At 54.5% G+C, this 70,407-nt stretch overlaps 3 protein-coding genes across 3 annotated transcripts; all 3 read right to left on the bottom strand.

Moving 5' to 3' along the window:
* Positions 1-21,507: 21,507 nt before the first annotated feature.
* On the bottom strand, positions 21,508-22,488 carry LOC311186143 (vomeronasal type-1 receptor 4-like; the record flags this gene model as incomplete). The annotated part of the gene is made up of 1 exon (XM_084257029.1): positions 21,508-22,488. One exon carries the CDS (start codon positions 22,486-22,488, stop codon positions 21,508-21,510), a length of 981 nt encoding a protein of 326 aa, XP_084113155.1.
* An 18,941-nt stretch (positions 22,489-41,429) lies between these two features.
* Positions 41,430-42,407, bottom strand: LOC311186144 (vomeronasal type-1 receptor 4-like; the record flags this gene model as incomplete). The annotated part of the gene is made up of 1 exon (XM_084257030.1): positions 41,430-42,407. The coding sequence occupies one exon, from the start codon at positions 42,405-42,407 to the stop codon at positions 41,430-41,432; it is 978 nt and encodes a 325-aa protein (XP_084113156.1).
* An 18,239-nt stretch (positions 42,408-60,646) lies between these two features.
* LOC311186145 (vomeronasal type-1 receptor 4-like) lies at positions 60,647-61,624 on the bottom strand (the record flags this gene model as incomplete). Its single annotated transcript, XM_084257031.1, has 1 exon — positions 60,647-61,624. The coding sequence occupies one exon, from the start codon at positions 61,622-61,624 to the stop codon at positions 60,647-60,649; it is 978 nt and encodes a 325-aa protein (XP_084113157.1).
* Between the last annotated feature and the right edge of the window lie 8,783 nt (positions 61,625-70,407).

The raw sequence follows: 70,407 nt of genomic DNA on the forward strand, positions 1-70,407 counted from the left end.
TATCACAGTTAGTGGTCCAGGGCACATGAGCTTGGCTCCAAGCCCCACGGGGGGTGGTTCTGCTCATCCTCAGGCCACAATGTCGCCATCGTGGTCCTGTGTTTGGTGCCGGATATTGTCTTCATCGTCCTCATGGGCTGGACCAGTGTCTCCATGACCCTCCTCCTGCACAGATACCAGCAGAGGGTGCGGCATCTCCATGCCACCAGGGGTGCCCCCCGGAGAGCAGGGCCACCTGCACTGTCCTCAGGCTCATGGTCACCTCGTCAGCTTCTACCTGCTGAATTCTATGCTCACCTTTTACATGTCTGCCTTCAGAGACACCCGCCTGTGGCTGATGCAGGTGTCCAAGCTCCTGCTGTCTTGTTTTCCCACACTCTGCCCCTTCCTGATGAGCCTCAGGGGTTCCAGACAGGGAAGGCTCTGCTCCTGAGCTGTTAGGAGCAGCCTCGGCTTCGACAGTCACCCATTTCCTAACCATTTCCTGTACCCGCGTGTCCCATCCGTGGAGTGTTGGTTTACACACTGTGGAGGGCTGGGCATAAACCCCTGCATCATCCTCACAGAATTCGGGTGTCCCGTCATGCTGTGTCAGTGCTCTGCTTCTCCGCGCCCGCTTCCCTTCTGGTGGCCACTATTGTGTATTTGTTGTCTGAGGGGATGTTTTCAGTTATTTAGCCCATGTATGTGCTCGCACTCCACGTAAGGTGAAATCATACGGTGTTTCTCTCCACCTGACGTTTTGTACTGAGCACCTAATTTCCAGTTTTATCCATGCATTGTATATGCCGGGGTCTTACCATCTTCCCGGCTGCATAGTATGCAGAAAGTAACCTCGTAAGTCAAAATAAATAGGAATATGTGAGTCCACCCTGAGACGGGTCCATCCATGACAGCTGCTCATAGAAAGATGGTCACCTCCTGTGATCGCATCTGGGCTGTAGGCCTGGAACAGCAGAAGTGACAAAAATGCAGTTGTCCTTCCGTGTACCTGTTATTGAGATCCCCAAGAGATGGGGCCTCCTTCCCTGGTGACCGTGGCTTGCGCTGCCGCAGTGGTGAGTGACCACCCTCCTCCTTGATACTGCTGAAACCCACTTACGTTGTGACCAGATTTTAAGTTTTAAATATTTATTTATGTGTAGAAGAACTTGGGTGCAGGGAAGAGGTGTGGGGGGTGAGAGGACTCACCGGAGACAGAGTGGGGAGCAGAACAGGTGGGTGCACTGAAACACTGCTGAGGGGAGCAGCAGGGAGAGAGGAGAGGTCTACTGCACCATGTGGGTCAGCTCCCTGGCTGGGGATCAAACTGGCGCTGCAGCAGTGACAGCCTGAGACTCAGCCCCCAGCCCCACAGACGTGGTGACCACTATCTAAGGAGAGATCGCCTGAGCTCAGATGTGTGATGCGCCTGAGGCAGGAGATCTGAGCAGGGGTCAGTGCACCCTGAGAAGGAGCAGGAGCCCCAGATGGGGACTCGCCTGTGAAGACACTTTGCCAGGGAAGCAGTCCTGCCTGTGGGGCTACCACTGCAGTGCCTCTCCCTACCAGGCCTCTGTCCTCCTGGGTCTGGGGCAGGAGAAGGGCGCAGGGGTTGAATCGGGTGTGGAAAGGGACCCTCGTGGCTGGACAGCCCCGACCCTGCAGCGATTAGATGTGACATAGCACTGCCAGGGAGAGGCCGTCCAGTGATGTCACGAGGACCAGAGAGAGGAAAGGACAGAGACGAGGAAGACACCGGAAAAGTCAGCAGAACTGAGTTTGCTTTTTTGGAAAGCTGAGTGTTCCCTTCCTACTTGCCGCTTGCCCGGCAGAGTGATCCAGTCCTCGGCCTCCAGCGCCCAGAACTTCACCTGCTCGCCGAGCACCGTCCCCAGCACAAGCTGCTGCTCTCTCCCCATCTCCAAATGAGCCCTTCGCACCTTGTGGTTGACGGCGCCGTATTTTCTCTCTTCCCCACACACGGGGGAGGCAGGAAGTATTTTCTACAGAAATGTAGACCCCTTGTCCCCAGTGCTGCCTCGGGGAAATGGAGGGACCATCACCTCCCACACATGCCTCATCTTAACAGGAGGAGCCGAGACCCATCCCGCCCCCTCTCCTGTGCATTACATAGCACCAGCGTCCCTGGCTCTCCCAGGTCATCGAGTCCACGAGGGGCCCACGCATTAGTTCCCCTGGAGACCAACCATTCTTGGGAGAGGAGAGGGCCTGCTGGCCCCACATCCCACTCTGGCCTGATGACCCAGCTCTGCTTCTGCTGGAACACCTGCCCGAGACCTCTTGATCCACTGTCTTCCTCATCTGTTTTTTTTTTTTTAAAGATTTATTTATTCATGCATACAAGAGCTGGGGTACTGGGAGAGATGTGGGGGGTTGAGAGGATTCACCGGAGACAGAGCCGGGAACAGAGTAGGCAGACTGACCAAAGTGGACTGCTGAGGGGAGCCACTGTCAAGTCAGAGAGGTCTGCTGCACCACGCGGGCTGCTCCCAGGCCGGCTTGGAATGGAACTTAGCAGCAGAGGTTGCGGATCGCTTCATAGTGTGGTGCTTTACCCCTTGAGCCACCAGGGAGGCCCTGTCTCCCTCATCTTTTTCAGACTGTAACCGCTGTTTAAAATTTCCGAGAACAATATTCATATCGCTCTTGAAATACAACGTTAAGGGATGCTTTCAGCACAGACCAGAATTAATGGGCCTGTGTGAGGGGATGTATATTTGGAAGAAAGGTTGTGAATTGGCAACATCCCCCACGGACCCCGATGACAAGGATGCCGAGAGCTGCTGTCCTAGCCTTGTGGGTGACCCAGAGGAGCCCAGGTATAAGCCCTCTGGGCTGGAGCCCATGACCTAGTTGGCTCCCTCATCGCAAAGCACTTCTGTATCTCTCAGAGAAGACTTGTCAAGATCTGTCAAAAATCTGGGAGTGGAGTCACCATCCAAAGTGCAGGTTTTGCATGGAACAAGAATTGAAGAGGCACAAACACAGCAAGTCGTGTCATTCCTGGCGACCATGCAGACTGCTGCCCACCGAAGACCACCCTCACGGCACCCCTTCCCCCAACAAGGCAGTCACCACGGCCAATGAGGGTTGTGGAGGGACCCTGGTGGTCTGCTGTCACATCCCTTCCTGCACGTTGGACACAGAGCAGAGCGTGATATTTCACCTGTACACAGAGTGGGGAGGCTGAATCAACATGGCTTCTCCTTTTCCATTGTGTGGGGAATCAGGAGGGAGGGAGGCACACCTGCGGGCTCAGAAAAATGGAGCACAAAATATAGGCATTCTTGGGTCCCTGAGGATCACCAAGAAGGGGCAGAGAGTGGGAAAAAATGACTCCAGGACATTAGAGACCTGTATCAGCAGCAGAGAGTTTTCTAAGGAGAGAGTCATGTAGAACACAATGCTAGAATTCAGCAGGTAGAAGCTGACAAATATCACCATGAGCATCAGGATGGTGCGGGTGGCTCTGGTCTCTGGGGGGCACCCCCGGCTGGCCCTGGGGGTGCGGAGGTGCCGCACCCTCTGCTGGTGTCTGCGCAGGAGGAGGGCCATGGAGACACTGGCCCAGCCCATGAGGCCAATGAAGATGGTGTCTGGCACCAACCACAGGACCACAGCAGCAGAGATGGAGACTGATCCGGAGCAGAACCAGGACCCCTGGGGCTCGGAGCCATTGCCTACGCTCCGTGGACCAGTGACTTTCACAGGAACGTAGGCATTGATGAGGACACCGAGCAGCCAGCAGGTGCTGCAGGAAGGACCCAGGGCCTTGGGGAACACTTCCGGGAGCACCGTCCATCCCAGTCTTCCAGGGCTGAGAGTGAAGAGCTGGGAGGTGCTCAGGAGGCAGGTGGAGCACAGCGTGGTGCTCCGGGCCATCCTGTGAATAAAGCCTAAAAACTTACACCCAAGAGAGGACAGGGGCTCCCTGGGCACAAAAGCTGCCATTGTGTTTGAGATCCCAATGCAAAGAAGAGCCAAGACATTGGCCACGGCGATGTGGGACAGAATTGTGTTGGGGAGCTTCTGCCTGCATCCTGAAATGATTGGGGAGACGTTTTGCAAGAAGAGGAGGATGTTGACTAGGGTCCCCACCCCCATCAATAAAAGACAAGTGATCAGAATGGTCAGTTCTCCCGCAGTTTGATGGTGGTGGTTCCGGAAGGAATTGGAGAGCGCCTCAGCGGGGCTGAAGGGGGTGCGGGCTCTGCTGTCATCCTTGTTCCTCATCCTTGTGCAATGATCTCAGCCATCCGTCCCTGGAAAGCAGCCACTGTCGTGTCCCCAGAGGAGCTGAGCCTGGGGAGCACATCACTGACCCCGGAATCACATCCAACATCTTTTTTCGTATTGACTCCTGTTTCTCCTCAGTTTCTCACCGCCCAGCAGTGTGGGTCTATGAGTTCAGGAAACTTGCTGCCCCTGCAGAGCCACCTGCTGTGGATCCACATGTGGACAGACTGGTCTCTGGTAGCTGAGGCACCCAGACCAGCCCCTGCTGGGCAGACAAGGGGGCACAGCCTTGCAGACAGAGGCAGAGGGGGATGAAGGGACTCTTTATTCAGGGGCTCCTAATCTAGCGGGGTGAGAACTCTGGCAAAGGAAAGTCAAGCTATTCCCATGGACAACAAATCTGGGCTCCCATCTACCCACTGATGAGGCATCAGAGGTGATGGGCAGAACCTTACTTGGAAGAGCGTGTGCACCCTGTAAATGCGGTGGCACAGGCACTTATCAGTGCGGTGAGAAAGCATTAATGTCATCTCTTGATGAGAATATCCCAGCCGCTAACCAGGACACCAGGAATCTGTGCTCACCAGGTTAAAGAGTGCAGGACAGCTGTGATGAGGAAATTCACAGAGCCTCAGAAATGCAGAGGGTGATGTGGGGACCTTGGGAATCATATCGTCGAGCAGAGGAGGCTCTCCCCAAGGACTGAAGTGAAAAAATAAGGAAATTCTGGAGCAGAAAAATATCAATTTGAGAGAGAACTTAGTAAGCAGTGTTGAAGAAGCAGTTCACATGGAGGAGCACGTGAACACCAGGGCAGGCCTGTAGGGATGACTGCAGAGAGCAGGAGAACAGGAGGCCTTTCGAGGTTATGACAGTCAGAACTATTTGCCCTTCAGAATGTAGCTGGACGTCCAGGCTCAGAATCTAAGCGAACACAATAACTTAATGTGAGAAGACCTTCAATAGGGCCTTCCTGGTGTTGCAAGGGGTTAAGATGTAACCTTGAAGCTGACCGCAGCCACTGAAGCACCACTTCGAATCCCCGGTCATCCAGGGAGATACCCACATGGTGCAGCAGACCTCTCCTGGCTCACCTGCTGCTCCCCTCTGCATTGTATTTGGGACAATCTGCCTGTTCTGTTCCCTCCACTGTTGTTGGTGAATCCTCTCACCCTCTGCTCCACACACACCTCTGGCCTGTACCCCAGCTCTTGTATGCATAAATGAATAATCATTTCAAAAAAAGAGAAGACCTTCGATAAATGGGGTAGTGCAGGAGTAAGCGATAAAGAACTTTAGAGGCAGCCTTTGGAAAAGGAGCGTGACCTCCAAGGTGCCTCCACAGGCTTCTGGGATGAAGCCAAAGCTGTTGTAGAAAGAAAGTTTGTAGCAACAAATGCACATGGTAGGACATTTTTAAAGTTTCAAATAAATAATATCTCAAGGATAGAGAACAAACTAAGCCCAAAGGAAGCAAAAGGAACCGAGGGGAAAACATGCACAGAAATGAGTGAAGTAGAGGTGAGGACAACATGGAAATGCCACAGGTAAACTGAGGTCTGGGACTTCAGAAAGCGCAAGAAACATGGACAGATCTCTCGCGAGAATAACGAGAGAGGAAATGCAAAGAAATGCAGTCAGTAGTGAAAGGGGCACCGCCCTCGCTCTGCAGAAAAACAGAATCCTAAGACACCACCTTGAAGGGGACCAGCCAGGAGCAGCACAGCCGACAGGACGTGGACACATTCTAGACACCCACGACACACCAGACGCTTCAGGAAGACAGAGGAAATCGAAACAGCTGATAAGTGAAGAGATTCAGTCACTCATCACAAACCTCTGAAAGCAGAGAATCCAGATTCTCACAAAACAGAAGGAATCACACACTTCCTGCAACTCTTACAACATACGGAGAAAGAGCAAAACTTCCAAGCTGATGTTTGAAGCCAGCTTTACCTTGACGAGAAACCCGGTTGGGACACACAGGAGGAGCCAACCGTGTCCAGCGTCTGGTGGGGAGACGGGCCACACACTCACAGACACGAGGACACACCCTCATGGGCACGTTAAAAGGATTTAGCACCATGACCCACCGGGTTCCATGCTTGAGACACAAGCGCTCAGGACACACAGGCCAGCCGAGGTGCCCGGGTACTAATGCTGGGAAGCCACAGGGTCGTCTTAGGACAGGCAGAAAAGGCTGTCACAGACACAGCCTCCTCTCGTGATCGAAGAAACAGCAGCTCCAGAGACTGGGCATAAGAGGAACGTAACTCAACATGGTGAGCACCCGCATTCCAGGGGCTGCTCAGCGGAGAGGCTCCACGCACCTGCTCTAATGCCCACCATGGGACAGGACTCCCTCGTGCCCCAGAACACAGGGTGCCAGCTGGGTGCGGGCAAGACTAAGAGACACCGGACAGCGTGGAGAAGGCAGAAGTAAAAGGAAGGAATGGTTTGGTAGAGAAATATCCAAAGTGTCACCAGAAAACTGCTGGAATCAATGAAGCCAGTTGGCAGCTGCGACGGGAACACAAATAGTCACTTTCCCCCCATGAAACATCTGAAGGAGAAAGGAAGAAACTGCCCCGTTCACATGAATATCAACAGAGCAAACACTTGGAGTGAATCCAGCCCCAGCCTGCTGAGTCCTGCACAACCCCAGGCTGAGCCTTCCCCCCTCCCGGAGACCCCAACAGGGCGCAGGGGAGCACTCACCTGGCCAGGCGCCCTCCCAGCACTGTGCAGGGAGAGCTCAGCAGGCCTGGCCTGTTATAGACACAGTGATCCCTGCCCTGCCCTCCCCACAGACACCCTGTCAGCACGTCACCTGCCCACACACTCACTGTCTGTGTTGAGAGTCTGAGAGGCTCCGGGGGGTCTCACCCCAGTCCCTCACCGTCAGTTAACTCGGCTGATGGGGGACAGCTCTGGGCAATTACTGGAGTGATCTAATGAGCAGCTGAGTTCAGAGAGTTTCCCACGTTCCCTGCGGGAGGACTAAGTTCAGAATCAAAGTGTAATCCGAGGGGGAATGAGTGTCAAGGCTGTGCCAGGGTCCTTCACACCCGTCCCCGGACGGGGACACACATGTCTCGATGGCCGTCCCCAGAGTTCTGGGGTTTCCAGCTCAGGCTGACGCTGTGTCGGTGCAAACTGACTGTGCATATGATCTGGCGTCTCCCTTGGATTAAATTCCTCCTGTGACGTTTGGCCCCGAGTCTTGTATCCTAGAGGGGATGAGGATGGCAGGTGAGACTTTTATTGCGAGGGGGTCTGGGTTAAGCACTACTCAGGATCTTGGAAAGACAAGCTTCATCAAATCTTTTTGGTCCAGCTCCAAATCCAAACCAGGTCACACCTGCCCATGACCCCAGAGAGACCCAGTAATCATCAGAGGGGTTAGGCTGGCCGGAGACAGCTCAGGGCAAGGTTCAAGTTGAGACTAAGTGGGAACTTCCCCAATGCAGCCCCATATCGATGGCCCTGAGTGCCCTTTTCCAGGGAGGAATAGCCCCGTTTCCAGGGGTGAAGGACGTCAGGGTCACGGGAAACAGCCTGAGCTGTAGGACTTTCATCATGGCCGTTAAAGACGTTTAACATGAGGTGGGCAACTCTGGCAGGTGTTGGTGGGAGTGTGACCAGCATAAAGATGGGAGAAGGTGACATAGGTCAGTGAGGATTTAGGATGTTAGCTGACTCTGGGGTGGAATATTATTCAGTCTTGAAAAAGGGAGAAAATCCTGCCCTGTCAACCTCATGGGTGAACCTGGGGGCCTTGTCCTTCCTGAGACAGTCCAGTCTCAGGGACAGACCCTGCCTGACCCCACGTGTGGGGGCCTCTGCAAGCATCAAGTGCACTGAGGTGGAGAGAGAACATGGTGCTGTCCAGGGCCAGGAGGGGCCCGTGAGGATGGGGTGAGCCCTAGAGTGGTGTACACGCCAGAATGCGCATAAATACTTCCAGGTGCTGTGAGGACCTCGCGGCTGTTCTCATCAGCAACGAGAAGATGAAACCTTGAGACTGGGCAAAACACATAGGGACGCTGGTGTCTGGTGCCTGTGTGACGCGCTGAAGCATCCCAACTGCAATTTGGAGACTCTGGGCGAGTGTCCTCCATTCCCCGCTTGGGGGACATGACTGTCTCAAGAGCGGGGAAAGCTGTCGGGCAGGTGGGGCTAAAAGGGAGCAGTTTACAAGCAAGTGTGGTTGAGCCTGGGCCTCAGCCCCGGGGATGTGGAGGCGGGTTCGTTCTTCCCTCTGCTGGGCGTGTCCCCTCCCTGCTCACTGTGGGGTCTTCCATGACCTTGTCCCTACTCCATCCACGAGCTGCCAGAGCCTGCCTGGGGGAGCCCTGAGTCCAGGGCACACGGGCTGTAGTGGAGACGCGCCACTCGGATCTCTGATGTCACCGGCTCAAAGAATACATGTCATGGAGTGTCCTCTGCCCACTCATTAGAGGACAATACCCCCTCCTCCCATCACAATGACGGGAAATGGTGAGGAAATGGCCTCAGATATCTCAGCTAGAAACAATGGTCTGCAGAAACCCGACTGTGACTTTGGTCGTGTGTAAAGTTGTCAGCCAGGCTCTGGGTGCGGAGGGGCTCTGTAAGGTTGGGCCCCACCGGCCCAGAGGGTCAGCCTGAGAGTGCTGTCAGCCTTGCCCAGCAGCGAGTGGGTCTCACAGCCACACACTGGACATCTGAGTGTCCGCTGGACCACGTCCCCCTTCTCTGCAGGTTTCCACCCTCTGGGAAAGTCTCAGGCTTTCTCTGCGCACTTAGCATGATTCCTCCAGTTGTTCATAGGGATGAAGAGAGAGAAAGCAGCAAAACAGGACAGGCTGCTCTCCTTCACCATGCAGGTGCCTTTTTCTTTGTCCTTTCCTAATAAACTGGTATAAAGTGGGAAGGAAACACTTGGGATTCAGAGAGGCTAACAGGCATGTGTACAGTCAGAAAAGTGTAGTCTGTTTTCCGGTCTGGACAAGTGTTTATGTGATGAGGAGACACAGACGCTGCTGATGACCACGGAAGAGAAAATCCCCACCTGACCATTCCCATCACTCCTGGGCTGCCATAGACTGCAGTCTCAGGTGCGTGATCATCACAGGGAGCACACCCTGCAGTAACTTTCTCAGAATGGCCTCTTCTTGGTCAGATGTATGTGTCTCCTGTTTACACATCATCTTAGAGATTCTACCCTGCAGGATATGGTACGTGGGTTGTGACCTCAGGCTGCTCTCTCATGGTGTGCTGGCCAAGTGATTGTGGGATGACACTCAGGTGTGTGTGCTCTAGGCCTCTGTCCCCCATAGGTAAATTACCCAACCTACCTTTCAGTAATTATGGAAAAGTACATTAAATGCCTGAACAATCTCTTAAAGGACGTCTTAGCATTAGAGAGTGGCAGTTGAAGGGCCACGAGTCCTGGCCCTTCTGAGGCAGACCTGATGCCGTTGTGGTTAGATGTGGTTGTCATCACGACATCTATCTCCACTTTCACCGTGTCCACTTTCTGAGTTGCTCAGGTTCCTTCTCCAAAAGCATCTCCAAGCTCCACTTAGGCCTCTACAGCAGCCTTCAATAATTCAGTGAGATCTTTTCCAAATGTGACTACACAGTTAATGTTTTATTTTTCAAATATGTAGAAACTCCTCTATCATAATGAATATGGGCCGCTTTGTTGCCTAGACCATACACAACTCATGCTCATTAGCCTGAAGTAGAAGTGCATGTTTCTCTTTTAACTTTGAAATTTTCAGTGGACTTTGTTATAGAGAAGTTGTAAATGCACAACCGAATGGAGAGTCGGTGCAGCGATGTCCCACTTAGCCCCAGCCCTACACCCGACCCCGGTTATCCGGCCTGGTGACAAATGGTCGTTCCATTCTCCTCGTGTGTTCTCCGTGGCTGCCACTGCTCGAGTGAGAATTTATGATAAATGCAATATGGACATGCAAGTCTGTCGCTCCCAAACCAACTGGAAAAGTCTCCACTGGTGGGACTGGTCACAGCTTCCACGTATGGAATGCAGGATTAGACGTTCAACTCTTTTGTGAAGTTTCTTTTTTATTCTGTTGAGTTTGATATTTTGATTTTGACTCGTTCTGAATTTTAAAGAAAGCTGACGCCATCCTGCTATTTGTCCAGTCATTTGTCCCCCTCATTCCTGTCGATGCGTCCTGGGGCCCCATTCCCAGGCAGATTGTGCAGGGGAAGGGCGGCAGGTCCATCCAGAGAGGGACAAGGGAGCCGAGGTTCTCTAGGTGTGGGAGGGCTGTCATCACTTGTGGGTCCTGAGGACACTCTCGGGATCTAGGGTGGGTCAGATGAGCTTCAAAAGGGCTGTTCTCAGGCCAGAAGACCTGGGGCCTGAATCTCAGGGTTTGTGGAATTTAATCCAAGGGAGACGCCAGATCCCAGGGCCAGCTTCAGTTTGTACTGCCACAGCGTCAGCCTGAGCTGGACACCCCGGGGCTGTGGGGACGGCCTTTGGGATCTGCATGTCCCTGTCCGGGGATGGGTGTGAAGAACCCTGGCGTGGCCTTGAAGCTCATTCCCCCTTGGATTTCACTTTGATTCCAAACTTAGTTCCTCCTACAGGGAACGTGGTTAACTTTCTGCGCTCAGCTGCTTGTTAGGTCACCCCTGTAACTGCCCAGAGCTGTCCCCCATCAGCAGAGGGACTGATGGGGAGGGATTGGAGTGAGACCCCCACCCCGGATCCTCTGAGACTCTCCATGCAGACAGTGTGTCTCTGGGCAATTGACCTGATGACGGGGTGTCTGTGGGGAGGGCGGGGCAGGGAACACTGTCCCTATAACCGCCCCAGCCTTCAGGCTCCCGAGCCGTGTGGTGGAGGGGAGGGCGCAGGCCTGGACAGGTCCCTCTGAGATGCTCCACGGGACGCAGGCGTTCCCATGTCTCCCAAGGAGCTTGTGGGTCCCTGCATGGCGCCCTCTGTTGTCTCAGCGGATGGATAGGGCCGCTCCCTGCCCTGTGTGTCTTTGGCTTTGTGGCGTTTGGGTTGAATTTCGGCTCATTGGGTGAGTTTTGATGTCTGTCTGTGGCCTCAGCCCCCACATTCCCCCCGAGCCCAACGTCCCTGAGCTTCCCTCTGCGGCCGTGGGCGTCTGGGGTCGGGTCAGGGAGTCTCAGCGCCGCTGTGGTGTGGGGTGTGGGTGTTGCTGGCGGGTCCACTTCACTGTCCGCTTTTTCTCCGCCTTCCCAGGCCCGTGTGTTGAGTGACATCTTCTCCCTATGCGCCCTGGGGCCCTTCCTGAGTGCCAGTCGGCGTCCAGGCCAGCTTTTATCCCGGGCCGTCTGCCCGTCCCGTGGCTGGTGTCTGTCTTGGCCAGTGCCCTGTGGTGTCGCTGCGGTTTACGGGACAATTTGAAATCGGGAAGGAGACGCACCCCTGTTCTGTTTGCCTCGACTCCTCTGGCCCTCTGGCGTGATCTGTGGTTTCATCCAAATTTTAGTTCGTTTCTGCTGTTGTTGAGAAGAAGGGCGTTTTTATGTGGGTGGCGATGGCACAGCACGGACACGTTCACAGTCTGGAACCTTCTGACCCGTGTGCCTGGGCGTCTTCTGCTCGTGGGTCTCACGCCATGTCTTTCAGCAGAGCCCGCGGGTTCCTGGCGTCCACTCTCATGCCCTGCGTGACACTGACTCAAAGTGTTTGATCGCCGTGATGCCGCTGTCGGAGGGATGGTTTTCTTTCCTCATCAGATGCTTCATCCTGAGTGTGAGGAAACGCAGCTGCATTCCTGGTGCCCACTGGGTGCCCGCCTCCCTGCCCCATGGGCCGATCATCCAACTGATAGAGGATCGACTCAGGAGTGTCCGTGTATGAATCATCGCCTTTGCAAAGAGCCCCTTGTTTACTGCTCTTCAGCTTGGGTTCCTTTCATTTCTCTGGCCCCTGTGTGCAAGCTGGGACACCCCGCCTCTGCTGATACGGGGTGAGGAGAGCCAGCACCGTGGATGTCATTGACATCGGAGGAAACACTTTCCATTTCTCTCCATTGAACATGTCGCAGAGGGCCTGTCATCTGTGGCTTCTACCCTGTTGAGTTATATTCCCTCTCTGCCCGGTCTCCTAAGATGCTTATTTTTAGTTCTAATGAAAGGACCCTGTGCTCACACGTGCGTGTGTTTATTGCATTCTGTCACCGTGCGGGTCCCTGACGTTTTCCTGAGCATGTGGAACATCCTTGCACCCGCTCGGGGCCGGTGCCTGGTCTGCCATGTGCTCTTGAATTTGGTGTAGAGATGTTGTGAGGAGAAATCCTGCTTATCTGACAGTAGGTACAGGGTTAGTCTTTGATGTCCTTCAGTTTCAGGGGTTTAATACTGCATGTTCTATTTCATTCTGTTTTTTTGGCTTTTTTGGTTTCCTACTTTGGCAGTTTTCGCACTGGTGTGATCTGTCTTTTATGTTTCATGTCTCTGCTTTGTGCAGTGGATTCCACCCTCTTACACCAACACCTGAGAGAATAATAGTCCATTTGTTCTTCGAGAAATTCTTTCCTTGCGCTTAAGTAGTTCTGTCCTCCCATCCGTTCTCCTTTTATGTTTTTGATACAATTTTTTTATTTTTTTGCCATTTGTAGGAGGTACCATTATTTTATTACTTATTTTCTTCTAATGCTACAACCAGATGTTACAATGAAAATTTGGAGCGTATCCTAGAGAAGAGGTCCTGGGTTCTGACTCTGGCTGTGTATTACCTTCATCAGAGTTTTGTTCGTTTTGTTTGTTTGTTTGTTTGTTTGTTTGTTTGAAGAGCTGCTTTCAGCATAATTTTTGTGAGAGAGGGATAGTGTTGGTGAACACCCTCAACTTTTATTTGCCTCGAAAGCCCCTTGTTTCCCCTTCATATCTGAAGGGTGACTTTGCCAAATGCGGTCTCCCCTTCAGGCAGGTGTGTCTTTTAACACTTTGAATATGTCACTTCCCTCCGCATGGCCTGTAGAGTTCCTCTGAGAATTCTACCTAGAGTCTAGTGAGGCTTCCCTGCCGAGTCCTGTCCTTTCACACTTGTCCTTGACTGCTGACAGTTGCAAGACCATGTTTCTTAAAGAAGGTCCTTTTGCAGTGAGATACTTAGTTCTCTTAGCTCTCAGACTTGGAAGTCAAGTTCTTTTTGCAGTTTTGGGGAGTTTTCAGCTACTTTATCTTTCAATAATTTCGTGACAATTCGCTCTCCTCTCCTGCCCGTGCACTGATTAGAGTTAGGTTGGCGTTTCTAATGGAGCCTGCCGAATCCCAGATCTCATAAGGGTTCCTCCCTTTTAAGAACTCTGAATTCTTTCTCTACTCTGTCTGAGTCATTTCTAAATTCCCACCCTCCTGTTCACATTTTCTTTATTCCATGTGATCTGCTCTACGTTGTTCAAGGCCTTTGTCATCTCACTGAAATTTTCAGCTGTAGAAATTCTGCTTGGCTCCTACTAGAATTTCTGTGTTGTTGGGCGGTACTGGGGCTCATTAATGTCCTTCCAGGTGTACTCCCTTCCTGAGTTTTATTCAGCACCTAGATTTTGTCGTTGGAGCTCTTTTGAATTATTCATCAGTTGGATCACAGTGTCTAACTCTGGGTTAGTGTCTTGGGTTCCATCACTGCCAAATTGTCCTTTACTTTTTGTGACACCCCATAAGATGATTATCGTAGAATTTATGAAAAGTGCCTCAACTCCCACTTTATTAAAAAAATTATTTATTTAAACATCCTTCTTTATTTTTTTCATATTGTAGAATTTTTCCCCTCTGCTGTGTCATGTTAGCCTCCCACCACCAAATGGCCCACAGCCCTCCACTCCCCTCTAACATGCTCTCCTACCCTCTGTTATCTGCTGCCCCCCCCTTCTCTCCCCCTCCCTTCTGAATGTCTTACATCTGTGATCTGCTTTCAAGGATCCTTCTTACAGTTTGACTTCGTCTGATCCTTTGGATGGTTATACTAGTTTCCACATGGAAGTGAAATGATCCAGTATTGATCTTTTTCCTTCTGACTCACTTCACTTAGAATAAGCCCTTCTTGTTCCATCCATGTTTAAATGGCGTGTTTATCTCCCTTGATGGCTGAGTGTATATTCCACTGTGTATATAAAACACTTCTTCTTGATCCAGTCATCTGTTCTGGGGCATTAGGCTCCGTATCTCGGGTACTGTGAGCATCGCTGCTATGAACACAGGGGTGCAGGTGTTCTTTCGATTTAGCTTTTTTGCATCCTTTGGGCAGATTCCTGAGATTGGAATTGCTGAGTTATGGTTAATCCATTTTTATTTTTTGAGCAGTCTCCACGTTTCTTTCCTTTAATGCTTTGTTTAATTAGCAATGGTCGCTGGCTCTCCCAGCAATTCTATTCTTAGCAAAATGCAGCCTTTCCCAGCTTTTTCCTTGACTGTCCCTCCCTTTCTGTTGCAGTCAATGGTTGGATTAGGAAACTTCATGTGTTCTGCAGAAGGTGAGGTAATACCAAGGTTACAGGTTTATTATTATTATTATTGTTGTTGTTGTTTTATGTGCCAGTACTTACTCCCTGCTGAGGCTGGCAGCCCATCGATAAATAATGTGCCTTCACCCTCCTGTGCCTCAGTCAGAAGCTCTCCCACGTGGTCCAGTGCCAGGATCCACAGTCATCCCAGGATCCTCTTGAATGCTTGGATGGATGCTTCTCAGGGGATTCCTATGGTTCTCCCTCAACCATCCTTTGGACAGCACTGCATGGTTCCAGAGTTCATGGTGTACATCCTGCCGGGAGGTCGAACATGAGCTAGCATAGAGTAGATACCAGACACAAACAGTGGAAGCGAAACTGGTGTTAGTAGTATGTCCCCCAAGTGGAGCCTCCCTGCGGAACATGACAGTGTCTCCCTTCTCAGGAGATGAATGGCTCAGGATACTTCACTGTGATCCAATAACTGCGAAGAATCCCGTCACACCATGGGGAGAGCTTGCTCTGCACTGGGCCCAGCTGGAAGCCATCGCCCTGCTGGTACATCACGAATCCCTACGTCTGCAGCGGGAGCGGCCCTGCACACCATCTTCTTTTTTATATCGGGGTGGGGGCCCTGGGCTATGTCATTCTCATCTTCCATAACAACGGCCCACTAATTTTTGGACACAGGCAGAAGTTCACACACACGATTCTACCCCACCTGGCCATGGCCAATGTCTTGGTGATTTATTTCGATTCCCCATCCAATGGCCACTTTTGTTTCAAGGAGACCCTGCCTTCTTTTGGGTGTAAAATGGTATGTTATGCACACAGAGTGTCCTGGAACACGACACTGTACTCCACCTGCTTCCTGATCGCCTGCCAGTTCTGCACTCTCACCCAGGGAGAGTAGAGTGGACGGTGCTCTGGGGAGGACTCCCCAAGTTCCCAGGTCCTTCCTGCTACATCTGCTGGATATTCGGTTTCTTAATTAATGTCTATATACCTCTGAAGGTCACTGGTTCAAGGAGTATGAGACTCACCCCCTGGCGAATTGGTCAGCTGCACCAGCGTGGTCCTGTGGTCAGTGCCTGACGCCGTCTTTATCGGCCTCATAGGCTAGGCCAGCATCTCCGTGGCCCTCCTCCTGTGCAGACACCGGCAGAGGGTGCGGCACCTCCACAACCCCAGGTCTGGCCAGGGGTTCGCACCGCACCAGGGCCACCCTCACCATCCTCAGGGCATCTTTGTCAGCTTCCGCATGCTGATCACTGCTTTTGTGTTATCGTGGCTGCTTAGACACTAGTCTGCGGTTGATACAGGTGTCCAATTCCCTACTCTCTGCCCCTTCCTCATGGACCTCGTGGCCTTCAGATGGTGAAGCCTCTGTTCCTGAACTCTTAGGAATGGGCTCAGCATCACATCACCCCATCTCCTCACCATTTTCCCTGTACCCTTTTGTTACATCCATGTACATCTCTGTGGAGGGCTGTGCGTGAACACCTGCATCATCCTCACAGAATTCAGGTGTCCCTTCATCCCTGTACCGCTGACCTGCTTCACTCCCAGCGCCTTCCCTTCATCCCTGATGAATGTTTATTGTCTGAGAGTATGTTTTAGATTAGTCCGTTCATGAATGTGCTTGCATTCCGCATAGAGTAAGATCATACAGTGTTTTTCTTCATGTGACTTTCTGTAATGAGACCTGTGGTCCAGTTCTGTTCATTAGTTGCCGATGTCAGGGTTTTACCAACTTCACAGCGACGTAGTAGTCCCCCGAGTGTTGTGTCCCCTCTTCTTTATCTGTCCATCGGGTGTGAGGACCTGGTTGTTTCTCACTCTGGGCTACTGCAGGGCCCTGCAGGGAACCTGGTGGGGCTTCAGGGTGTCTGCATTTGTGTGTTCATGTCCCTCATATTTTCAGCAATGGTCGCTGGCTCTCCTGGCAATTCTATTCTTAGCACAATGCAGCCTTTCCCAGCTTTTTCCTTGACTGTCCCTCCCTTTCTGTTGCAGCCAGAAATGTTTGAGGGTCTCTGCACATCATCGATAACTCCCCTTCCTGGACTTTCATCACAGCCCACCTCACAGCATATTAGAACTTAGGAGATAAAAGGGCGTAATCTTCTGAGAAGTTTCTTCTGGTGAATCCCCCCTTTGGCCTCACCCCATCTTTGACCTGCCCACATGGTCCAAGTTGACCATCTTTTGAGTAAAACTGTCTGTTACCAAATGGAACAATTTCCACAAAGGTCCAGCCACTGAACTACTGCTTGAAGCAGATTTCACTCATAAACACAGAATTTCCCCTCAACGCATGCCAGTTTTCAACAGCAAATCTACAAGTAACTTACACAAATATATTAAAAATCCAAAAATTACACTTGGGCTGAGAGTGGCCAGAGCCACAGAAGCCACCTTCCCCCTAGGGTCACTAAGCACAGATGCTCCATCTCCTGACTCACCTCCAAATCTATTACAAGCAAGGAGAGGGACACCCCACAACCCCAAAACAAGCCGTCTCTAGCTCTGCCATCTGCTGTGTCAAGAGAAAACATAGTGTAGTGCACAAGACCTTCAGTGGAAGGAACGTTAATCATTTGTGTACAGCACGAAGGACTAAGAATGCGTGTCCGCATCAAGCACCTGACGTTGCCTGTAGCCTCCTGGGGAAGGCCCAGCCTAGTGGGGCTGGACTAGAGCAGATGCCTGCGGCCTGTATGTCCGCCCCAAGTCTACCGCACCTTCCGGTGGGTCCCACAGGAAAGGGAGGTAGGACCAGGTGAATTGGGGGAAAAGACCAAACCTGATGGAGATGAAGGCTGCCCCGTCTCCTCCCCACCAGCCTCACGCCACGTCTGTGTCACGTGTCTTCTTCCAGGCCCCCGAGTCCCAGGTATAGAAGCAAGTGCAGCTTCTTCCCAGGTCTTTGTGCCTCGTGTCTCCTCGGGGCTCCTCCATCTTCTTCTTTTCTCCCCAGCCTCCTCTCCAGGCACCTCCTCCCTGCTCAGCGCCACACTTGCCTGGGGGGGGGGGGGCAGGGAACCTGGAATCTTGCCTTTCCCTTGGTCCCTCCTGTGACCCCTGGAATTGAGTCTGGGGAGCAGCCCCTTGTGCAGTGAGAGTTTCTTGTTTGGAGGGACAAGAGGACGGGGTCAGGCCCTGCCCCCGCCCCGCCCAGCACACACCTGAGCCTCTGAGCAAGTGTCCCAGCGGGTGGGGGTGTCCCGGGGGGGGACGCGGCCGGACATGCCTGCGCCCTCAGACGCGTCCCTGCGGTCGGTGACAGTGACGGGTCTGTGGGGAGGGCAGCAGGCCCGACCCTATAACTGGCGCCCACGGCTCCCCCCACACTGCTCGGGAGCGACGCGGCCAGGCGAGGGGCGGTCCAGGGGAAGGGGCTCCGCCCAGGGGGCTCGGCTGCCTTTGTGCAGGGCCTGGCGCCCCCGGGCCCGACCACACCCCTCTCTGCTGGTGCGGGCGGTGGGCACCGGCGAGGCAGTTACAGGCAGCCCCGATATAAAACGGGTGGCCTGGCCCTGGGTCCTCACCCGCGGGCTTCAAAGGGTCTTATTAACACTCCACGGCAGGCGCGCCCGGAAGGTTAGGAAGAGGCGGATTTCCCGGGGACGGGGATGAGGGAATGTCCAACGCGGGGAGACAAGAGGGAGATAAAGGCCTAAGGGCGTCCTCCCCGACCCGCCGACCCGGAGCCCCCCAGGAGCTGGCGAAGGGCCAAGAGCCCTGGCGCCGAGAGCGGCCCGAGGCCCTCGTGTCCGGTTTTCTGCCAAACCCTGCAGCTTCGCCCCACCCTCCGCTCCCAGCCCCCTCCCGTGGGTGATGGTGGGATTGTCATTGGCGGGGTCCTGACGGCCTGGTCTGGAGGGGGGTGGAGACCCCCGGGCCTGTGTGGAATGAGCTCGGGACATCTTCTCCCCCTAACAGGACCAGGGCCCCGACCCGGGCTCTCCACACCCCTGGGCCTGGGACCCGGCCAGGAGAAAGGAGGTCCAGGGCCTTGGCGTGTGGGCCCAGCGCCCACCCCTGGGTGGGCACCCGACTCTGGGATGGTGCATCCAGGGGAGACCTGCCCTCAACTGTCTGTGGCTTTGTGGTCTCTTCTCAGAACTGTGGGGTTCCCCTGTCAGGGAGGGCCTGGGTCCGGGCTCGGGGAGCAGAAGCCCCTGCCCTGCGCCCTACACGGAGACCCTGGGTGGGTGGGAGGAGGGTGCAGGCGGGAGCTGGGGTGTCCTGTCATGCAGGGGAGACCCTCAGCTGCTCGGGCGGGGCCAGGGCTGTGGTCCCCGAGCCTTTCTCTTAATTCTCCCAAAACTCCTGCTTCACGAGGAACACGAGATACGACCCTCACTTTTTCACAGGAGCAGCTTGGGGTCCTGACCTCCGCCGTCCGCCCTGGGAGCCTGTGTCGGGGTCTCTGGTCTGTGCTTGTCCTTGGTCCAGCCCTACCCTTGGCGCCTCCCCTGGCTGGGGCAGTGCGGGGACGAGTGGACTTGGGAGACAGGCTGGGGTTCGTGCGTGGGGGCCAGGGGCCGGGAACCCGGGTCACACGGTGCTCAGCCTCCTGGTGCTGAGGGGTCTCCCCCATTCCCTGCTGGCCTGGTAAGGCCCCGTACATACTAGGGGAGGCGGCAGTAGAGAAAGACTCTCAGGGGCAGCCCCTCTGGGCTCAGGGTTGTTTCTGCTGATACGTGCCCTGCTGGGCTCTCCCCAGGTGCCCACCCTGGGTACTGGGGTGGGAGACCCTGAACTTCCTGCATGACGAGGGTCCCCTGTTTAGTGAGAACGTGCTTCACACACCTGCGCAGGCACCCAGCCGTGTCGGCCCCGTCTCCCCCAGGCTGGGTGACCAGACCCACCTGGAGCTGGGGAGCAGGCCTAGAACCCCGCCAGGAGCGCCCCCAGGAGGGCAGTGATGAGCCAGGCTCTGTCGGGCTCATGGGCGTGTGATGGGAAGAGCCTGGGCTGTGGTCAGTGGACACTCTGGGTGTGGCCAGCGCTCAGGGCCGATCCAGAGGCCGCTCTGCCCAGCCAGGACCCGGCCCTCGGCCTGTCTGGGCGCCCGGGCAGGAGACCCTGGTGTCTGGGGGCGCAGCCTCGTGTCTGGAGTGGGGGCATCAGCATCCCCGCAAGGAGTCTGGGTGCATCTCCGGTCCACAGTTGGAATCCGCGGCTCTGAGCCTCTGTCTGGTGTTTCAGCTCCAGCTGCTGCTGACCCGGCGCCGGGAGGACTCAGCCGGCGCGCGTGGCCTGTTCTGTGCTCACCCGAGCTCCGCCGAGTCTCCCTCTCCCTGTGTCGTCGCTCTGGTCCCCAAGGCAGTGTCCAGGGTCAGGGACCTCAGGTTCTGGGGGAGTCAGGAAGGAGACAGCGGCAGGAGCAAAGTGAGTGGGTGATGTCCAGCCGGGCTAGACGTGCCCTCTGATGGGGCATCCTCATGCCCGGATCCCCCGCGCCAGTCCTCGCCTGGGCACGCCCCACGGCCCACTCTCTGTCTCCCCAGAGCCCTGCCCTGAGCCTGGCAGGGCCCTGACATGGCTCTTCCTTCTCCATAGGGGTGGGGACGCTGGCCAACGCCCGCTCTTCCTCCACCAAGTCCCTGTCCTGTGTGGGCCCAGTCAGACGTCCCCAGCACCGTGCTCCCCCAGCTGTCAGGGCCAATGTCTTGGTTCTCTCCGCTGGGACCCCACAGAGAAAGTGAATCACCAGATTGTGGGCTCCCTGTTCTGAGTCAGAGCTCCATGAAGCCAGAAATGCAGCTCTGGGTGCTGGGGAGTGCTGGGGAGCCCTGGCTTCTGGTCTCTTCTGAGGGGATTGGAGGAGGGGAGGGTGCGGAGCCGGGCCTTGGTGTCAGAGGTCATGCAGGGAGAAGGTGTCTGGATATGAATTCTGGGGCCCTTCAGCCCAGGTGTAAGACGTGAGCTCTGGAACAAACCTGGCAGCCTCGAGGTCCCTCGTAGAGGTGGGCCCGACGGGCGCCCCATGCATCTGGGGCGTTTGGTGGACTGTCCACCCCCGTGGGCGCTGTCGAGCCGCCTGCACTGAGGGGCGCTGCCGAGGCCCATGAGGAACCTGCGTTCTCTGTGCGCTTGTGTGACCGTCTGAGCAAAAGGCAGATGCTCGCCCAGGTCCCCCGTGTGCGACCTCAGGTGTGGGCCCGGCCGACGTGCGGTCAGGCTGGGGCCCGCCGGATGGTCAGTGCTGCCCCGGGAGCATGTGGCTGCAGGTGACACCCTGGAGGGGCCGGGGTCGGACTGTTCTATGCACACAAGCAGCCTTGGGCGCCTCTCAGTGCGCAGGCTCCAGGTGAGCCATTACCACGGAGGCCCTGGCCAGGAGCTGGGTGTGCCAGACCTGGGGGAGGAGGGGAGGGTAGGGAGTGAGGGGGGAGATGCCCTGGGGTAGGTGGGGTGAGTCGTCCAGAGAGGCCTGGATGCCCCCATCCCGGGCTGGGGGTTTGTTGCTGGTGGGATGCTTCAGTAAATGTAAGGCGGCGCCGTGTGAGTTTACAGGTAAACTGAGGCACCTTCCAGTACTTAATCGTCCATGGGGCTGTCTGTTCACATGGAGTGGCGCTGAACCCAAAGTGGGGGGCTCGCTGCAGGAGCAGGGAGAAGTGTCCACACAAAACACGTGTTTTGGAGGGACCCTGGTGGTCTGCTGTCACATCCCTACCTGCACGTTGGACACAAAGCAGAGCGAAATATTTCACCTGTACGCAGAGTGGGGAGGCTGAATCAACATGGCTTCTCCTTTTCCATTGTGTGGGGAATCAGGAGGGAGGGAGGCGCACCTGCGGACTCAGAAAAACCGAGGACAAAACATAGGCATTCTCGGGTCCCTGAGGATCATCAGGAAGGGGCAGAGAGTGGGGAAACACATCTCCAGGACATCAGAGACCTGTGTCAGCAACAGAGGGGTGTCTAAGAAGACTGTCACATAGAAAACAAAGCTAGAATTCAGCAGGTAGAAGCTGACAAACATGACCATGAACATCAGGACGGTGCGGGTAGCTCTGGTCTCTGGGGGGCACCCCCGGCCGGCCCTTGGGGTGTGGAGGTGCTGCACCCTCCGCTGGTGTCTGCGCAGAAGGAGGACCATGGAGACGCTGGCCCAGGCCATGAAGCAGAGGAAGATGGCGTCCGGCACCAACCACAGGACCACAGCAGCAGCGCTGGAGCCTGAGGCAGAGCAGAACCAGGACCCCCGGGACTCGGAGCCATTGCCTACGCTCCGTGGACCAGTGACTTTCACAGGAACGTAGGCATTGATGAGGACACCGAGCAGCCAGCAGGTGCTGCAGGAAGGACCCAGGGCCTTGGGGAACACTTCCGGGAGCACCGTCCACACCAGTCTTCCAGGGCTGAGAGTGAAGAGCTGGGAGGTGCTCAGGAGGCAGGTGGCGCACAGTGTGGTGCTCCGGGCCGCCCTGTGAATAAAGCCTAAAAACTTACACCCAAGAGAGGACAGGGGCCGCCTGGGCACGAAAGCTGCCATTGTGTTTGAGATCCCAATGGGAAGAAGAACGAAGACGTTGGCCACAGCCATGTGGGAGAGAATCGTGTTGGGGAGCTTCTGCCTGCATCCTGAAATGATTGGGGAGACGTTTTGCAAGAAGAGGAGGACGTTGGCTGGGGTCCCCACCCCCATCAATAAAAGAAAAGTGATCTGTATGGTCAGTTCTCCCGCGGCTTGATGGAAGGACTTGGCGAAGGCCTTATGGGGGCTGAAGGGGGCGTGGTCTCTGCTGGCGCCATGGCAGGGCTGATCCTCGTTCCTCATCCTTGTGCAATGATCTCTGCCATCCGTCCCTGCAAATGCAGCCACTATTGTGTCCCCAAAGGAGCTGAGCCTGGGGAGCACATCACTGACCCCAGTGCAACAGCCAACATCCTTTTTTGTATTGACTCCTGTTTCCACTCAATTTCTCACTGCCCAGCAGTGTGGGTCCATGAGCTCACAGGACATGCTGCCCATGCAGAGCCACCTGCTGTGGGTCTACAAGTGGACAGGCGGGTCTCTGGGGAGGTGAGGCACCCAGACCAGCCCCTGCTGGGCAGACAAGGGGACACAGCCTTGCTGACAGAGGCAGAGGGGGATGAAGGGACTCTTTATTCAGGGGCTCCCAATCAGGTGGGGAGTCATCTCTGGCAAATGAAAGTCAAGCCTCTCGCCACAGCAACCCCCCCCACCTGGACAAGAAATCTTGGCTCCCCTCCTTCCCGCTGATGAGGCATCAGGGGTGATGGGCAGAACCTCACCTAGAGGAGCTTGTTTTCCCCTGTAATGAGGTGAAAGAAGCGCTTATCAGCACTGTGAGAAAGCATTATTGTCACAAAGTGATGAGGGTTTCCAGGCAACTAACCAGGACGCCTGGAACCTGTGATCACTGGGATAAAGAGTGCAAGACAGCCGTGATGAGGAAATCCACAGAGCCCCAGAAACACATAGGGTGATAAGGGGACCTCAGGAAAATATCGTTGAGGAGAGGAGGCCCTCCCCGAGGTCTGAAGTGAAAAAATAAGGAAATTCAGGAGCACAAAGTATCAATTTGAGAGAGAACTTACTAAGCAGCATTGAAGCAGCAGTTCACATGGAAGAGCGAGCACGTAAACACCAGGACAGGCCTGAAGGGATGACTGTGCAGAGCAGGAGAACAGGAGGCCCTTCGAGGACATGACAGTCAGAACTTCTTGCCCTTCGGGATGTAGCTGGACGTCCAGATGCAGAATCTAAGCGAACACAATAACTTAATGAGAGAAGACCTTCAATTCTGCCTCCCTGGTGGTGCAAGGGGTTAAGATGTAACCCATGAAGCTGACCGCAGCCACTGAAGCACCACTTCGAATCCCCGGTCATTCAGGGAGATACCCACATGGTGCAGCAGACCTCTCCTGGCTCACCCGCTGCTCTCCTCTGCATTGTATTTGGGAAAATCTGCCTGTTCTGTTCCCTGCACTGTTTCTGGTGAATCCTCTCACCCTCTGCATAAGAGGAATGTAACTCAACATGGTGAGCACCCGCATTCCAGGGGCTACTCAGCGGAGAGGCTCCACGCACCTGCTCTAATGCCCACCATGGGACAGGACTCCCTCGTGCCCCAGAACACAGGGTGCCAGCTGGGTGCGGGCAAGACTAAAGAGACATGGGACAGCCGGTGGAGAAAGTAGAAGTAAAAGGATGGGATGGTTTGATAGAGAAATATCCAAAAGTCACAGAAAACTGCTGGAATCAATGAAGCCAGTTGGCAGCTGTGGCGGGAACACAAATAGTCACTTTCCCCCCATGAAACATCTGAAGGAGAAAGGAAGAAACAGAGCAAACACTTGGAGTGAATCCAGCCCCAGCCTGCTGAGTCCTGCACAACCCCAGGCTGAGCCCTCCTCCGCCCGGAGACCCCAACAGGGCGCAGGGGAGCACTCACCTGGCCTGGTGCCCTCCCAGCACTGTGCAGGGAGAGCACAGCAGGCCTGGCCTGTTATAGAGACAGTGATCCCTGCCCTGCCCTCCCCACAGACACCCTGTCATCACGTCACCTGCCGCAGACACACTGTCTGTGTGGAGAGTCTGAGAGGATCCAGGGGGGTCTCACCCCAGTCCCTCACCATCAGTTACCTCGGCTGATTGGGGACAGCTCTGGGCAATTACTGGGGCGACCTAATGAGCAGCTGAGCACAGAAAGTTTCCCATGTTCCCTGCGGGAGGAACAAAGTTCAGAATCAAAGTGTAATCAAGGGGGAATGAGCGTCAAGAGTGCACCACGGTCCTTCACACTCGTCCCCAGACAGGGACACGCACGTCCCGATGGCCGTCCCCACAGTCCCGGGGTGTCCGGCTCAGGCTGACGCTGTGTCGGTGCAAACTGACTGTGCATTTGATCTGGCGTCTCCCTTGGATTAAATTCCTCTAGTGCCTTTGGCCCCGAGTCTTGTATCCTAGGGAGGATGAAGACGGCAGGTGAGACTTTTATGGCGAAGGGTGTCTTGGTTAAGCACTACTCAGGATCTCGATATGGGAAGCTTCATCGAGTCTTTTTCGTCCAGCTCCAAATCCAAACCGAGTCCCATCAGTCCATGACCCCAAAGAGACCTGGTAATCCTTGGAGGGGTTAGGCTGGCCGGAGGCAGCACAGAGTGACGTTCAAGTTGATAGTACATGGGAGCTTCCCCACGCAGCCCCATACTTGATGGCCCTAAGTGCCCTTTGTGGGGAGGGATAGCCCCGTCTCCAGGGGTGAAGGACGTCAGGGTCACGGGAAACACCCTGAGCTGCAGGACTTTCATCATGGTCGCCAATGACATTTAACAGGAGGGGGCAACTCTGGCAGGTGTTGGTGGGAGTGTGACCAGCATAAAGATGGGAAAAGGTGACAAGGTCAGTGAAGATTCAGGGGTGTTAGCTGACTCTGGGGTGGAATATTATTCAGTCTTGAAAAGGGGAGAAAATCCTGGCCTGTCAACTTCATGGGTGAATCTGGGGGCCTTGTCCTTCCTGAGACCTCCCAGTCTCTAGGACAGACCCTGCCTGACCCCATGTATGCGGGGCCTTTGCAGGCATCGGGCACGCAGAGGTGGAGAGAGAACATGGTGCTGTCCAGGGCCAGGAGGGGCCCGTGAGGATGGGGTGAGCCCTAGAGTGGTGTACACGCCAGAATGCACATTAACACTTGCAGGTGCTGTGAGGACCTCGCGGCTGTTCTCATCAGCAACGAGAAGCTGAAACCTTGAGACTGGGCAAAACACATAAGGACGCTCATGTCTGGCACCTGTGTGACGCGCTGAAGCATCCGAACTGAAAATTGGAGTCTCTGGGCGAGTGTCCTCCGTTCCCTGCTTGGGGGACATGACTGTCTCAAGAGCGGGGAAAGCTGTTGGGCAGGTGGGGCTAAAAGGGAGTAGTTTACAAGCAGGTGTGGATGGACCCGTGATGGGGCTCAGCCCCGGGGATGTGGAGGCGGGGTCGTTCTTCCCTCTGCTGGGCGTGTCCCCTCCCTGCTCACTGTGGGGTCTGCCATGTCCTTGTTCCTTCTCCTTCCAAGAGCTGCCGGAGCCCCGCCCGGGGGGTGCCCCGAGTTCAGGGCATACGGACTGTAGCGAGACACACCACTCAGGACTCTGAAGTCACCGGCTCAGAGACAACATGTCATGGAGTGTCCTCTGCCCACTCGTTACAGGTCAGCACCCCCTCCACCCTTCGCGATGACAGGAAATGGCTCTGAAATGGCCTCAGACAGCTCAGCTAGAACGAATGGTCTGCCGAAACCTCTGCTTTTCACTTTGGTTGTGTGTAAAGGTGTCAGCCCAGCTGTGAGTGTGGAGGGGCCCTGTAAGGTTGGGCCCCACCAGCCCATAGGGTCAGCCTGAGAGAGGCGTCAGCCTTGCCCAGCATCAAGTGCGTCCCACAGCCACACACGGACATCTGAGTGTCTGCTGGACCACGTTCCGTTTCTCCACAGATTTCCATCGTCCTGCAAAGTCTCAGGTTTTCTTTTCACACTTAGCATGACTCCCCCAGTTGTTCATAGGGATGAAGACAGAGAAAGCAGCAAAACAGGAAGGGCTACTCTCCTTCACCATGGAGGTGCCTTTTTCTTTGTCCTTTCCTAATACACCTGTCCTGGTATTAAGTGGGGAAGGAGACATTGGGATTCAGAGACGCTAACAGTCATGTGTACAGTCAGAAAACTGCCCCATTTTCCAGTCTAGACAAGTGTTTATGTGATGAGGAGACGCAGACGCTGCTGATGACCACGGAAGAGAAAATCCCCACCTGACCATTCCCATCACTCCTGGGCTGCCTTTGAGTGCAGGCTCAGGTGCGTGATCATCTCATGGCGCACACCCTGCAGTAACCTTCTCAGAATGGCCTCTTCTCGGTCAGATATACGTTTCTCCTGTTTACACACCAACTTGTGGATTGTACCCTGCAGGCCATGGTGCTGGAGTTGTGACCTCAGGCTGCTCCCTCATGGTGTGCTGGCCAAGTGATTGTGGGATGACACTCAGGAGTGTTTCCTCTCTGCCAGGTCCTCTGTCCCCCACAGGTAAAATACCCAACCTACCTTGCAGTATTTAGAGAAAAGTACATTAAGGGCTGAACACTCTCTTAAAGGATGTCCCAGCCTGCAGGAGCTGGCAGTTGAAGGGCCATAATCCCTGGCCTTCTGAGGCAGACCTGATGTCATTGTGGTTAGATGTGGTTGTCATCACTACATCTATCTCCACTTCCACCGTGTCTGCTTTCTGAGTTGCTCAGGTTCCTTCTCCAAAAATGCATCTCGAAAGCTCCACTGAGGCCTCTGCAGCAGCCTTCAATAATTCATTGAGGTCTGCTGCACCTCCCCCTGCAGTGACCCTTAGGGCTAATGGCTTGCGCCACGGTCCCTAGGCCCGGCTGGGCAACCAGCGCGCAGGCGGAGAACAGCAAAACCCCCTGAAGATATACTTGCTGCACCTCCTCCTGCAGTGACCTCTAGGAATCCCTAGGTCCGGCTGGGCAACAGCGCGCAGGAGGAGAACAGCAAAAACCGCCTGAAGACATAGATAAGACGGAAGCCTGTTGAAAGATAACGACCACCAGGAGCCACTACAGGAATGCTGTCCGCACGGAAACTTATCTCACCTTCTCTAGACCCACAAACTTTATTCTAATACAACTGTCTCTCTAAAATCTTTTCTCTTTCTCTGTTTAAAAGGTCATTGGTTTGCCGATTAAAAAAGAACATACGAAATCTAATAACTAGGCTGATTCAAATGAAACGTTACTAAACTCTGTGTATTAATAGAACTGCTAGCTTAATAATTTCTCTGTTGTATACTTAGCCTAGTTTGTATTAATCTAAATGATAAAAATATTACATTGTGAAAAGTAAAATTCACCCGTGTTAATTAATAGTAATAGTGAGTAGTTAAAACAAAAAGTAATCATATAAAACAAAAAGAAAAATTAATAGCCTAACTACTTAGGACTGCGCCTGGGTCCAGATGTAAATCACTGCCCTGTCAATGATAAGCTAAACCTATAAGCAAGCTGATTTCTTCACTGATGTTCGCCATTCCTATGCTTTTAGAAAACATATATATACTGGTCACCAACTCAAATAAAATTACACTCAGATTTTCCCTCTTGAAGTGTGTCTGTTGGTCATTTCTTTAACCGAATCCCTGACCACCCTGCGCAGTCTCTCAACCCTGAGACGACCTCATCACTCACTGCTGTGCTGGTCCGCGGCAGAGGTCTTTTCCAAATGTGCCTACACGGTTAATATTTTATTTTTCAAATATGTAGAAACTCCTCTTGACAATGCATAACTCATGCTCATTAGCCTGAAACGGAAGTGTGCAATTCTCTTTTTAACTTTGAAATTTTCAGTGGACTTTGTTATAAAGAAGTTTTAAATTCACAACCGAATGGAGAGTCGGTGCAGCGATGTCCCACTTAGCCCCAGCCCTACACCCGACCCCAGTTATCCGGCCTGGTGACAAATGGTCGTTCCATTCTCCTCGCGTGTTCTCCGTGGCTGCCACTGCTCGAGTGAGAATTTATGATAAATGCAATATGGACATGCAAGTCTGTCGCTCCCCAAACCAGCTGGAAAAGTCCCCACTGGTGGGACTGGTCACAGCTTCCATGTATGGAATGCGGGATTAGACGTTCAACTCTTTTGTGAAGTTTCTTTTTTATTCTGTTGAGTTTTATATTTTGGTTTTGATCGTTCTGAATTTAAAGAAAGCTGATGTGATCCTGCTCTTTGTCCAGTCATTTCTCCCCCTCATTCCTGTCGTTGCGTCCGGGGGTCCCATTCCCAGGGCAGATTGTGCAGGGGAAGGGCGGCAGGTCCATCCAGAGAGGGACAAGGGACCCGAACTTCTTGGGACGGGGGGCCTTTAATCAGGACGTGGGTCCTGAGGACACTCTCGGGATCTAGGGTGGGTCAGATGAGCTTCAAAAGGCTGTTCTCAGGCCAGAAGTCCTGGGGCCAGAATCTCAGCATTTGTGGAATTTAATCCAAGGGAGACGCCAGATCCCAGGGACAGCTTCAGTTTGCACCGACACAGCGTCAGCCTGAGCTGGACACCCCGGGACTCTGGATGTGCTTGTCCCTGGCCAGTGACGGGTGTGAAGGACCCTGGCGCAGGCTTGACACTCATTCCCCCTAGGATTACACTTTGGTTCTGAACTTAGTTCCTCCCGCAGGAACGTTGGAAACGTCCTGTGTTCAGATGCTCATTAATTTGCAAAAGCTGTCCCCCGTCATCCAAGGTGACTGACGGCGAGGGACTGGGGTGAGACACCGCGGGATCCTCTCAGACTCTCCACGCAGACAGTGTGTCTGCGGGCAGGTGACGTGATGACGGGGTGTCTGTGGGGAGGGTGGGGCAGGGATCACTCTCCCTATACCAGCCCCAGCCCTCGGGTCTGAACAGAGAGGCGGAGGGGAGGGCGTGGACCAGGACGGGTCCCTCTGAGGACGACCATGGCAGCAGTGCCCCCGTGTCTCCCAGGGAGCTTGCGGGTCCCTGCGTGGCGCCCTGTTGTTGTCTCAGCAGGTGGATAGGGCTGCGCTGCCCTGTGTGTCTTTGGCTTTGTGGCGTTTGGGTTGAATTTCGGCTCATTGGGTGAGTTTTGATGTCTGTCTGTGGCCTCAGCCCCCACATTCCCCCCAAGCCCAACGTCCCTGAGCTTCCCTCTGCGGCCGTGGGCGTCTGGGGTCGGGTCAGGGAGTCTCAGCGCCGCTGTGGTGTGGGGTGTGGGTGTTGCTGGCGGGTCCACTTCACTGTCTGCGTTTTCTCTGCTTCCCCAGGCCCGTGTGTTGAGTGACATCTTCTCCCTCTGCGCCCTGGGGTCCTTCCTGAGTGCCAGTCGGCGTCCAGGCCAGCTTTTATCCCGGGCCGTCCGCCCGTCCCATGGCTGGTGTCTGTAGCTGCAGTTTGCGGGACAATTTGAAATCGGGAAGGAGACGCACCCCTGTTCTGTTTGCCTCGACTCCTCCGGCCCTCTGGCGTGCTCTGTGGTTTCATCTAAATTTTAGTTCGTTTCTGCTGTTGTTGAGAAGAAGGGCGTTTTTATGTGGGTGGCGATGGCAGAGCACGGACATGTTCGCGGTCTGGAACCTTCTGACCCGTGTGCCTGGGCGTCTTCTGCTCGTGGGTCTCACGCCATGACTTTCAGCAGAGCCCGCGGGTTCCTGGCGTCCACTCTCATGCCCCGCGTGACACTGACTCAAAGTGTTTGATCGCCGTGATGCCGCTGTCGGAGGGATGGTTTTCTTTCCTCATCGGATGCTTCATCCTGAGCGTGAGGAAACGCAGCTGCATTCCTGGTGCCCACTGGGTGCCCGCCTCCCGCCCCATGGGCCGATCATCCAACTGACAGTGGATCGACTCAGGAGTGTCCGTGTATGAATCATCGCCTTTGCAAAGAGCCCCTTGTTTACTGCTCTTCAGCTTGGGTTCCTTTCATTTCTCTGGCCCCTGTGTGCAAGCTGGGACACCCCGCCTCTGCTGATACGGGGTGGGGAGAGCCAGCACCGTGGATGTCATTGACATCGGAGGAAACACTTTCCATTTCTCTCCATTGAACATGTCGCAGAGGGCCTGTCATCTGTGGCTTCTACCCTGTTGAGTTATATTCCCTCTCTGCCCGGTCTGTTTGTTTTTAGATCTAATGAAAGGTCGCTGTGCTCACACGTGCGTGTGTTTATTGCATTCTGTCACCGTGCAGGTCCCTGACGTTGACCTGAGCATGTGGATCATTCTTGCACCCGCTCGGGGCCGGTGCCTGGTCTGCCATGTGCTCTTGAATTTGGTTTGGAGATGTTGTGAGGAGAAATCCTGCTTATGTGACTTGGAGGTACAGGGTTAGTCTTTGATGTCCTTCGGTTTCAGGGGTTTAATACTGCATGTTCTATTTCATTCGGATTTGTTGGCTTTTTTGGTTTCCTTCTTTGGCAGTTTCCACACTGGTGTGATCTGTCTTTTATGTTTCATGTGTCTGCTCTAGACTTGTGCAGCGGATTCCACCATCGTACACCAACACCTGAGAGAATAGTCATTTGTTTTAGCAATTCTTTCATTGCGCTTAAGTAGTTCTGTCCTCCCATCGTTCTCCTTTTATATTTTTGATTGTTTTTTGCCTTTGTAGTAGGTACCGTTGTTTTAATACTTACTTTCTTCTAATGCTGCAACCAAATGTTACAATGAAAATTTGGAGCGTAACCTGGAGAAGAGGTCCTGGGTTCTAATTCTGGGTGTGTGTTACCTTCATCAGAGTTTTGTTCGTTTCTTTTGTTTGTTTGTTTGAAGAGCTATTTTCAGCATAATTTGGCAAAGTCAGATTCGGGCAGGTGTGTCTTTTAACACTTTGAATATGTCACTTCCCTCCGGCATGGCCTGTAAAGCTCCTCTGAGAAATCAGCGTAGAGTCTAGTGCGGCTTCCCTGCCGAGTCCTGTCCTTTCACACTTGTCCTTGACTGCTGACAGCTGCAAGACCATGTTTCTTAAAGAAGGTCCTTTGCAGTGAGATACTTAGTTCTCTTAGCTCTCAGACTTGGAAGTCAAGTTCTTTTTGCAGTTTTGGGGAGTTTTCAGCTACTTTATCTTTCAATAAGTTCTATGACTTACTTTGCTCTCCTCTCCTGCCCGTGCACTGATTAGAGTTAGGTTGGCGTTTCTAATGGAGCCTGCCGAATCCCAGATCTCATAAGGGTTCCTCCCTTTTAAGAACTCTGAATTCTTTCTCTACTCTGTCTGAGTCATTTCTAAATTCCCACCCTCCTGTTCACATTTTCTTTATTCCATGTGATCTGCTCCATATTGTTCAAGGCCTTTGTCATCTCACTGAAATTTTCAGCTGTAGAAATTCCTCTTGGCTCCTATTAGAATTTCTGTGTTGTTGGGCAGTATTAGGGCTCATTAATGTCCTTCCTGGTGTACTCCCTTCCTGTGTTTTACTCAGCACCTAGAATTTTGTCATTGGAGCTCTTTTGAATTATTCGTTAGCTGCATCACAGTGTCTATCTTTGGGTTAGTGTCTTTGGGTTCCATCACTGTCAAATTGTCCTTTTTGTGACACCCCATAACATGATTATCATAGAATTTATGAAAAGTGCCTCAACTCCCACTTTATTTGAATAATAATTGATTTAAATACCCTTCTTTATTTTTTTCACATTGCAGAATTTCTCCCCTCTGTGGTGGACACCATGGCTTCCCACCACCAAATCACCCTCAGCCCTTAAATTCCCTCCAACATGCTCTCCCCCACTCTGTAATCTGCTGCCATCCCTTCTCTCCCCTTCCATTCTGAGTGTCTTCGATCCATGTTCGGCTTTCGTGAAACTTTCTTACAGTGTGTCTTTGTCTGATGCTTTGTGTGATTACTCTAGATTCCACATGGAAGTGAAATGATCCAGTATTGATCTTTTTCCTTGTGACTCTCTTCACTTACAATAAGCCCTTCTTGTTCCATCCATGTTTAAACGGCGTGTTTATCTCCCTTGATGGCTGAGTGTATATTCCACTGTGTATATAAACACATCTTCTTGATCCCGTCATCTGTTCTGGGGCATTTAGGCTCCGCATCTCAGGTATTGTGAGCAGCGCTGCTATGAACACAGGGGTGCAGGTGTTCTTTCGATATAGCTTTTTTGTGTCCTTTGGGCAGATTCCTAGGGTGGAATAACTGGGTTACAGTTGATCCATTTTTGGTTTTTTGAGCAATCTCCACACTTCTTTCCATTAAGGCTTTGTTTAATTTGTTTCCAAATGTTCAACAGGTTGGAAATTAGGAAGTTTCATTTGTTTTGCAGAAGGTGAGGTAATAGCAAGGTTACAGGTTTATTAGTATTGTTGTTGTTGTTGTTTTATGTGCCAGTACTGAGTCCCTGCTGAGGCTGGCAGCCTATTGGTAAATAATGTGCCTTCACCCTCCTGTGCCTCAGTCAGAAGCTCTCCCACGTGGTCCCGTGCCAGGATCCACAGTCATCCCAGGATCCTCTTGGATGCTTGGATGGATGCTTCTCAGGGGATGCGCCCAGGGGCTCGGCTGCCTTTGTGCAGGGCCCAGGCACCCCAGGGCCCACCACACACCTCTGCTGGTGAGGGTGGTAGGTGCTGGCGAGAGCAGGGGCCCGACCCGGGCTCTCTACACCCCTGGGCCTGGGGCCAGCCCAGGAGAAAGGAGGTCTGGATCCCTTGGGGTGTGGGCCCAGCAGCCCAACCCTGGGTAGGGACCCGGGGTTGAGATGGGGTGTCCAGGGGAGCCCTGCCCTTGACTGTGGCTTCGGGGTCTTTTCTCAGAACTGTGGGGTCCCCCATCAGGGCATGCCGGGGTGTGGGCTCAGGGAGCAGAAGTCCCTGCCCTGCCGCCCCACACGGGAACCCTGGTGGGGGAGGGAGCAGGGTGCAGGCGGGAGCTGGGGTGTCCTGTCATGCAGGGGAGACCCTCAGCTGCTTGGGCGGGGCCAGGGCTGTGGTCCCCGAGCCTTTCTCTTATTTCTCTCATAACTCCTGCTTCACGAAGGGCACGAGATACGACCCTCACTTTCTCACGGGAACGTCTTGGGGTCCTGACCTCCGCCGTCCGTCCTGTGCGCCTGCGTCGGGGTCTCTGGCCTGTCCTCGCCCTCGGCCCAGCCCTCCTTTGGCGCCTCCCCTGGCTGGGGGTCTGGGGGGCAGGTGGCCTCAGGAGACAGTCTGGGGCTCGTGCATGAGGGGCAGGGGCTGGGACCCGGGTCGCTCTGTGCTCAGCCTCCTGGTGCTGAGGGGTCCCTGGAGTCCCCGCTGGCCCGGAAAGGTCCCGTCTGTGGAGGGGGAGGCGGCCGTGGACAGAGACACTCAGGTGCAGCCCCTCCGGGCTCAGGGCTGTGTCTGCTGTCGTGCGCCACGCTGGCCCCCCGCATCCGCGCCTTCCCTGGGTGCTGGGGTGGGGGACCCTGAACTTCCTGCCTGATGAGGGTCCCCTGTTCAGTGAGGACGTGACTCCCACACCTGCGCAGGGACCCGGCCGTGTCGGCCCCGTCTCTCCCAGGCTGGGTGACCAGACCCACCTGGAGTCGGGGAGCAGGCCTGGAACCCCGCCAGGTCCGCCCCGAGGAGGGCAGTGGTGTGCCAGGCTGTGTCGGGCTCATGGGCGTGTGATGGGAAGAGCCTGGACTGTGGTCAGTGGACACTGCAGGGGCGGCCAGTGCGCAGGGCGGGGCCAGAGGCTGCGCTGCTCACCCAGATCCCGGCCCTTGGCATGTCCAGGCCGCCCGGGCAGGAGACACTGGTGTCTGGGGGCGCGGCCTCGCCTCTGTGTCCCCGTGAGGAGTCTTGGGGCTCTCGGGTCCGCAGCCGGAATCCGCGGCTCTGAGCCTCTGTCTGGTGTTTCAGCTCCGGCGGCTGCTGACCCGGCGCCGGGAGGACGCAGCCGGCGCGCGTGGCCTGTCCTGTGCTCACCCGAGCTCCGCCGAGTCTCCCTCTCCGTGTGTCATTCTCTGGTCCCCAAGAGCAGGTCAGGGTCAGGGACTTCCCGTGCCAGGGGAGTCGGGATGGAGACAGCAGCAGGAGCAAGCTGAGTGGGCGATGTCCGGCCGAGGTCCCCTCCCCAAAGGGAAGCTAGAGCTCAGGGGACTCGCTCCAGGACATGCCCTGTGACAGAGGGGTCCCGATGTAGGGGTCCCGCGTGGCTGCCCTCGCCTGGGCACACCCCAGGGCTCTCTCCCCGTCTCCCCAGACACGTGTCCTGGGCCCCGCAGGAGCACAGGCCCTGACGTGGCTCTTCCTCCTCCAGGCGGGGGTGGGGACGCTGGCCAGTACTGTCTGCTTTGTCCATGACATTCCCATTGTTTGTGGGCCCCGGCAGACGCCCCCCAGCACCGTGCTCCCCACCTCGCCGTGGCCAACGTCTTGGTTCTCCTCTGCACCAGTGTTCCGCACCTGATGGCCGCCTGGGTGTCCAGGACACCCCTGTCCACACTTGCATGCAAATTGGTAACCTTTCTTCACAGGATGGCCCGGAGCACCACGCTGTGCTCCCCCTGCCTCCTGAGCACCTCCCAGCTCCTCACGCTCAGCCCCGGGAGACCAGGGTGGACAGTGCTGGGGGGGGGGGTTTCCCCAGGGGGTGGTTCCTGCTGCACCTGCTGGCTGCACAGTGCGTTTGTCAATGTCTCCATCCCTGTCACAGTCAGTGGTCCAGGGCGCATGAGCAATGGCCCAAGCTCTACGGGGGGTGGTTCTGCTCGTCCTCAGGCCACAATGCCACCGTCGTGGTCCTATGTTTTGTGCCGGATATTGTCTTCATCGTCCTCATGGGCTGGACCAGTGTCTCCATGGCCCTCCTCCTGCACAGATACCAGCAGAGGGTGCGGCATCTCCATGCCCCCAGGGCCAGCCAGGGGTGCCCCCCGGAGAGCAGGGCCACCCGCACCATCCTCAGCCTGACGGTCGCCTTCATCAGCTTCTACCTGCTGAATTCTCTGCTCACTTTTTACATGTCTGCCTTCAGAGACACCCGCCTGTGGGTGATGCAGGTTGTGCAACCTCCTGCTGTCCTGTTTTCCCACACTCTGCCCCTTCCTGATGAGCCTCAGGGGTTCCAGACAGGGAAGGCTCTGCTCCTGAGCTGTTAGGAGCAGCCTCAGCTTGACAGTCGCCCATTTTCTAACCATTTCCTGTATCCGCGTGTCCCATCTTTGAAATGTTGGTTTACACACTGTGGAGGGCTGGGCATAAACCCCTGCATCATCCTTACAGAATTCGGGTGTCCCGTCATCCTGTGTCAGTGCTCTGTTTATCCCCGGCCCCTTCCCTTCTGGTGGCCATTCTTGTGTATTTGTTGTCTGAGGGGATGTTTTCAGTTATTTAGCCCATGTATGTGCTCGCACTCCACATAAAGTGAAATCATACAGTGTTTTTCTCCACCTGACGTTTTGTACTGAGCACCTATTTTCTATTTTATCCATTCATTGTATATGTCGGGGTCTTACCATATTCCCGGCTGCGTAGTATTCCACCAGCCACGAGCCTCATCTTCTTAGCTGGCCATCTGTTGCTGAGGACCTGGTTCTTTCTCACTCTGGGCTACTGCAGGGGACCTGGTGGTGCTTGTGTGTCAGAATTTGCTTTTCATGTCCTTCAGATTTTCACCCTCCTGTGTCTGTGTCCTCAGGCAATTCTGTTCATAACACAACGTGGGCTCTTCCCAGCATTGTCTATGATGGCCGCGACCATTGCCTTTCTTGACAACATTGTTTGAGGGGCCTCTGCACATCATCCACTCTCTGGTCATCCTGCTGTCGGTTCCCCCACCCCATCCCGGCGTGACAGTGTCTGCAGGGAGCGATGGTGAGCTCCTTCCGCCTGCGGGTCAGCTTCCATGTCTCCTTGGAGAGCGCTTTGCTCAGATTCAGAGTCTATCCCCACTTTTTGATTCTTTATTTCTTGATTTTGAGTCTTTCTGCATGTTGGATCAGTCCCTCCCCTTATAGGTGACCTGGCTTCTCTCTCACTCTTTCTGCCAACCGCCATCCTGTGGCCTTGAGCATGCAATGTGGCCCCCAGTTCCCTGTTAGGATGAGTAAGAGTATCCCCAGGATTTTTCTGTTATTTTCAGAGTTTTTAGGTGTAAAATATCTCCATCAAAAAGTAACCTCGTAAGTTTACAGTAAATAAGAATATGTGAGTCCACCCTGAGACGGGTCCATCCATGACAGCTGCTCATAAAAAGATGGTCACCTCCTGTGATCGCGTCTGGGCGGTAGGCCTGGAACAGCAGAAATTAAAAAATACTGTTGTCTTTCCATCTACCTATTGTTGAGCCCCCCAAGAATGGGGCCTCCTTCCCTGGTGACCATGGCTTGCGCTGCTACAGTGGTGACCACCCTCTTCCTTTATTTTGTTGGTGGCCACTTATTTCTGGGACCAGATTGTAAGTTTTAAAGATTTATTTATGTGCAGAAGAACTTGGGTTCAGGAAAGAGGTGTGGGGTGCGAGAGGACTCACTAGAGACAGAGTCGGGTGCAGAACAGGTGGGTGCACTGAAACACTGCTGAGGAGAGCAGCGGGGAGACAGGAGAGGTCAGCTGCGACATGTGGGTCAGCTCCCTGGCTGGGGATCAAACTGGTGCTGCAGCGGTGACAGCCTGAGACTCAGCCCTCAGCCCCACGGAGGCGGTGACCAGTATCTAAGGAGAGATCGCCTGAGCTCACATGCGTGATTCGCCTGCTGCAGGAGACCTGAGCAGGGGTCAGTGCACCCTGACAAGGAGCAGGAACCCCGCCTGTGAGGACCCGCCTGTGAGGACACCTGTGCCAGGGAAGCAGTCCTGCCCGCGGGACCGCCCTCTGCAGTGCCTCTCCCTGACCAGGCCTCTGTCCTCCTGGGTCTGGGGCAGGAGAAGGGCGCAGGGACCCTCTTGGGTGTGGAAAGGGACCCTCGTGGCTGGACAGACCTGACCCAGTAGCGATTTGACAGTGACATGGGACCGGCAGGGTGGGACCGTCCAGTGATGTCACATCATTCTGTTCTGTCTGTTTCTCCACCTTGTTCTTTTCCCAAATCAGACACTCCAAGGAAAATTGTTAATGCCCCCCCCCCTCTAGTTCCTGGCAGATGACCTGATGGTTTCAGAAACCACGTCAGGACCCCAGTCAGAGGGCAGGTCCTGAGGGGCCCTAGGTGGACAGTGGCCAGGGCGTCTTCTCTAGCCTCACTTGGCCCAGGCGGGGAGACAGTTCACTGGAAGGACCTGGGCCCCACAGTCCTGCCCCCGACCCACCCATCCACAACCCCCTGCAGGGCCCCAGCCTCCGCTTGGGAGCCTCCTGCTGGGTGACGAGGCTGGTGCTGCCCCCAACAGTGGATTCACAAGATGGGGTGGGGGTCCTTGGTGGCAGGTTGACCTGTGCTTGTACGTGGACACTGTCGTACACACCCACCCACACACATGCAGACACTTAAAGTGGGAGCTGCACAGTTTCCAGCTATAAAAGAAAGTCATTGTGGGCCTCTCCGGTGGTGCAGCCGTTGGGTGCTGGGCTGCGAAGCTGATCGCAGTCTCTGCAGCTCCAGTTCGATTCCTGGCCACCTGGTGAGGGTCCCATATGGCACACAGACCTCTCCTGCCGCCCGCTGCTCCCCTCAGCGGTGTACCTTGGTCCTTCTGCCTGTTCTGTCATTGTGAACTGAGTCCAGCAAACTCCAATCAAATACAACATCAGTCTTTACCGCAATGAAACAGCCAGGCCATCAAATAAGGAAATAAAATAGCACGTGACCGAGAAACGGGATGACTGGAAGCCCAGCAGAAACGGCTGTGGGGCGACGTGAGGATTGGGTGCGACCTGCACATCCGCAGCCTGTGGGAGATGCGCTCCTGGCGCCTGCAGCCAAAACTCTCCAGGGATCTCTGTTAAACAGGAGGACGACAAAAGCTGCAGGAAGTCACCGTGATTTTATTTCTTTATCTTTCACATGTTAAAAGGCCAGTGTCTAAGTCAAAGGAGAGAGAGAAGGAGGCACCTGCATGCTGCAGGTGGTGAGAGCAGCTCACCGGCCATTTTCAAGGCTTAAATGTTCACCTGAATCGCCCCCAGCACTGGCCCACCGAGTTTGGATATGGGACAGAGGCTTCTAGGCACGGCAGAGGGTGCTCTGAGTGCAAGTGTTAATTTGCCAGTTGCCTTATTGTAAAACTGCGGTACTTCAAAAATGTTCTCAGTGAGAGGTGGCCGGCCAGGGTCATTTACAATGGTGCCAGGGTCGAGCACCCGGGAGGAAACCAGGGGAGGGGGATGTCGGGTCTTTAAGGCAGGGGCCCCAAAGTTGAACAAGTGTCCCGAGTGCGGGAAAACATTTAATCACAGAGGGCAGGGGCTGGGGGCCATGACCCGGTCCAGATCAGCGCCCCCGCCCGGAAGGCCCACTGGGGGTGTGCTGGGAATGTCACTGCAGCTTCTGCAGTCAGCGGTCACCACCCGGTAACCAGGTGCCAGAATTGAGCTGATGCTGCCATAAGGAGACTGGAAGTGGCTTCTCCCGGTCCATTTCGGTCTGGGCCTCAGCTTAAAACTCCTCCCGCAAGGGTCCATCTGGAGAGAACTGTTAGCACAGGCTTTAAGCTTAAATACAGTTGAGATGATTTATCAAAAGCAGGTCCATGTGGCCATTACTGTCCTTCAGCTGGACTTATTATAAACGTAATTAAACATAAATATATTTATATACATAATATTAAATATATATGCCATCTTAAATGACATATAATTATAAAATTTAAAAATATATTAAAGCAACGTGAAAATATTTTCAACAAATCCAAAATTGGATACCACAGGACTATTATTTCTTTCTTTCTTTTTTTTTTTTAAAAAGGCATGTTTTATTTATTTATTTGTTTGTTTATACATGCACTGGGTACAGTCAGAAGCGCGGGAGGGTGAGAGAATTCACCAGAGCCAGAGCGGGGAGCAGAGCAGGCAGAAGGACCGAAGGACACTGCTGAGGGGAGCAGCGGGCGGCAGGAGAGGTCTGCGCGCCATGGGGGACCCTCCTCTGGTGGCCGGGGAGCAGCCGGGGATCGAACCGGCGCCGCAGAGGCCGCGGGCAGCTTCGCAACCCAGCACTCAACCGCTGCGCCACCGGGCAGGCCCAGGACTATTATTTCAAGTGTTCACTTTGCTGGAGAAATCTGAATGTAAAGGCAAAAACAGCATGCTCTGCACGGGTGGATTGTGGAATATTTAAATATAGAAAATCAGGGTAAAGCAGGGAGAGGGTGTGTGGAAGTTTTCTATTTAAGGTTCAGTAATATTCTGTGAAGTCAGAAACATTTTAATTGGAACAGAATCTGAGGGCTGCATCGTACAATGGGTGCAGCAATCACTGATTGAAGTGGTTATAGTAATGTTTGTGTACCTGTGACAGCACCAGGATATACAAATACAGAGTAACAGAGCCAGAGAGAGAAATAGTAATACAAGAAGCAGGAAATTGTGTCATCCACTGTGAAATGGGAAGATCATCCAGACATGGAATCGAAAAGGACACGATGGACTTGACTTACACTTTAGACCATGGGCTCAGTAGTTCCTCAATAGCTCAATGGTTCCTCCAAACACAGGAGACATAGTCCGTGATCAATCACCTATTAGTTCCACCACCATGTTTTAATACATTGAAGACAACTGAAGTCATACCCTGTTCTTTTCCTACACGGGATACAAAACTAGATCACTGACTGCAGGAGAGTCAGAGAAGTCAGAGAGAGTGGGGATGAGCCCCCCCCCCACAAACAGTGGGTAGAAGGGAGACAAGTGTAAGTGAAGATCCAACATGCTACAAGTGGGGTCTCAGCTCTCTGTTCAGGAGGCGTGTTCACAGTCACAGGCCCCTACATTAAGAAGAGAACATCTCAAACCACCTAACGTGATGTCTCAAGGAACTAAAAAGAAACAAGAGCCCAGTGTCAGATCACTAGGCAGACAGAACAGGACCAGCGAGAGAGGAAAGGACAGAGACGAAGAAGATACCGGAAAAGTCAACAGAACTGAGAGTTAGATTTTTTGGAAAGCTAAGTATTCACTTCCTACTTACCGCTTGCCCGGCAGAGTGATCCAGTCCTTGGCCTCCAGCGCCCAGAACTTCACCTGCTCACAGGCACCTGAGCGCCGTCCTTAGCACAACCTGCTCTTCTCTCTCCATCTCCAAATGAGACATTCGCTCTGTGTGGTTGACGGCACCGTATTTTCTCTCTTCCCCACACATGGGGGAGGCAGGAAGTATTCTCCACAGGAATGTAGATGCCCAGTCCCCAGTGTCTGCCTCAGGGAGGTGGTGGGACCGTCACCTCCCAACCATGCCCCATGTTAACAGGAGGAGCAGAGACCCATCCCGCCCCCTCTCCTGTGCATTACATAGCACCAGCATCCCTGGCGCTCCAAGGTCATCAAGTCCACGTGGGCCCACCCATCACTTCCCATGGAGAACAACCATTCTTGGGAAAGGAGAGGGCATGCTAAGCCCCACATCCGCTCTGGCCTGATGACCCAGCTCTGCTTCTGCTGGAACACCTGCCCAAGACCTCTTGATCCACTGTCTTCCCATCTTTTTAGGGCTTTGTAACCCCTGCTTATAATTTCCAACAACAATATTCATGATTGCTGTAGAAATAGAACTTTAAGGAATGCTTTCAGCATAGACCAGAACTTAATGGGCCTGCGTGAGGGGACGTATATTGGGAGGAAAGACTGTGAATTGGCAACATCCCCCACTGACCCCGATGACATGGATGCAGAGAACTGCTGTCCTAGCCATGGGGGTGACCCAGAGGAGCCCAGGAATAAGTCCTCTCATCCAGGGACCGTGACCTCTTTGGCTCCCTCATTGCATAGCACTTCTGTGTCTCTCGGAGAGGGCTTTTGAGATCTGTCAAAAATCTGGGAGTGGATGCCCGGGTTAGGCACAAACACAGCAAGTCGTGTCATTCCTGGGGACAGTACAGACTGCAGTGCCCACTGAACCACCCTCATGCTACCGCTTATGCAACAAGGCATCCGCAAATGCCAGTGAGGGTTTTGGAGGGACCCTAGTGGTCTGCTGTCACATCCCTACCTGCATGTTGGACACAGAGTATAGCGTGATATTTCACCGGTATGCAGAGTGGGGAGGCTGAATCAACATGGCTTCTCATCTTCCATTGTGTGGGGAATCAGGAGGGAGGGAGGCACACCTGCGGGCTCAGAAAATCCGAGGACAAAACATAGGCATTCTCGGGTCCCTGAGGATCGCCAGGAGGGCGCAGAGAGTGGGGAAACATGACTCCAGGACATCAGAGACCTGTACTAGCAACAGAGGGGTGTCTAAGGAGATAGTCATGTAGAACACAATGCTAGAATTCAGCAGGTAGAAGCTGACAAACATGACCATGAGCATCAGGACGGTGCGGGTAGCTCTGGTATCAGGGGGACACCCCCGGCTGGCCCTGGGGGTGCGGAGATGCCGCACCCTCTGCTGGTGTCTGTGCAGGAGGAGGGCCATGGAGATGCTGGCCCAGCCCATGAGGCCGAGGAAGATGGCGTCCGGCACCAACCACAGGACCACCACAGCAGCGCTGGAGCCTGATCCCGAGCAGAACCAGGAACCCCGAGACTCAGAGCCATTGCCTACGCTCCGTGGACCAGTGACTTTCACAGGAACGTAGGCATTGATGAGGACACCGAGCAGCCAGCAGGTGCTGCAGGAAGGACCCAGGGCCTTGGGGAACACTTCCGGGAGCACCGTCCACCCCAGTCTTCCAGGGCTGAGAGTGAAGAGCTGGGAGGTGCTCAGGAGGCAGGTGGAGCACAGCGTGGTGCTCCGGGCCGCCCTGTGAATAAAGCCGAAAAACTTACACCCAAGGGAGGACAGGGGCCGCCTGGGCACGAAAGCTGCCATTGTGTTTGAGATCCCAGTGGAAAGAAGAACCAAGATGTTGGCCACAGCCATGTGGGAGAGAATCGTGTTGGGGAGCTTCTGCCTGCATCCTGAAATGATTGGGGAGACATTTTGCAAGAAGAGGAGGATGTTGGCTGGGGTCCCCACCCCCATCAATAAAAGACAAGTGATCGGTATGGTCAGTTCTCCCGCGATTTGGTGGTGCTGTTTCTGGAAGGACTTGGAGAGAGCCTCAGCGGGGTTGAAGTGGGTGCGGGCTCTGCTGGCATCCTTGTTCCTCATCCTTGTGCAACAATCTCGGCCATCTGTCCCTGCAAAGGCAGCCACTGTCGTGTCCCCAGAGGAGCTGAGCCTGGGGAGCACATCACTGACCCCAGTTTCATACCCAACATCTTTTTTTGTATTGACTCGTTTCTCCTCAATTTCTCACTGCCCAGCATTGTGGATATGTAAGCTCAGGAGACACGCTGCCCCTGCAGAGCCACCCGCTGTGGGGCCACATGTGGACAGACGTGTCTCTGGTGTGCTGAGGCGCCCAGACCAGCCCCTGCTGGGCAGACAAGGGTGCACAGCCTTGCCAACAGAGGCAGAGGGGGGTGAAGGGACTCTTTATTCAGGGGCTCCTTATCTAGCAGGGAGTCAGCTCTGGCAAAGGAAAATCAAGCCTCTAGGCACAGCACCCCCCACCCCCGGACAACAAATCTGGGCTCCCATCTACCCGCTGATGAGGTATCAGGGGTGATGGGCAGAACCTCACCTAGAGGAGCAGGTTCACCCCTGAAATTAGGTGCACAGGCACTTATCAGCCCTGTGAGAAAGCATTAATGTCACAAAGTGGAGAGAGTATTCGGCAACTAATCAGGACTCCTGGTACCAGTGCTCACCGGGATAAAGAGTGCAAGGCAGCTGTGATGAGGAAATTCACAGAGCCCCAGAAACACAGAGGGTGATGCAGGGACCTCGGGAATCATATCATCGAGCAGAGGCTTTCCGCAATGACTGAAGTGAAAAAATAACAAATTCTGGAGTGAAAGTATCACTTTGAGAGAGAAGTTACTAAGCAGCGTTGAAGCAGCAGTTCACATGGAAGAGCGAGCACATGAACACCAGGACGGGACTGTAGGGAACACTGTGGAGAGCAGAACAGTAGCCCATCGAGGACATGACCGTCAGAACTTCCTGCCCTTGGGGCTGTATCTGGACACCCAGGCCCAGAATCTAAGCGAACACAATAACTTAATGTGAAAGGACCTTCAGTAGTGCCTCCCTGGTGGCGCAGGGGTTTAAAATGTAACCTGTAAAGCTGTCCGCAGCCAGTGCAGCACCAGTTCCATCCCCTGGTCAGCCAGGGAGATACCCACATGGTGCAGCAGACCTCTCCTGTCTTGCCTGCAACTCCCCTCAGCGGTGCGTTTCGCCCAGTCTGCCTCTTCTCCCTGCTCTCTCTCTGCTGAATCCTCTCACCACCACCGCACAGACACCACTGGCCTGTACCCCAGGTCTTATATGAATAAATGAATAAATCCTTTTTTAAAAAAATAGAAGACCTTCAATAAATGAGGTAATACAAGGGTCAGCAGAGGGCAAGAAAGAATTTTCGAGCAAGCCTTGGTAAAACAACTGTGACCTCCAAGGTGCCTCCACAGGCTTCTGGGATGTAGAAGGAAAGTATGTAGCAACCAATGCACACGGTAGGACATTTTTAAAATTTCATATAGGGCCTCCCCTGGTGGTGCAGCCGTTGAGCGCCCTGCTGCGAAGCTGCCCACAGCCTCTGCAGCCGTGGTTCGATCTGCGGCCACCGGCGAGGGTCCCACATGGCACGCAGACCTCTCCTGCCGCGCCCACTGCTCCCTCAGCAGTGTAGTTCATTGGTGCCACTCTGTTCCCAGCTCTGGCTCCGGTGAATTCTCTCACACTCCTGTTTTCAGGGGTGAACACCCTCTGTAGCCAGTGCTTGTATAATAAATAAATAAATCTTAAAAAAATAAGTTCCATATATATGATATATCATGGATAGAGAGAGGAGAACAAACTAAGCCCAAAGGAAGCAAAAGGAAGTGAGTGGAAATATGCGGCAGAAATGAGTGAAGTAGAGGTGAGGACAACATGGAAATGCAACGGGTAAACTGAGGTCTGGGACTTCAAAAGAGCAAGAAACGTGGACAGATCTCTCGCCAGAATAACAACGAGAGAGGAGATGCAAAGAAATGCAGTCAGAAGTGAAAGGGGCACCGCCCTCGCTCTGCAGAAAAACAAAATCCTAAGACACCACCTTGAAGGGGACCAGCCAGGAGCAGCACAGCCGACAGGACGTGGACACATTCTAGAAACGCACAACACACCAGACGCTTCAGGAAGACAGAGGAAATCGAAACAGCTGATAAAGTGAAGAGATTCAGTCTCTCATCACAAACCTCTGAAAGCAGAGAATCCAGATTCTTGCAAAACATAAAGAATTAACACTTCCTGCAACTCTTACAACATACGGAGAAAGAGCAAAACTTCCAAGCTGGTGTTTGAAGCCAGCTCTACCTTGATGCGAAACCTGGTTGGGACACACAGGAGGAGCCAACCGTGTCCAGCGTCTGGTGGGCAGACGGGCAACACGCTCACAGACACGAGGACACACCCTCAAGGGCACGTTAAAAGGATTTAGCACCGTGACCCACCAGGGTCCATGCTTGAGACACAAGCGCTCAGGACATGCTGGCCAGCGAGGTGCCCGGGTACTAATGCTGGGAAGCCACAGGGTCGCTTAGGACAGGCAGAAAAGGCTGTCCCAGTCCCAGCCTCCTCTCGTGATCGAAGAAACAGCAGCCCCAGAGACTGGGCATAAGAGGAACGTAACTCAACATGGTGAGCACCCGCATTCCAGGGGCTGCTCAGCGGAGAGGCTCCACGCACCTGCTCTAATGCCCACCATGGGACAGGACTCCCTCGTGCCCCAGAACACAGGGTGCCAGCTGGGTGCGGGCAAGACTAAGAGACACGGGACAGCCAATCGATAAAGCAAAACTAAAAGGATGGGATGGTTTGATAGAGAAATATCCAAAGAGTCACCAGAAAACTGCTGGAATCAATGAAGCCAGTTGTCAGGCTGTGACGGGAACACAAATAGTCACTTTCCCCCCATGAAACATCTGAAGGAGAAAGGAAGAAACTGCCCCGTTCACGTGAATATCAACAGAGCAAACACTTGGAGTGAATCCAGCTCCAGCCTGCTGAGTCCTGCACAACCCAGGCTGAGCCTTCCCCCCTCCCGGAGACCCCCAACAGGGCACAGGGGAGCACTCACCTGGCCAGGTGCCCTCCCAGCACTGTGCAGGGAGAGCTCAGCAGGCCTGGCCTGTTATAGAGACAGTGATCCCTGCCCTGCCCTCCCCACAGACACCCTGTCAGCACGTCACCTGCCTGAAGACGCACTGTCTGCGTGGAGAGTCTGAGAGGATCCGGGGTGTCTCACCCCAGTCCCTCTCCATCAGTCACCTCGACTCACAGGGGACAGCTCTGGGCAATTACTGGGGCCACCTAATGAGCAGCTGAGCACAGAAAGTTTCCCATGTTCCCTGTGGGAGGAACTAAGTTCAGAATCAAAGTGTAATCAAGGGGGAATAAACATCAAGGCTGCGCCAGGGTCCTTCACACCTGGCCCGGATGGGGACACACATATCCCGATAGTCGTCCCCAGAGTCCTGGGGTTTCCAGCTCAGGCTGACGCTGTGTCGGTGCAAACTGAAGCTGTCCCTGGGATCTGGCGTCTCCCTTGGATTAAATTGCTCTCGTGCCTTTGGCCCCAATCTTGCATCCTGGAGTGGATGGCGATGGCAGGTCAGACTTATATTGCGAGGGGGTCTGGGTTAAGCACTACTCAGGCTCTCGGAAAGGAAAGTGTCGTCGAGTCTTTCAGGTCCAGCTCCAAATCCAAACCAGGTCACATCTGCCCATGACCCCAGAGAGACCCAGTGATCCTCAGATGGGTTAGGCTGGCCGGAGGTAGCGCAGAGTGAGGTTCAAGTAGAAACCAAGTGGGAACTTCCCCATGGCAGCCCCATGCTCGATGGCCCTAAGTGCCCTTTACCAGGGAGGGATAGCACCGTCTCCAGGGGTGAAGGACGTCATGATCACGGGAAACACCTGAAGGATTTTCATCGTGCCCGCCAATGACATTTAACATGAGGGGGGCAACTCTGGCAGGTGTTGGTGGGAGTGTGACCAGCATAAAGATGGGGAAGGTGACAAGATCAGTGAAGATTCAGGGGTGTTAGCGGACTCTGGGGTGGAATATTATTCAGTCTTGAAAAGGGAAGAAAATCCTTCCCGGTCAACCTCATGGGTGAAGCTGGGGGCCTTGTCCTGCCTGAGATAGCTCAGTCTCGGGGACAGACCCCACATGTGGAGGCCTCTGAAAACATCAGGTGTGCAGAGGTGGAGAGAGAACATGGTGCTGCCCAGGGCCAGGAGGGGCCCGTGAGGATGGGGTGAGCCCTAGAGTGGTGTACTCGCCAGAATGCGCATAAACACTTCCAGGTGCTGTGAGGACCTCAAGGCTGTTCTCATCAGCAACGAGAAGCTGAAACCTTGAGACTGGGCAAAACACAGGGACACTGGTGCCTGCTTCCCTGCTTGGGGGACATGACTGTCTCAAGAGCGGGGAAAGCTGTCGGGCAGGTGGGGCTAAAGGGGAGCAGTTTACAAGCAGGTGTGGATGGACCCGTGATGGGGCTCAGCCCCGGGGATGTGGAGGCTGGGTGGTTCTTCCCTCTGCTGGGCGTGTCCCCTCCCTGCTCACTCTGGGGTCTGCCATGACCTTGTCCCTTCTCCATCCACGAGCTGCCCGGGGTTGCCCAGGGTCCAGGGCACATGGGCCGTAGTGGAGACGCGCCACTCGGGTCTCTGAACTCTCCACGCAGACCAGTGTGTCTGGTCATCTGATGGAGCACACCCTGCAGAATGACCTCTTCTCGCTCAGATGTATGTTTCTCCTGTTTTCACACCAGGAGTTATGAAATTGTATATTGTACCCTGCGTGTTATGGCGCTGGGGTTGTGACCTCAGGCTGCTCGCTCACGGTGTGCTGCCCAAGTGATTGTGGGATGACACTCAGGCGTGTGTGCTCTCTGCCAGGTCCTCTGTCCCCCACAGGTGAAATACCCAAACTACGTTGCAGTACTTAGAGAGAAGTACATTCAATGGCTGAACACTTTGGAAAGGTAACTTAATTCTCTTAAAGGACATCTTATCCTGCACGAGCCGGCAGTTGAAGGGCCACGAGTCCTGGCCCTTCTGAGGCAGACCTGATGCCGTTGTGGTTAGATGTGGTTAGATGTGGTTGTCATCACGACATCTATCTCCACTTTCACTGTGTCTGCTTTCTGAGTTGCTCAGGTTCCTTCTCCAAAAGCATCTCCAAAGCTCCACTTAGGCCTCTACAGCAGCCTTCGATAATTCAGTGAGATGTTCTCCAAATGTGGCTACACAGTTAATGTTTTATTTTCAAATATGTAGAAACGCCTCTATCATAATGAATATGGGCCGCTTTGTTGCCTTGACAATACACAACTCATGCTCATTAGCCTGAAATAGAAGTGCATGTGTCTCTTTTTAACATTGAAATTTTCAGTGGACTTTGTTATAGAGAAGTTGTAAATTCACAACCGAATGGAGAGTCAGGTGCAGCGATGTCCCACTTAGCCCCAGCCCTACACCCGACCCCGGTTATCCGGCCTGGTTACAAATGGTCGTTCCATTCTCCTCGCGTGTTCTCCGTGGCTGCCACTGCTCGAGTGAGAATTTATGATAAATGCAATATGGACATGCAAGTCTGTCGCTCCCCAAACCAGCTGGAAAAGTCCCCACTGGTGGGACTGGTCACAGCTTCCACGTATGGAATGCAGGATTAGACGTTCAACTCTTTTGTGAAGTTTCTTTTTTATTCTGTTGAGTTTGATATTTTGGCTTTGACTCGTTCTGAATTTAAAGAAAGCTGATGTGATCCTGCTCTTTGTCCAGTCATTTCTCCCCCTCATTCCTGTCGTTGCGTCCTGGGGTCCCATTCCCAGGGCAGATTGTGCAGGGGAAGGGCGGCAGGTCCATCCAGAGAGGGACAAGGGAGCCGACATTCTTGGGGTGGGGGGAAGCGGCTGTCATCACTTGTGGGTCCTGAGGACACTCTCGGGATCTAGGGTGGGTCAGATGAGCTTCAAAAGGGCTGTTCTCAGACCAGAAGACCTGGGGCCTGAATCAGGGTTTGTGGAATTTAATCCAAGGGAGACGCCAGATCCCAGGGCCAGCTTCAGTTTGCACCGACACAGCGTCCGCCTGAGCTGGACACCCCGGGACTGTGGGGACGGCCATCGGGACCTGCGTGTCCCTGTCGGGGACGGGTGTGAAGGACCCCGGCGCGGCCTTGATGCTCATTTTCCCTTGGATTTCACATTGATTCTGAACTTAGTTCCTCCCGCAGGGAACGTGGGAAACTTTCTGTGCTCAGCTGCTCATTAGGTGGCCCCAGTCATTGCCCAGGCTGTTCCCTGTGAGCCGATGTGCCTGACGGTGAGCGACTTGGGTGAGACCCCCCAGATCCTCTCAGACTCTCCACGCAGACACTGTGTCTACAGGCAGGTGACATGATGACGGGGTGTCTGTGGAGAGGGCAGGGCAGGGATCACTCTCCCTATACCAGCCCCAGCCCTCGGGCTCTCGAGCAGTGGGCGGAGAGGAGGGCGCGGGTTCAGACAGGTCCCTCTGAGATGCTCCACAGGAAGCATGGACCCCATGTCTCCCAGGGAGCTTGCAGGTCCCTGCGTGGCGCCGTTTGTGTCTCAGCAGGTGGATAGGGCCGCGCCCTGCCCTGTGTGTCTTTGGCTTTGTGGCGTTTGGGTTGAATTTCGGCTCATTGGTTGAGTTTGATGTCTCTCTCAGCCCCCACATTCCCCCCGAGCCCAACGTCCCTGAGCTTCCCTCTGCGGCCGTGGGCATCTGGGGTCGGGTCAGGGAGTCTCAGCGCCGCTGTGGTGTGGGGTGTGGGTGTTGCTGGCGGGTCCGCCTCACTGTCCGCGTTTTCTCCGCCTCCCCAGGCCCGTGTGTTGAGTGACATCTGCTCCCTCTGCGCCCTGGGGTCCTTCCTGAGTGCCAGTCGGCTTCCGGGCCAGCTTTTATCCTGGTCCGTCCGCCCGTCCCGTGGCCGGGTCTTGGGCAGTGCCCTGTGGTGTTGCTGCGGTTTGCAGGACAATTTGTAATCAGGAAGGAGACGCACCCCTTTCGTTAGCCTTGACTCCTCCTGCCCTCTAGCATGTTCTGTGGTTTCATCCAAAATTTAGATCGTTTCTGCTGTTGTTGAGAAGAAGGTCGTTTTTATGAGAGTGGCGATGGCAGAGCACGGGCACGTTCATGGTCTGACACCTTCTGACCTGTGTGCCTGGGCGTCTTCCTGCTCATGGGTCCCACGTCATGTCTTTCGGCCATGTCTTCGTCCTCAGGGGTGAGCCGTGCCAGCGTCGTCCTGTGGTCAGTGCCTGATGCCGTCTTCATCGGCCTCAAGCTGGGCCAGCATCTCCGTGGCCCTCCTCCTGTGCAGACACCAGCAGAGGGTGCGGCACCTCCACAACCCCAGGTCTGACCAGGGGTTCGCACCGCACCAGGGCCACCCTCACCATCCTCAGGGCATCTTTGTCAGCTTCCGCATGCTGATCACTGCTTTTGTGTTATCGTGGCTGCCTTACACACTAGTCTGAGGTTGATACAGGTGTCCAGTTCCCTACTCTCTGCCCCTTCCTCATGGACCTCGGGGCCTCCAGACGGCGAGGGCTCTGCTCCTGAACTCTTAGGAATGGGCTCAGCATCACACCATCCCGTTTCCTCACCATTTTCCCTGTACCTTTTTGTTGCATCCATGTGCATCCATGGAGGACTGTGCGTGAACACCTGCATCATCCTCACAGAATTCAGGTGTCCCTTCATCCCTGTACCGCTGACCTGCTTCACTCCCAGCGCCTTCCCTTCATCCCTGATGAATGTTTATTGTCTGAGAGCGTGGTTTAGATGAGTCCGTTCATGAATGTGCTTGCATTCCGCAGAGAGTAAGATCATACAGTGATTTTCTTCATGTGACTTTCTGTAATGAGACCTGTGGGCCAGTTCTGTTCATTAGTTGCCGATGTCAGGGTTTTACCAGCTTCACAGCGACGTAGTAGTCGCCCGAGTGTTGTGTCCCGTCTTCTTTATCTGTCCATCGGGTGTGAGGACCTGGTTGTTTCTCACTCTGGGCTACTGCAGGGCCCTGCAGGGAACCTGGTGGCGCTCCAGGGTGTCTGCATTTGTGTGTTCATGTCCCTCATATTTTCAGCAATGGTCGCTGGCTCTCCCGGCAATTCTATTCTTAGCACAACGCAGCCTTTCCCAGCTTTTTCCGTGACAGTCCCTCCCTTTCTGTTCCCGCCAAAAATGTTTGAGGGTCTCTGCACATCATCGATAACTCCCCTTCCTGGACTTTTGTCACAGCCCACCTCACAGCATATTAAATCTTAGGCGATAATAGGGCATAATCTTCTGAGAAGTTACTTCTGGAGAAGCCCCCCCCGTTGGCCTCGCCCCATCTTTGACCCGCCCACATGGTCCAAGTGACCAGCTTTTGAGTAAAACCGTCTGTTACCACATGGAACAGTTTCCACAAAGGTCCAGCCACTGAACTACTGCTGGAAGCAGATTTCACTCATACACACAGAATTTCCTCTCAACGCATGCCAGTTTTTCAACAGCAAATCTACAAGTAACTTACACAAATATATTAAAAAAACAAAAATTACACTTGGCCTTACGGTGGCCAGTCCCACGGAAGCCACCTTCCCCCTCGGTAGACTAAGTGTAGACGCTCCATCTCCTGGCTCACTCACCAACTGTATTGCAAGCAGGGGGAGGGACACCCCACAACCCCGAAACAAGCCGTCTCTAAATAGCTTCTGCCACCTGCTGTATCAAGACAAAACATAGTCTAGGTCAAAGACCTTCAGTGGAAGGAACGTTAATGCATCTGTGTGCAGTAAGGAAGGACTAAGAATGCGTGTCCACATGAAGCACCGGACGTGGCCTGTAGCCTCGTGGGTAAGGCCCAGCCTAGTGGGGCTAGACCAGAGCAGATGCCTGTGACCTGAACGTCCGCCCCAAGTCTGCAGCATCTTCCGGTGGGTCCCACAGAAAAGGGAGGTAGGGCCAGGCGAGTTGGAGGAAAAGACCAAACCCGATGGAGATGAAGGCTGCCCCTGTCACCTCCGCACGAGCCTCACGCCACGTCTGTGTCACGTGTCTTCTTCCAGGCCCCCGAGTCCCAGGTCTAGAAGCAAGTGCAGCTTCTTCCCAGGTCTTTGTGCCTCGTGTCTCCTCGGGGCTCCTCCATCTTCTTTTCTCCCCAGCCTCCTCTCCAGGCACCTCCTCCCTGCTCAGCGCCACACTTGCCTGGGGGGGGCAAGGAACATGGACTCTCCCCTTTCCCTGGGGACCCCCCTGTGACCCCTGGAATTGAGTCTGGGGAGCAGCCCCTTGGGCAGTGAGAGTTTCTTGTTTGGAGGGACAAGAGGACAGGGTCAGGCCCTGCCCCCGCCCCGCCCAGCACACACCTGAGCCTCTGAGCAAGTGTCCCAGTGGGTGGGGGTGTCCCGGGGGGGGGGACGCGGCCAGACATGCCTGCGCCCTCAGACGCGTCCCTGCGGTCGGTGACAGTGACGGGTCTGTGGGGAGGGCAGCAGGCCCGACCCTATAACTGGGCGCCCACGGCTCCCCCCACACTGCTCGGGAGCGACGTGGCCAGGCGAGGGGCGGTCGAGGGGAAGGGGCTCCGCCCAGGGGGCTCGGCTGCCTTTGTGCAGGGCCTGGCGCCCCAGGGCCCGACCACACCCCTCTCTGCTGGTGCGGGCGGTGGGTGCCGGCCAGGCAGTTACAGGCAGCCCCGATATAAAACGGGTGGCCTGGCCCTGGGTCCTCACCCGCGGGCTTCAAAGGGTCTTATTAACACTCCACGGCAGGCGCGCCCGGAAGGTTAGGAAGAGGCGGATTTCCCGGGGACGGGGATGAGGGAATGTCCAACGCGGGGAGACAAGAGGGAGATAAAGGCCTAAGGGCGTCCTCCCCGACCCGCCGACCCGGAGCCCCCCGGGAGCTGGTGAAGGGCCAAGAGCCGAGAGCGGCCCGAGGCCCTCGTGTCTGGTTTTCTGCCAAACCCGGCAGCTTCGCCCCACCCTCGGCTCCCAGCCCCCTCCCGTGGGTGACGGTGGGATTGTCATTGGCGGGGTCCTGACGGCCTGGTCTGGAGGGGGGTGGAGACCCCGGGCCTGTGTGGAATGAGCTCGGGACATCTTCTCCCCCTAACAGGACCAGGGCCCCGACCCGGGCTCTCCACACCCCTGGGCCTGGGGCCCGGCCAGGAGAAAGGAGGTCCGGGGCCCTTGGGGTGGGGGCCCAGCAGCCCATCCCTGGGTGGGGACCGGGCGCTGGGATGGTGCTTGCAGGGGAGACCTGCCCTCAACTGTCTGTGGCTTCGGGGTCTCCTCTGAGAACTTCGGGGTCTCCCTGTCAGGGCGGTCTGGCATCCAGGCTCAGGGAGCAGAAGCCCCTGCCCTGCGCCCCACACGGGGACCCTTGGGGGGATGGGAGGAGGGTCAGGCCGGAGCTGGGGTGTCCTGTCATGCAGGGGAGACCCTCAGCTGCTCGGGCGGGGCCAGGGCTGTGGTCCCCGAGCCTTTCTCTTATTTCTCCCATAACTCCTGCTTCACGGGGGGCACGAGATACGACCCTCACTTTCTCACAGGAGCAGCTTGGGGTCCTGACCTCCGCCGTCCGTCCTGGGAGCCTGTGTCGGGGTCTGTGGTCTGTCTGTGTTCTCGGCCCAGCCTTGCCCTTGGCGCCTCCCCTACCTGAGGGTTTTGGAGGGGGGTGAGTGTTCTTGGGAGACAGGCTGGGGTTCGTGCATGGGGGGCAGGGGCCAGGAACCCTCAGCCTCCTGGTGCTGAGGGGTCTTCCCGGGTCCCTGCTGGCCTGGTAAGGCCCCGTACAATATAGGGGAGTCCACTGTGGATAGCGACACTCAGGAGCAGCCCCTCTGGGTTCAGGGCTGTGTCTCCTGGGACACATCCCACTGGGCTCCCCCGGGTGCCCACTGTGGCTGCTGGGGTGGGGTACCCTAAACTGCCTGCATGATGAGGTCCCCTGTGCAGGGACCAGGACGCATTGGCCCCACCCCTCTCAGGGTGGGTGACCAGACCCACCTGGAGCGGGGGAGCAGGCCTAGGTCCCCACCAGGGGTGCCCCAAGGAGGGAGGTGACAGGCTGTGTCGGGCTCATGGGCATGTGATGGGAAGAGCTTGGTTGTGGTCAGTGCACAATGAGGGGGTGGCCAGCACTCGGGGTGTGGCACGGAGAACGTGCTCCCTAGCCAGGACCCGGCCGTTGGCCCGTCCAGGCTGCCCTGGCAGGAGACCCTGGTGTCTGGGGGCGCAGCCTCGCCTCTGCATCCCCGTGAGGAGTGTCGGGGCATCTCTGGTCCACAGTCAGAATCTGCGACTCTGAGCTTCTGTCTGGGGTTTCAGCTTCGGCTGCTGCTGACCCGGCGCGCGTGGCCTGTCCTGTGCTCACCCGAGCTCTGCCGAGTCTCCCTCTCTGTGTGTCGGTCTCTGGTCCCCAAGAGCGGGTCCAGGGTCAGGGACCTCACGTGCTGGGGGACTCGGGATAGAAACAATATCAGGAGTGACGTGAGAAGGTGACATACAGCTGGCGTCCCCTCCCCGGAGGGAAACCACAGCTCAGGGAACCCCGCTCCAGGACATGCCCTGTACCTGGGAGGTCCTCATGCCGGGGTCCCCTGTGCCTGCCCTCTCCCCGTCTCTCCAGAGCCCTGCCCTGGGCCCCGCAGGAGCACAGGCCCTGACGTGGCTCTTCCTCCTCCAGGCGGGCATGGGGACGCTGGCCAGTACTGTCTGCTTTGTCTATGACATTCCCATTGTTTGTGGGCCCCGGCAGACGCCCCCCAGCACCGTGCTCCCCACCTCGCCGTGGCCAACGTCTTGGTTCTCCTCTGCACCAGTGTTCCGCACCTGATGGCCGCCTTGGTGTCCAGGACGCCCCTGTCCACGCTTGCATGCAAATTGGTAACCTTTCTTCACAGGACGGCCCGGAGCACCACGCTGTGCTCCACCTGCCTCCTGAGCACCTCCCAGCTCCTCACCCTGAGCCCTGGGAGACCGGGGTGGACGGTGCTCTGGCGGGACTCCACAAGGCCCTGGGTCCTTCCTGCTGCACCTGCTGGCTGCTCAGTGCATTCATCAACGTCTCCATCCCTGTCACAGTCAGTGGTCCAGGGAATATGAGCAATGGCTCTGAGCTCCAGGGGAGGTGGTTCTGCTCGTCCTTAGGCCACAATGCCGCCGTCCTGGTCCTGTGTTTGGTGCCGGATGTCGTCTTCATCATCCTCAAGGGCAGGGCCAGTGTCCCCATGGCCCTCCTCCTGCGCAGACACCAGCAGAGGGTGTGGCATTTCCACACCCCCAGGGATGGCCAGGGGTGCCCCCCAGAGAGCAGGGCCACCCGCACCATCCTCAGGCTGACGGTCACCTTCGACAGCTTCTACCTGCTGAATTCTATGCTCACCTTTTACATGTCTGCCTTCAGAGGCACCCGCCTGTCCCGGAGGCCGCTCTGCCCAGACAGGATATGGCCTGTGGGTGATGCAGGTGTCAAACCTCCTGCTGTCCTGTTTTCCTCTGCCCCTTCCTGATGAGCCTCAGGGGTTCCAGACAGGGAAGGCTCTGCTCCTGAGCTGTTAGGTGAAGCCTCAGCTTCGACAGTCGCCCATTTCCTAACCATTTCCTGTACCCGCGTGTCCCATCCGTGCAGTGTTGGTTTACACACTGTGGAGGGCTGGGCATAAACCCCTGCATCATCTTCACAGAATTCGGGTGTCCCGTCATGCTGTGTCAGTGCTCTGCTTCTCCGCGCCCGCTTCCCTTCTGGTGGCCACTATTGTGTGTCTGTTGTCTGAGGGGATGTTTTCAGTTATTTAGCCCATGTATGTGCTCGCACTCCACGTAAGGTGAAATCATACGGTGTTTCTCTCCACCTGACGTTTTGTACTGAGCACCTATTTTCTATTTTATCCATTCATTGTATATGTGGGGGTCTTACCATCTTCCCGACTGCGTAGTATTCCACCAGTCACGCACGTCATCTTCTTCAGCTGCCCATCTGTTGCTGAGGACCTGGTTCTTTCTCACTCTGGGCTACTGCAGGGGACCTGGTGGCGCTTGTGTGTCAGAATTTGTCTTTTCATGGCCTTCAGATTTTCACCCTCCTGTGCCTGTGTCCTCCGGCAATTCTATTCTAACTCTTCCCGACATTGCCTGTGATGGCCACAACCATTGCCTTTCGTGACAGCAATGTTTGAGGGGCCTCTGCACATCATCCACTCCTCTGCTGTAGGTGCCCCCACCCCATCCCGGGCATGACCGCGTCTGCAGGGAGCGATGGTGAGCTCCTTCCGCCTGCGGGTCGGCTTCTGTGTCTCCTTGGAGAGCGCTTTGCTCAGATTCAGATTCAGGCCCCACTTTTTGATTCTTTTGCTTGATTGAGTTCTTACTGCATGTTGGATCAGTCCCTCCCCTTGTAGGTGACCTGGCTATGCTCTCACTCTTTCTGCCAACCGCCAGCCTGTGTCCTTGAGCCTGGAATGTGGCCCCCAGTTCTCTGTTAGGAGGTATAAGAGTATCCCCAGGATTTTCTCTGGTGTTTTCAGAGTTTTTATGTGTAAAATATCTCTATCAAAAACTATCTCTATCAAATATCTCTCTCATAAATTTATAATAAATTAAAATATGCGAGTCCACCCTGAGATGGGTCCATCCATGACAGCTGTTCATAAAAAGAGGGTGACCTCCTGCGATTGTGTCTGGGCGTAGGCCTGGAATAGCAAAAGTGACAAATATCCTGTTGACCTTCCATCTTCGTGTTATTGAGCCCCCCAGAAAAGAGGTGTGGGGGTGAGAAGACTCACCAGAGACAGAGTGGGGAACAGAATGGGTGGATCCATGAAAAACTGCTGAGGGGAGCAGAAGGGAGACAGGAGAGGTCAGCTGCATGATGTGGGTCAGCTCCCTGGCTGGGGATCAAACTTCTGCTGCAGCGGTGACAGCCTGAGACTCAGCCCCCAGCCCCACGGAGGCGGTGACCATATCTAAGGAGATATTGCCGGAGCTCAGATGGGTGATGCGCCTGCGGCAGGAGATCTGAACAGGGGTCAGTGCACCCTGACTAGGAACAGGAAACCCAGATGGGGACCCACCCATGAGGACGCCTGTGCCAGGGAAGCAGTCCTGCCCACAAGGCCGCCCGCTGTGGCATCTTTCCCTGACCAGGCCTCTGTCCTCCTGGGTCTGGGGCAGGAGAAGGGTGCAGGGGCCCTCTCGGGTGTGGAAAGGGACTCTCCTGGCTCAACAGTCCTGACCCTGCAGCAATTAGACGCTGACTTGGAACCACCAGGGTGGGGCCGTCCAGTGATATCACATCATTCTGTTCTGTCTGTTTCTCCACCTCGTTCTTTTCCCAAATCAGACACTCCAAGGAAAATTGTTAATGACCCCCCCCCTCGTTCATGACAGATGACCTGATGGTTTCAGAAACCAGGTCAGGACCCCATTAGAGGGCAGGTCGTGAGGGGCCCTGGGTGGACAGTGGCCGGGGCATCTTTGCAGGCCCAGGCGGGGAGACAGTTCACTGGAAGGACCCTGGGTCCCACAGTCCTGCCTCCAGCACACACAGACGCCCCTGCAGGGCCCAAGCTTCGGCTGGTGCTCTCCCCTACAGTGGATTCACCGGGCAGGGAGGGAGGGGTTCTTATGGGCAGGTTGACCTGTGCTTGCACGTGGACACAGTCTCACAAACCCACCCTCACACACGCAGACACTTAAAAGTGGGAGCTGCACCATTCACGGCTATAAAAAAAGTCATTGTGAACTGAGCCCAGCAAACTTCAATCCAACTACGACATCAGCAGTTACCATAATGAAGCAGCCAGGCCGTGCAATAAGGAAATCAAATAGCGCGTGACCGAGAAACGGGATGACTGGAAGCCCAGCAGAAACGGCTGTGGGGAGACGTGAGGATTGGGTGCGACCTGCGCATCCGCAGCCTGTGGGGAGATGCGCTCCTGGCGCCTGCAGCCAAACCTCTCCAGGGATCTCTGTTAAACAGGAGGACGACAAAAAGCTGCAGGAAGTCACCATGATTTTATTTCTGTATCTTTCACATGTTAAAAGGACAGTGTCTAGGTCAAAGGAGAGAGAGAAGGAGGCACCTGAACATCCCAGGCGGTGAGAGCTGCTCGCCGGCCATTTCCAAGGCTTAAGTTCCCCTGAATCGCCCCGAGCACTGTTCACCGAGTTCAGATTGGAGACAGAGGCGTCTGCGCACCGCAGGGGGTGCTGTGAGTGCAAGTGTTAATTTGCCAGTTGTGTTGTTGTAAACCCACAGCACATCAAAAACGTTCTCAGAGGGAAGTGGTCAGTCAGTGTCAAACAATGGCGCCAGGTCAGAGCACCCGGGTGATAGTTGGGGAATGTGGGTGTCGGGTCTACAACACAGGGACCCCACAGTGTTCTGAGTGCGGGAAAACGCTTAATCATAGAGGGCAGGGGTGGTGGCAGGGGGCCGTGACTCAATCGAGAACAGCACGCTCTCCCGGCAGGCCCACTGGAGGTGTGCTGGGCATGTCACTGCAGGTTCTGCAGTCACCAGTCACCACCCGGTTCCCGGGTGCCAGAATTGAGCTGATGCCGCCATAAGGACTGGAAGTGGCTTTTCCAGGGTTTTTGGGTCTGGGCTTCAGCTTGAAACTACTCCCACAAGATCCATCTGGAGACAACTGTTAGCACCGGTTTTAACTAAATAAAGTTGAGATGATTTCTTAAAAGCAGGTCTGCATGGCCATTACTGTCCTTCAGCTGGACTCATTATAAACATAATTAAATATAAACGTTTATATACATAATATAAAATAAATATGCCATCTTATATTGCATATAACTATGAAAAATAAAAATAAAGCAACATATGAAAATATTTCCAGCAAATCCAATATTGGATACCGCAGGACTATTATTTCAAGTGTTCACTTTGGTAGAGAACTCTGAATGTGAAAGCAAAAACAACATGCTCTGCACAGGTGGAATGTGGAATTTAAATATAGAAAATCAGGGTAAAGCAGGTGGAAAGGTGTGGAAAATTTCTGTATAAGGTTCAGTAATACTCTGGAGAGCAATAAACAGTTTTAATTGGAACAGAAACTATGAGGCCTGCATTGTAGGATGGGTACAGCAGTCACTGTAAAAGTGGTTATAGTAATGTTTGTGTATCTATGACAGCACCAGGCTATACACAGACAGAGTAACAGAGCCAGAGAGAGAAATAGTAATTCAAAAAGCAGGGAACTGTATCATCCACTGTGAAATGGGAAGATCGTCCAGACATGGAATCAGTAAGGATACGATGGACTTGACTTACACTTTAGACCACTGGGCTCAATAGACATATTGATGGTTCCTCCTAACACAGGGGACATCGTCCAGGGTCGGTCACCTGTTCGGTCCAAGAGCACATTTTAACACATTGAAGACAACTGAAGTCATATCCGGTGTTCTTTCCTACACTGGATACAAAACTAGATCACTGACTGCAGAAAAGTCAGAGAAGTCACAGAGAGTGGGGATGAGCCACCTCACGAGCAGTGGGTAGAAGGGAGACAAGTGTAAATGAAGATCCAACATGCTACAAGTGGGGTCTCAGCTCTCTGTTCAGGAGGCGTGTTCACAGTCACAGGCCCCTACATTAAGAAGAGAACATCTCAAACCACCTAACATGATGTCTCAAGGAGCTAAAAGGAAACAAGAGCCCAGTGTCATGATCACTAGGCAGACAGAACCAGGTCCAGAGAGAGGAAAGGACAGAGACAAGGAAGACACTAGAAAAGTCAGCAGAACTGAGTTTGCTTTTTTGGAAAGCTGAGTATTCCCTTCCTACTTGCTGCTTGTTCGGCAGAGTGATCCAGTCCTTGGACAACAACACCCAGAACTTCCCCTGCTGGCAGGCACCCGAGCACCGTCCTCAGCACAACCTGCTGCTCTCTCTCCATCTCCAAAAGAGACGTTCGCTGTGTGGTTGATGTTGCCGTATTTTCTCGCTTCCCCACCCATGGGGGAGGCAGGAAGTATTCTCAACATGAATGTAGACACCTAGTCCCCAGTGTCTGACTTGGAGAGGTAGGGGGACTGTGGTCACCTCCCACCCATGCCCCATGTCAACAGGAGGAGCAGAGACCCATCCCGCCCCCTCTCCTGTGCATTACATAGCAGCAGCATCCCTGGCACTCCAAGGTCATCAAGTCCACGTGGGCCCACGCATCACTTTCCCTGGAGACCAACCATTCTTGGGAGAGAAGAGGGCCCGCTGAGCCCCACATCCCGCTCTGGCCTGATGACCCAGCTCTGCTTGTGCTGGAACACCCGCCCGAGACCTCTTGATCCACTGTCTTCCTCATCTTTTGTTTTTTTAAAGATTTATTTATTCATGCATACAATAGCTGGGGAACAGGCAGAGATGCGGGGGTTGAGAGGATTCACCAGAGACAGAGCCGGGAATAGAATAGGCAGACTGACCAAAGTACACTGCTGAGGGGAGCTGCTGGAGAATCAGGAGAGGTCTGCTGCGCCACGTGGGCTGCTCCCAGGCTGGCCAGGGATCGAACTCGTGCTGCCGAGGCTGTGGATCGCTTCATGGTGTGGTGCTTAACCCCTTGCGCCACCAGGGAGGCCCTATCTTCCTCATCTTTTTAGGGTTTTGTAATCTCTGTTTTTAATTTCCAAGAACAATATTCATGATTGCTCTTGAAATACAATGTTAAGGGATGCTTTCAGCATAGACCAGAACTTAACGGGCCAGTGTGATGGGACGTACTTTGGGAAGAAGGACTGTGAATTGGCAACATCCCGCTGACCCTGATGACAAGGATGCACAGACCTGCTGTCCTAGACATGTGGTTGACCAAGAGGAGCCCAGAAATAAGCTCTCTGGGCCAGGGCCCATGACCTAGTTGACTCCCTCATCGCAAAGCACATCTGTGTCTCTCAGAGAAGACTTGTCAAGATCTGTCAAAATTCTGGGAGTGGTGTCCCATCCAAAGTGCAGGTTTGAATGGAACAAGAGTTGAAGAGGCACAAACACAGCAAGTCGTGTTATTCCTGGGGAGTGTGCAGAATGCAGTGCCCACCGAAGACCAACCTCATGGCACCCAGTCCCCCAACAAGGCATCCACCACTTCCAATGAAGGTTTTGGAGGAACCCTGGTGGTCTGCTGTCACATCCCTTCCTGCACATTGGACAGAGCAGAACGTGATATTTCACCTTCTCAGAGTGGGGAGGCTGAATCAACATGGCTTCTTATCTTCCATTGTTGGGGAATCAGGAGGGAGGGAGGCACACCTGTGGGCTCAGAAAAACCGATGACAAAACATAGGCATTCTTGGGTCCCTGAGGATCACCAGGAAGGGGCTGAAAGCAGGAAAACATGACACCAGGACATTGGAGACCTGTGTCAGCAATAGAGGCATGTCTAAGGAGATGGTCATGTAGAACACAATGCTAGAATTCAGCAGGTAGAAGCTGACAAACATGACCATGAGCATCAGGACAGTGCGAGTGGCTCTCGTCTCAGGGGGGCACCCCCGGCCAGCCCTGGGGGTGTGGAGGTGCCGCACCCTCTGCTGGTGTCTGCGCAGGAGGAGGGCCATGGAGACACTGGCCCAGCCCATGAGGACGATGAAGATGGTGTCTGGCACCAACCACAGGACCACAGCAGCAGCGCTGGAGCCTGAGGCAGAGCAGAACCAGGACCCCCGGGGCTCGGAGCCATTGCCTACGCTCCGTGGACCAGTGACTTTCACAGGAACGTAGGCATTGATGAGAACACCGAGCAGCCAGCAGGTGCTGCAGGAAGGACCCAGGGCCTTGGGGAACACTTCCGGGAGCACCGTCCACCCCAGTCTTCCGGGGTTGACAGTGAAGAGCTGGGAGGTGCTCAGGAGGCAGGTGGAGCACAGCGTGGTGCTCCGGGCCGTCCTTTGAATAAAGCTTAAAAACTTACACCCAAGACAGGACACGGGCCACCTGAACACAAAAGCTGCCATTGTGTTTGAGATCCCAATGCAAAGAAGAACCAAGACATTGGCCACAGCCATGTGGGAGAGAATCGTGTTGCGGATCTTCTGCCTGCATCCTGAAATGATTGTGGAGACATTTTGCAAGAAGAGGAGGATGTTGGCTGGGGTCCCCACCCCTAACAATAAAAGACAAGTGATGTGTATGGTCAGTTCTCCCGTGGTTTGATGGTGGTGGTTCTGGAAGGACTTGGAGAACGCCTCAGTGGGCCTGAAGGGGGTGCGGGCTCTGCTGGTGTCCTCGTTCCTCATCCTTGTGCAACGATCTCGGCCATCGGTCCCTGCAAAGGCAGCCACCGTCGTGTCCCCAAAGGAGCTGAGGCAGGGAGCACATCACTGACCCCGGTGTCATATCCAGTATCCTTTTTTGTGTTGACTCCTGTTTCTCATCAATTTCTCAAGGCCCAGCAGTGTGGGTCCATGAGCTCAGGGGCCTGCTGCCCCTGCAGAGCCACCTGCTGTGGGTCCACATGTGGACAGGCGGGTCTCTGGTGTGCTGAGGCGCTCACCAGCCCCTGCCAGGCAGACAAGGGAGCACAGCCTTGCCGACAGAGGCAGAGGGAAATGAAGGGACTTTTTAAACTAGGGATGGGCCTCCCAAAGTAGTGGACAGTGAACTCTGGCAAAGGAAAGTTCAGCCTCTTTCCACAGTCCCCTTCCCACCTGGCAACCAATCTGGGCTCCCACCTACCCACTGATGAGGCATCAGGGATGATGGGCAGAACCTCACCTAGAGGAGCGTGTTCACCCTGTAAATGACGTGGCACAGGCGCTTATCAGCACTGTGAGAAAACATTAATGTCAGAAAGTGATGAGAGTATCCCGGCAACTAACCAGGACGCCTGGAACCTGTGCTCACTGGGATAAAGTGTGCAAGACAGCTGTGATGAGGAATTTCACAAAGCCCCAGAATCGCAGAGGGTGATGCGGGGACCTGGGGAATCAATCATCGAGCAGAGGAGGCTCTCCCCAAGGACAGAAGTGAAAAAAAATAACCAAAATTCTGGAGCAGAAAAGTACCAGTTTGAGAGAGAACTTACTAAGCAGCATTGAAGTAGGAGGTCACATGGAAGAGCGAGCACATGAACACCAGGACAGGCCTGTAGGGATGACTGTGGAGAGCAGGAGAGCAGGAGAACAGGAGGCCGTTCGAGGACATGACAGTCAGAACTTCCTGCCCTTGGGGCTGTACTTGGATGTCCAGGACCAGAATCTAAGCGAACACAGTTAAAATGTGAAAAGACCTTCACTAGGGCCTGCCTGGTGCCTCAAGGGGTTAAGATGCAACCTATAAAGCTGTCCGCTGCCATTGTAGCACCTGTTTGATTCTTCGGTCAGCCAAGGAGATACCCACATGGTGCAGCAGACCTCTCCTGTAGCCCTCTGCTCCCCTCAGCCATGTGTTTCGGTGAGTCTGCCTGTTCTGTTCCCCACTCTGTCTCTGAGGAATACTCTCACCGCCTCCCACAGACACCGCTGGCCTGTACACCTGTGCTTGTATGCATAAATGAATAAAACTTTTTTAAAAAAGAAAGAACTTCAATAAATGAGGCAGTACAGAGGTCAGCAAGGGGCAATAAAGAACTTTAGAGTAAGCCTTGGGAAAAGGAGGATGCCCTCGAAGGTGCTCCACAGGCTTCTGGGATGAAGCCAAAGCCATTGTGGAAGGAAAGTTTGCAGCAATAAATGCACAGGGTAGCACATTTTTAAAGTTCAAAATAAAAAATATTTCAAGGATAGAGAGAGGAGAAAAAACTAAGCCCAGAGGAAGCAAAAGGGAGCGAGAGGAAAACATGCACAGAAATGAGTGAAGTAGAGGTGAGGACAACATGGAAATGCAACAGGTAAACTGGGGTCTGGGACTTCAAAAAGAGCAAGAAACGTGGACAGATCTCTCCCGAGAATAACAAGAGAGGAGATGCAAAGAAATGCAGCCAGAAGTGAAAGGGGCACCGCCCTCGCTCTGCAGAAAAACAGAATCCTAAGACACCACCTTGAAGGGGACCAGCCAGGAGCAGCACAGCCGACAGGACGTGGACACATTCTAGAAACCCACGACACACCAGACTCTTCAGGAAGACAGAGGAAATCGAAACAGCTGATAAAGTGAAGAGATTCAATCACTCATCACAAACCTCTGAATGCAGAGAATCCAGGTTCTTGCAAAACATAAATAATTAACACTTCCTGCAACTCTTACAACATACAGAGAAAGAGCAAAACTTCCAAGCTGGTGTTTGAAGCCAGCTTTACCTTGATGCGAAACCTGGTTGGGACACACAGGAGGAGCCAACCGTGTCCAGCATCTGGTGGGGAGACGGGCAACACGCTCACAGACACGAGGACACACCCTCATGGGCATGTTAAAAGGATTTAGCACCCTGACCCAGCGGGGTCCATGCTTGAGACACAAGCACTCAGCACACGCCGGCCAGCAGAGGTGCCCGGGTACTAATGCTCGGAAGCCGCACGGTCGTCTTAGGACAGGCAGAAAAGGCTGTCCCAGTCCCAGCCTCCTCTCGTGATCGAAGAAACAGCAGCCCCAGAGACTGGGCATAAGAGGAACGTAACTCAACATGGTGAGCACCCGCATTCCAGGGGCTGCTCAGCGGAGAGGCTCCACGCACCTGCTCTAATGCCCACCATGGGACAGGACTCCCTCGTGCCCCAGAACACAGGGTGCCAGCTGGGTGCGGGCAAGACTAAGAGACACGGGACAGCCAATCGATAAAGCAAAACTAAAAGGATGGGATGGTTTGATAGAGAAATATCCAAAGAGTCACCAGAAAACTGCTGGAATCAATGAAGCCAGTTGGCAGCTGTGACGGGAACACAAATAATCACTTTCCCCCCCTGAAACATCTGAAGGAGAAAGGAAGAAACTGCCCCGTTCACGTGAATATCAACAGAGCAAACACTTGGAGTGAATCCAGCTCCAGCCTGCTGAGTCCTGCACAACCCCAGGCGGAGCCTTCCCCCCTCCCGGAGACCCCAAAAGGGCGCAGGGGAGCACTCACCTGGCCAGGCGCCCTCCCAGCACTGTGCAGGGAGAGCTCAGCAGGCCTAGCCTGTTATAGAGACAGTGATCCCTGCCCTGCCCTCCCCACAGACACCCTGTCATCACGTCACCTGCCGCAGACACACTGTCTGCGTGGAGAGTCTGAGAGGATCCGGGGGGTCTCACCCCAGTCCCTCACTGTCAGTCACCTCAGCTCACAGGGGACAGCTCTGGGCAATTACTGGGGTGACCTAATGAGCAGCTGAGCACAGAAAGTTTCCCATGTTCCCTGCGGGAGGAAAAAGTTCAGAATCAAAGTGTAATCAAGGGGGAATGAGCATCAAGGCTGTGCAGGGTCCTTCACACCCGTCCCCGGACGGGGACACACACGTCCCGATGGCCGTCCCCACAGTCCCGGCGTGTCCAGCTCAGGCTGACGCGGTGTTGGTGCAAACTGAAGCTGTCCCTGGGATCTGGCGTCTCCCTTGGATTAAATTCCTCTTGTGACCTTTGGCTCCGAGTCCTGTATCCTAGAGAGGATGAGGATGGCAGGTGAGACTTTTATTGCGAGGGGGTCTTGGTTAAATGCTACTCAGGATCTCGGAAAGAAAAACTTCGAGTCTTTTTGGTCCAGCTCCTAATCCAAACCGGGTCACGCCTGCCCATGACCCCAGAGAGACCCAGTAATCCTCAGAGGGGTTAGGCTGGCCTGAGGCAGCTCAGAGCGACGTTCAAGTTGAGACTAAGTGGGAACTTCCCCACTGCAGCCCCATGCTCGATGGCCCTAAGTGCCCTTTATGGGGAGGGATAGCAGCATCTCCAGGGGTGAAGGACGTCAGGGTCACGGGAAACACCCTGAGCTGTAGGACTTTCATCATGGTCGCCAATGACAATTAACATGAGGGGGGCAACTCTGGCAGGTGTTGGTGGGAGTGTGACCAGCATAAAGATGGGAGAAGGTGACAAGGTCAGTGAAGATTCAGGGGTGTTAGCGGACTCTGGGGTGGAATATTATTCAGTCATGAAAAAGGGAGAAAATCCTGCCCTGTCAACCTGATGGGTGAACCTGGGGGCCTTGTCCTTCCTGAGACAGCCCAGTCTCGGGGACAGACCCTGCCTGACCGCACATATCAGAGGCCTCTGAAAGCATCAGGCGCGCAGAGGTGGAGAGAGAACATGGTGCTGTCCAGGGCCAGGAGGGGCCCATGAGGATGGTGTGAGCCCCAGAGTGGTGTACACGCCACAATGTGCATAAACACTTCCAGGTGCTGTGAAGACCTCGCAGCTGTTCTCATCAGCAACGAGAAGCTGAAACCTTGAGACTGGGCAAAATACGTAGGCACGCTGATGCCTTGTGCTTGTGTGATGCTGAAGCATCCCAACTGCAAAATGGAGACTCTGGGCGAGTGTCCTCCATTCCCTGCTTGGGAGACATCACTGTCTCAAGAGCGGGAAAGCTGTCGGGCAGGTGGGGCTAAAGGGAAGCAGTTTACAAGCAGGTGTGGATGGACCCGTGATGGGGCTCAGCCCCGGGGATGTGGAGGCGGGGTGGTTCTTCCCTCTGCTGGGTGTGTCCCCTCCCTGCTCCCTGTGGGGTCTGCCATGACCTTGTCCCTTCTCCCTCCACGAGCTGCCAGAGCCCCACCCCGGGTGCCACGGGTCCAGGGCACCCAGGCTGTAGTGGAGACGCGCCACTCGGATCTCTGAAGTCACCGGCTCAAAGAATACATGTCATGGAGTGTCCTCTGCCCACTAGTTACGGGTCAGCACCCCCTCCTCCCATCACAATGATGGGAAATGGCTCTGGAAATGGCCACCGACTCCTCAGCTAGAAACAATGGTCTGCAGAAACCCGACTGTGACTTTGGTTGTGTGTAAAGTTGTCAGCCAGGCTCTGAGTGCGGAGGGGCTCTGTAAGGTTGGGCCCCACCAGCCCAGAGGGTCAGCCTGAGAGTGGCGTCAGCCTTGCCCAGCAGCGAGTGGGTCTCACAGCCACTCACTGGACAGCTGAGTGTCCGCTGGACCACGTCCCCCTTCTCTGCAGAATTGCACCCTCTGGGAAACTGTCAAGCCCTCTCTTTACATTTAGCATGAGTCCCCCAGTTGTTCATAGGGATGAAGAGAGAGAAAGCAGCAAAACAGGAAGGGCTACTGTCCTTCACCATGCAGGTGCCTTTTTCTTTGTCCTTTCCTAATACACCTGTCCTGGTATAAAGTGGGGAAGGAGACATGGGATTCAGCGAGGCTAACAGTCATGTGTACAGTCAGAAAAGTTACTCCGTTTTCTGGTCTGGACAAGTGTTTATATGATGAGGAGACGCAGACGCTGCTGCTGACCACGGAAGAGAAAATCCCCACCTGACCATTCCCATCACTCCCGAGCTGCCATGGAGTGCAGGCTCAGGTGTGTGATCATCTCATGGAGCACACCCTGCAGTAACCTTCTCAGAATGGCCTCTTCTCGCTGAGATGTATGTTTCTCCTGTTTACACACCATCTTGTGGATTGTACCCTGCACGTCATGGTGCTGGGGTTGTGACCTCAGGCTGCTCCCTCACGGTGTGCTGGCCAAGTGATTGTGGGATGACACTCAGGTGTGTGTGCTCTCTGCCAGGTCCTCTGTCCCCCACAGGTAAAATACCCAACCTACCTTGCAGTATTTAGAGAAAAGTACATTAAATGGCTGACACTTTGGAAAGGTCACTTGATTCTCTTAAAGGACATCTTAGCCTGCGGGAACTGGCAGTTGAAGGGCCACGAGCCCTGGCCCTCTGAGGCAGACCTGATGCCGTTGTAGTTAGATGTGGTTGTCATCACTACATCTATCCCCAATTTCACCGTGTCTGCTCTCTGAGTTGCTCAGGTTCCTTCTCCAGAGCGCATCTCCAAAGCTCCACTTAGGCCTCTGCAGCAGCCTTCAATAATTCAGTGAGATCTTTTCCAAATGTGGCTACACGGTTAATGTTTTATTTTTCAAATATGTAGAAACGCCTCTGTCATAATGAATATGATCTGCTCAGTTGCCTTGACAATATGTTATTCATGCTCATTAGCCTGAAATAGAAGTGCATGTGTCTCTTTTTAACATTGAAATTTTCAGTGGACTTTGTTATAGAGAAGTTGTAAATGCACAACCGAATGGAGAGTCAGGTGCAGCGATGTCCCACTTAGCCCCAGCCCTACACCCGACCCCGGTTATCCGGCCTGGTGACAAATGGTCGTTCCATTCTCCTCGCGTGTTCTCCGTGGCTGCCACTGCTCAAGTGAGAATTTATGATAAATGCAATATGGACATGCAAGTCTGTCGCTCCCAAACCAACTGGAAAAGTCCCCACTGGTGGGACTGGTCACAGCTTCCATGTGTGGAATGCAGGATTAGACGTTCAACTCTTTTGTGGAGTTTCTTTTTTATTCTGTTGAGTTTTATATTTTGGCTTTGACTCGTTCTGAATTTAAAGAAAGCAGATGTGATTCTGCTCTTTGTCCAGTCATTTCTCCCCCTCATTCCTGTCGTTGCGTCCTGGGGTCCCATTCCCAGGGCAGATTGTGCAGGGGAAGGGCGGCAGGTCCATCCAGAGAGGGACAAGGGACCCGAGCTTCCGGGGGTTGGAGGGCTATAATCACTTATGGGGTTCTGAGGACACACTGGGATCTAGGGTGGGTCAGATGAGCTTCAAAAGGGCTGTTCTCAGGCCAGAAGACCTGGGGCCCGAATCTCAGGGTCTCTGGAATTTAATCCAAGGGAGACGGCAGGTGACGTGATGTCGGGGTGTCTGTGGGGAGGGCGGGGCAGGGATCACTGTTCCTATAACTGCCCCAGCCCTCAGGCTCTTGAGAATTGGGGCGGAGGGGAGGGCATAGGCCTGGCTGGGTCCCTCTGAGACGCTCCTCAGGACTCAGTGCCCCCGTGTCTCCCAGTGGCCTGCGGGTCCCTGTGTGGCACCATGTTGTTGTCTCAGCAGGTGGATAGGGCCGCACCCTGCCTTGTGTGTCTTTTGCTTTGTGGCGTTTGGGTTGAATTTCGGCTCATTGGGTGAGTTTTGATGTCTGTCTGTGGCCTCAGCCCCCACATTCCCCCCGAGCCCAACGTCCCTGAGCTTCCCTCTGCGGCCGTGGGCGTCTGGGGTCGGGTCAGGGAGTCTCAGCGCTGCTGTGGTGTGGGGTGTGGGTGTTGCTGGCGGGTACACTTCACTGTCCGCGTGTTCTCCGCCTCCCCAGGCCCGTGTGTTGAGTGACATCTTCTCTCTCTGCGCCCTGGGGTCCTTCCTGAGTGCCAGTCGGCTTCCGGGCCTGCTTTTATCCCGGGCCGTCTGCCCGTCCCGTGGCTGGTGTCTGTCTTGGCCAGTGCCCTGTGGTTTCGCTGCAGTTTGCAGGACAATTTGAAATCGGGAAGGAGACGCACCCCTGTTCTGTTTGCCTCGACTCCTCCGGCCCTGTGACGTGATCTGTGGTTTCATCCAAATTTTAGTTCGTTTCTGCTGTTGTTGAGGAGATGGTCGTTTTTATGTGGGTGGCGATGGTAGAGCAAGGACATGTCCACAGTCTGGAACTTTCTGACCCGTGTGCCTGGGCGTCTTCTGCTCGTGGGTCTCACGCCATGTCTTTCAGCCGAGCCCGCGGGTTCCTGGCGTCCACTCTCATGCCCTGCGTGACACTGACTCAAAGTGTTTGATCGCCGTGATGCCGCTGTCGGAGGGATGGTTTTCTTTCCTCATCGGATGCTTCATCCTGAGCGTGAGGAAACGCAGCTGCATTCCTGGTGCCCACTGGGTGCCCGCCTCCCTGCCCCATGGGCCATTATTCCAGCTGCAAGTGGATCGACTCAGGAGTGTCCGTGTATGAATCATCGCCTTTGCAAAGAGCCCCTTGTTTACTGCTCTTCAGCTTGGGTTCCTTTCATTTCTCTGGCCCCTGTGTGCAAGCTGGGACACCCTGCCTCTCCTGTTGCGGGGTGGGGAGAGCCGCTCCCTGGATGTCGTTGATAGGGGAGGAAATACTTTCCATTTCTCCCCATGGAGTATGTCCCAGAGGGCCTGTCATCGTGGTTTCCGTCCTGTTGAGTTATATTCCCTCTCTGCCCGGTGTGTCAAGATGCTTATGTTCAGTTCTAATGAAAGGTCGCTGTGCTCACACGTGCGTGTGTTTATTGCATTCTGTCACCGTGCGGGTCCCTGACGTTGACCTGAGCGTGTGGAACATTCTTGCACCCGCTCGGGGCCGGTGCCTGGTCTGTCATGTGCTCTTGAATTTGGTTTAGAGATGTTGTGAGGAGAAATACTGCTTATGTGACACTGGAGGTACAGGGTTAGTCTTTGATGTCCTTCAGTTTCAGGGTTTTAATAATTCATGTTCTATTTCATTCTGGTTTTTTGGCTTCTTTGGTTTCCTTCTTTGGCTCTCGGGGCTCACCCACCGGGGGCGCTGTGTCCTCCCCAGCCCCCACATGGCAAGACAGCCCCAGGGCGCTGCCACCCCTGCCTGTGGGCAGGACTACAAGTGGATGGGCTGTGCTTCTAGATGACCCCAAGGCCTCCACCTGGCCCCAAACATCGCAACAAAGAAATTAATTAAATTAATGAAAAGGAGGGCCCTAGCAGGACACAAACCCCCAGGGCCCACAGCCCCTCCGGGATAATGACAGGAGCTGAGTCTACAGAGGCCGGACCTCCCCCACCCATGGCTTCTCTGCTCAGCCCCTTCTACAGATGGGGGCACAAGGCGAAGAGCATGCTCGTGTTCTCAGCCCCAGTGCGTGGGGTGTTAAGAAGGGAACCCGCCGTGTTGTCTCCCAAGTGGGTCATGAATTAAATTGCGATGATATTAAACTCCTCACACCCCCGAAGTTTCCATCTCCCGGGTGGGTGCATTGTGCGGATGGGCTGATGTCGACTCTTGCTTTGCTTTCCACCTTGCTGTTGTCACGTGACAGGGACACGGCAGTTTTCTTGCTGAGGGGAACGTCTTGGTTCTCCCCTCTGCCGGGATCCCGTACCTGATGGCTGCCCTGGAGGACTCCCCATGTCCCTGCGTCCTTCCT

The sequence above is a fragment of the Talpa europaea genome (genome assembly GCF_964194135.1).
Source record: "Talpa europaea genome assembly, chromosome: 16".
In the NCBI taxonomy this organism is placed as follows: Eukaryota; Metazoa; Chordata; class Mammalia; order Eulipotyphla; family Talpidae; genus Talpa; species Talpa europaea.